At 43.4% G+C, this 70,845-nt stretch overlaps 2 protein-coding genes across 5 annotated transcripts; both read left to right on the forward strand.

Moving 5' to 3' along the window:
• The first annotated feature begins 8,303 nt into the window (after window positions 1-8,303).
• Window positions 8,304-19,514, forward strand: ZNF620 (zinc finger protein 620). Of its 3 annotated transcripts, none has more exons than XM_034992599.1 (5): window positions 8,304-8,435; window positions 8,675-8,745; window positions 15,467-15,593; window positions 16,079-16,192; window positions 18,258-19,514. In XM_034992599.1, exons 2-5 carry the CDS (start codon window positions 8,722-8,724, stop codon window positions 19,253-19,255), a joined length of 1,263 nt encoding a protein of 420 aa, XP_034848490.1. In that variant the 5' UTR covers window positions 8,304-8,435; window positions 8,675-8,721; the 3' UTR covers window positions 19,256-19,514. The 3 variants fall into 3 exon arrangements, with proteins under 3 accessions (XP_034848490.1, XP_034848474.1, XP_034848483.1); XM_034992583.1 differs by lacking the exon at window positions 8,304-8,435 and adding an exon at window positions 8,442-8,572; XM_034992592.1 differs by lacking the exon at window positions 8,304-8,435 and having other exon boundaries at window positions 8,442-8,745; window positions 15,470-15,593.
• Window positions 19,515-25,299: 5,785 nt separating this feature from the next.
• Window positions 25,300-40,725, forward strand: ZNF621 (zinc finger protein 621). 2 transcript variants are annotated; one of them, XM_034992612.1, is made up of 5 exons: window positions 25,300-26,377; window positions 26,665-26,750; window positions 36,296-36,422; window positions 37,003-37,107; window positions 38,937-40,725. In XM_034992612.1, exons 2-5 carry the CDS (start codon window positions 26,727-26,729, stop codon window positions 39,995-39,997), a joined length of 1,317 nt encoding a protein of 438 aa, XP_034848503.1. In that variant the 5' UTR covers window positions 25,300-26,377; window positions 26,665-26,726; the 3' UTR covers window positions 39,998-40,725. The 2 variants fall into 2 exon arrangements, with proteins under 2 accessions (XP_034848503.1, XP_034848510.1); XM_034992619.1 differs by having other exon boundaries at window positions 25,300-25,984.
• The last annotated feature ends 30,120 nt before the right edge of the window (window positions 40,726-70,845 follow it).

Raw genomic sequence — 70,845 nt, forward strand, 5'->3', positions numbered from 1 at the left:
ACCGAAGAAATGGTTGCTCTCTTGCTATAGGATGCATTGCTATCTGGGTCGGGCAAATTCCCTTTCTTTTTGTTTTCTCAAAATATTCTTTTTTTTAAATTTTTTTTTTTAAGATTTTATTTATTTGCGAGAGAGAGAATGAGAGACAGAGAGCATGAGAGGGAGGAGGGTCAGAGGGAGAAGCAGACTCCCTGCTGAGCAGGGAGCCTGACGCGGGACTTGATCCCGGGACTCCAGGATCATGACCTGAGCCGAAGGCAGTCACTTAACCAACTGAGCCACCCAGGCGCCCTTCTCAAAATATTCTTAGCTAGTCTTTTCATCTATTCTTTCATATAAATTTAAGAATCCAGATTCTTGGGGATTTTAGAAGAAAAATGATTTCCATTGGGATTGCCTTGACTTATAGATTTTGAGAAATGACAGTTTCATAAAATGAATGTTTCTCATTCAGGAACATGTTCTGTTGTCATTTGTTCAGCTCTTATGTTCTTTAGTGAAGGAGTATGTGTGTGTGTAAACTATAGATCATGTCCAATTTCTAATTGATTTTTGGGGCATAGTATTTCTTTTTCCTTTTTAAAAAGATTTTATTTATGTATTTGACAGAAAGAGAGAGAGAGCATAAGTAGGGGAAGCAGCAGAGAGAGAGGGAGCTGAGCAGGGAGTGCAACACAGGACTCGATCCCAGGACCCTGGGATCATGACCTGAGCCGAAGGCAGCCACTTAATGACTGAGCCACCCAGGTACCCCAGTATTTATTTTTCTATCACGATCTTCATCTGGCCATCTAATTTTTGACAGCTCATGCCTCCTCCCCTTCTGCACCTAGCTCAGGGCTTGAGTAGGAAACTTTTGTTTCAGGAGCCAGTGACCTTTGAGGAGATGGTTGTGTACTTTACCCAGAAGCAACAGGCCAGTGTGATGCCTCTTCAGAAGACCCTACCCTGAATCTCCACAATTTTGGAGATATATGGGACTGTAACTTCTCTAGGTAAGGCCTCTCTTTCCTCTAGGACTCAACCTCTGTACTTTGGAGCTTCCTAGTTCCTTTCTTCTTATAGGCTCAGGTGTCTCTCCTCAGCTCAGTTTTCATAAGCCTGTGAGCTGAGTTCCCCAGTCATCAGCCTCAGAGGTTCCTGGTTGGGAAGAGCCCTAGGTTCTTTTTAGTATTAAAACAGACATTCCCCAATTCCCTAGAAGAGGCTCTGCTCTGGGCAAAAGGGAAATGAAAAGTTTTCTGATGTTCTTCTTAAGCCCTTGGTCCCTACCTCATCCTTGTTTTCTTGAGATCTTGGTCCTCTACTGCTACCCCTATTTTAGTGCATACTCAGATAGGGCCTCCTAAGGTAAGTTTCTTAAGTTTCTGGGCCCCTGGGTGGCTCAGTCAGTTGGGCGTCTGCCTTCAGCTCAGGTCATGATCCCAGGGTCCTGGGATCGAGACCCACATTGGGTTCCCTGCTCAGCGTGGAGCCTGCTTCTCCCTCTCTCTCTCTCTGCCTGCAGCTCTATTTGTGCGCGCTCTCTCTGTCAAATAAGTAAGTAAGTAAGTAAGTAAGTAAGTAAGTAAGTAAGTAAGTAAGTAAATAAATAAATACATAAATAAATAGTTTCTTTCTGAGTAGGACAGTTGGGCTCCTTCTTTAGAGGGCTCCTAAGACCCACCAACCTTGTCCTCCTGGTGTTCCAGGAGGAACTGAAAGCTGGAGCTGAAAGGAGCTCTTTCAGCTGGGAAAGAGCTGGGAACTCTGATTCCCAGTACTCTCCTGTTCTGATTGCTCTGCTGGAGCAAGGGGAGGTCCCATGGGCCCAGATCCCTGGGCACAGGTTTGCAGAAAGGTCCTGAGAGATGTCAGTACAGGTAAGTAAGAGAACCTGTGAGCTTCCTTTCCTACTTCTACTCTCCCTTTGTTTTAATAATTTATCACACAAAGGGGTTTTCTTTCTCAAATGGCTGCTGTAGGGGGTGAAAATGGTCACTCTTAAAGTATTGTAGGACATTTGGCGGAGGCTCAGTGGAGCACCATCCCTGAACCCGAAAGGATATTCCCCAGGGATCCTGACTGCAAAGGTTCTGCACGTTCTGCCACGTATTTGTGTTACCACCCTCCTCCAGCCATGCACCTTTTGTTCATGTAATGGGGTATTTACTTTTCTACTGTTTTCAACACAAAGAGGTATTTTATTTTATTTTATTTTATTTTTTTAAAGATTTTATTTATTTATTTGACAGAGAGAGACACAGCGAGAGAGGGAACACAAGCAGGGGGAGTGGGAGAGGGAGAAGCAGGCTACCCACGGAGCAGGGAGCCCGATGTGGGGCTCGATCCCAGGACCCTGAGATCATGACCTGAGCCAAAGGCAGACGCTTAATGGCTGAGCCACCCAGGCGCCCCCAAAGAGGTATTTTAATTACAATAAGAGGAATTTAGGCTTCCATGAACTAGCCTGGGGGAACATACATAACATTATTATTCATTGTTTCAATGAGAAAAAAAAAATTTTTTTAAGGTTTTATTTATTTAAGTGAGAGAGCAAGCATGCATGAGTTGGGAGAAGGATAGAGGGAGAAGAGCAAGAATCCCAAGCAGACTCACACTGAGTGTGGAGCCCCATGTGGGGCTCTATCCCATAACCCTGAGATCATGACCTGAGCCAAAATCAAGAGTCAGACGCTTGAGTGACTGAGCCCCCCAGGCGTCCTGAAAATGTAATGTTTCTAAACAGTGACCTAAAAATAAACTTTTTAAGGAATTCATGGTTGTAACTGGGGTGGAAACTAGCTTTCCTCATTTGAAAGAAGTCCATTAAGCGAGATTTTTAAAAATCCAGAAGAGTATATTGTGGCCTTTCCTATTCTTCTCAGCCTATTCCAATTTCTCAAACTATACAGAGTTTTTATATAGCATTTCCCCTTCTAATTCAGCCCTACTGTTACACTGAAGCAATGCCTTCTCAGGAAGGGCTCTACCCAAGGAAGGACTTAAGACTATTTTGGTGAGAAAACTTCCCTGCATCTACTGTGAATTCTCTTTATAGGTTGTCTGTTTAGCCTGTTAATGACCTTCACAGGGGGATTCAGGGAACTTTTCTTTATTTCTCTTATAATAGGTAGACAATAGGTAGGACTCAGGAGAAAATAAATCAGAATTCAAGCTTAGTGTATCCAGATGCACTTTGAGTCAATCCCAGATCCTCTCTAAGAAAAACAAACTATAAGAAAAAAGACAATGATTTTGATTTCTGGAAATTATATTTATTAACTGTGTTTTCCAGTGGTAATTAGGAAGAAAACCTCTGAAAAACCATTGTATTATAGCAGTTTAGAGCAGGAGAGAAAAATATGGGATCTCTGTGGTCCTATTTGATGGATGGGAATTTGTTCTCGTAGCCCATCATATGGGGACAGGAACACTGGGAAGGCTGAGACTGTATGCCTTAAATTGTTTGTAATAGTCCTTGGTGGGCAGATAGTTTATTTATAAAGAACTTGATTATAATAGTAGATTTCAGAGACCTATTCTGCAGTGGGTTAGTGGTTTGTTTTTTGTTTTTTGTTTTCCAATAACAAGATAAAACAATTTTAAAAGCCCATCTAGAATAATGCCTTATATACAATACAGGAAAGATAACATTTTGATGGAGAGAAAAACCTTTGTAAACTGTACAGATAAGAAAAAAAAATGTAAATGCTTTTCCAACACTTAACAGAAAAGTTTTTCTCAGATACTCAACAACTAATGGAATTAGTTTTGGAAATAGGATTTAGGCTTGTAGTCAGGACAGGAACATTGGGCAAGTGGTAGCAAAATGAAAGAAGATAAGCCAACTGAGTGGGAGGGAGAGTTTCCTTAGAAGAAAGTTTGAGTCCATAAAAGCCAAACCGGGCAGATATAAAAGGGAGCAGGACATTCCTATATATACCTGGCCCTGAAGATATGACTAAACATCTTCATTATTGGAGGGTGTGCTCCAGCAAAAGAAGGAAGAATGAGGAGGACATCGTGTCCTGAAAAGCATGGGTCCATTGTGGGGAAATTGTGGACTCAGCATGACAGTTGTCCATGCTCAGCAGCAGGGCTGGAAATTTGTGTCTTCATATTGTTAAGAGTAAACATATAGGTTCTAACAGGACACCTGGAGACCAGCACTAAGGAAGTCATGGCCAGCTATCAGAAGTCAGAATCCTGTCCTGGCAGTACTTCACAATAAGCCGGATCAAACCAGACAAGTCCAAGGTGGTGGATGCAACAACAGGAAACTCCTGACCAAATTGGGAAGAAAAAGTAGGAAACTCCATTTCACACCCCAGGTAATGAATATTCTGCCCTCTAGTTAACAACTGTCAATAAAAGAAAAACCCAACCCCTGGGCATGCATCTCTCTCTCTCTCTTGAGCTCACCAGCTCTCATATCTCAAGAGTGTACTTTTCACTTTAATAAACTTTCCCACCTGTGTCACTTGTCCACTGTGCTGTGTGTCTGTCTGTCTTTGAATTCATTCTCATGACAAGTCCAAGAACTTTCAGCAACTCCTTTGGGTCTGGCTGGGTCAAGGCCCCAGGGCCTGAGGTCTCCCCAGTTCACCCAGCAACAATACCAAGGAGGGTTTGTAAAAAAAACCTAGGGTATCATAAAGTCAAGCAGTGGAAAATAGAAAGGCAACTAGGATTTTTTTTTTTTTAAAGATTTTATTTATTTGACAGAGAGAGACACAGCGAGAGAGGGAACACAAGCAGGGGGAGTGGGAGAGGGAGAAGCAGGCTTCCCGCAGAGCAGGGAGCCCAATGTGGGGCTCGATCCCAGGACCCTGGGATCATGACCTGAGCTGAAGGCAGATGCTTAACGACTGAGCCACCCAGGTGCCCCATCAACTAGGAGTTTTTAAAAGGTTGTGCAATAAAAGAAATATAATCTTTGTATACCATTTAGCTCTATAGTGAGCACTATTTACATGGTAAGGGAAAAGGTCTTCCTGAGTTGCTGGAGTAACTGGAGATAGAGATATTGTTGGGTGACATCTGGGCACTGCAATCATTATTGCCACCTGATAGATTCTGGCTATATTGTAGGGATGACTAAAGGGTCCAGAATTTATAAACATTCCTTTACACAACAATGCATACATTTGTGTGTGTGTGTGTGTGTGTGTGTAAATTCTTCTGATTAGCTTGAGTATAAAAGCATGGCTCACAAAAGATGAGTTGCTATGATACAGAAGGACCCACTCCAGTATTCTAATGTGGGGCTTGATCTCAGGATGCCGAGATCATGACCTGAGCTGAAATCAAGAGTCAGACATTTAACGAACTGAGACACCCAGGCACCCCTGCTTCAGCTTTCTGTGGTTACCTCGTTTCCAATAAAATTTTGTTAAACTTTGCTAATTAAATCTTACTTAACCATATGTAAATGTTGCATGAAGTTTTCTCAAGGCATTTGTTGTTTGCTAGTTTATAGCAGTGATAATTTGGCATCGTTTCTGTTAGTTTCATATTTCTTTTTATTTTTTTGGCATAAATGTTCAGATAAATGGACATTAGATATTACATGTATGCTTTGTAAAGTCTTAAGTGTATTGTATATAACACCTTCCTAAGACAATGCTGAATGAAGATGGTCACACAGCCATATTGTAGTTAATTAAAGAAATGACATTTTTGTGCTATGTCAGATGTTGAAATAATTGTTTATCTTTTTAAAAATTATTTATTTATTTAGACACAGAGAGAGAGGGAGACAGAGAAAAAGAGACAGAACGCAAGTGGGGAGAGGGAGAGGGACAAGCAGATTCCATGCTGTGAGTGTGGAGCCTGATGTGGGGCTCAATCCCACGACCCTGCGGTCATGACCTGAGCCAAAATCAAGAGTTGGACACCCAACTGCTGAGCCACCCAGGTGCTCCAATTGTGTTTATCTTAATAAAATTTGTGTTCTGGCATAATTTATAATTTTAGAGCTTGGAAATATGTAAAATCTTTCCCATGGAGATTAATAGTATAATAGTTTAATTGACTTATAATAAATGGCCTTAAGGTTTTTTGTTTTTAAACACATTGCCCTCATAATATGGGGAAGGTGCTCTTGTTTAAAAGTCTTAAAAGAAACAGCCTTGATGCAGGCTGGCTGGGTCCAAGGACCCAGAAGAGGTCCTGCAGGCCCAGCCAAGAGGGTCCTTGGCTTCGCATAGGATAGAAATCAAACACAATCTGAGGGAAGTAAGAGCAGATGACTATAGATACAGACAGAGCATCTGGGAGACTTGGAAAGGAAAGGGAAGGAAAATGAGTGTCGTCTTTGCTTGAGACCTGGGGTTTTTATTGAGGACAATTCCCTGGTGCACCTGTCTTCTCAGTAATCCAGAAACAAAGTGTTAGGTGTCCTCCATAAACCACTTATGCCCTGGAGCCAGGGATCTTGATGAGTCATTGGTTTTGGTCTTGGAAAACTTTCATGAAGACCCTGCTTGGTCCTTAGATATTATCTGTTGTGTTGGAAGACTCCAGTGAAATCAATAAATCCTTGACCTTTACAAGGAGGACATACACTATCTGTTCTATAACACCTGGGTAAGGCAGGGATGTAGGTCCTAGCAAGAATAGAAGCAGGAAAAGGAATGAAAAGGCAGTTTTTCATGGATCCTTTAGTTTCCCTGTCTCAGCCTGATCCCAAATCCTTTTCCTGATTCCATGTAGCCTAGAGACTCTCCTTCCCCTACCCAGGGAGAAATCTGGAAGTGCATTTTCTTGAACTGGGGAACCATAGATGTTTTTCATGCAAAGCTGAGGTGGCATGAGTGAGCCACCCAGTTTCTAGAAAACTGGGATTATCAAAGGATGCATACTGAATCTCTAGGCTCCTCTCCCTGCTCAGCGTCTAGAATGCTCAAATCATTCTTCCTAATCTTGGAGAAGAGGGAGTGTAGCTCAAGAGCCCCTGGCTCCTGGGGTCCCAAACAGACTAGGTTCTGCGACTGACAAAACCCAAAGGCAGAGAAACGAGTGGTGGTGAAACAAGAAAGGAATTTATTTCAGTGAGCGGACTAATGTCTCAAAGACTGTCTCCAAAATGCCAAAAATACTTCCAGGTTTATGTAAGGAAAATGTGGGACAAAGTTGGTGGGTACGTGCCATCAAAGTCTTGGAATCAATCACTGGTAGGGTCTTGCTGTGGCAGGGCAGTTCTTGTTGCTTGAAGGGGTAGTTTTGGTTCCCATCAGGGGATACTTGGCCCTATGGATCTTCTTCCTGAGCCAAGAGCCAAGCTGGAAAGAAGAACCCAACTAAGAAGTTTGGGGTCAGAATGGAGGCAGCCAAAGTCCTCTTTGAGGAGGACAGTTCTTATATAGAACAGTAGTGCTTGGCTAGTAGAAGCCATGCCTCTGAAGCTATTCTCAGGAGTATTAGAACCCTCAAGGTAAAACAGAGCCTTCCCACATTGGCGACCTCCAAGAAGAGCCTCTTGGGATAGGGTGGAGACATTTGCTTGGCTTGCAAACAAGCAATAAAGGCAAATCATGGTCGCTATCCCATTGGCAGGTCTAGCTGCATAGTGGGGTGCTCTGACAAGTCTTTGAGGATAGAGTGGTTCTGAAGACTGGCAGAGGAGAAGCTAAATGAAACATTCAACTTAATACGGAGGACCCAGTATTCACAGGGAAGGCTGCTGGGCCCTTAGCTGAAATCTGGTTCCAGGCTGGGCCTGGAACACATACCCAGATATAGGGTGGGAAAGGGTCTAAGGCTAAATGTTAATAGCCCTTTCCCTAAACTGTGCCATATCTTGGAAGTCCCAGCAGCGCTTGTATCTTCGAAAGCAAAAAACACAATTAGAAAACAAAACAACCCGCAAGCTCTTAATGTGTGCCAGGCACTACTGTAAATACTTTGTTAATCCATTGACTCATTTGATTACTAAGCCTCAACAGTCCTTTGAGGGTGGTATCACTCTTCTACCCATTTAACAGACACGGAAACAGGCAAAGAAACTTGCTTCTGCTCACACAGCTAAGAAGTGGTCCAGCCAGGTTCCCAGACCTACGCAGTCCATGCTCTCCACCAATACACAGTTGGCTGTTCAGGTGATGGGCCCCACACGCCCTCACTGCCGCGCAGCCACAGAACCTAGGCAGCTTTGGCAGTGGTCCCTTCAGGACCTGGAAAAGCAGCCAGGAGGGGCAAACGGGATTGCAACCCTTCTGTGGCCTGAGCCGGCCGGACCACATCCCCCGGAGGGGCTACCGAGAGAGGGCGCTGCAGGACCCGAGCCTAGAGCCCGCAACTCTGGCTCGCAGTCTCGGAGAGTAGGGACAGTGGCTGCAGCAGTGGGGCTCGGGAACCACGGAGACGAGCACGTTTTCAGGTTCCTAGAGAGGAAGGGAAACGGCCCTACGTGCTTCCGGCGGAGCGGGTCCTAAGCTTTCCCGGGAGCGCAGGTTCGCCGTCTTCCCACGCGTTCCCTGCGTCTGCGGCGCGCGGCGTTAGCGGTCGCTGGGGCTCCGGGTCCGGCTAACGGGGTCACATCCCCACGGCCTTCTCCAGTACCCGCTTCTCCAATCCCCGTGCCTCTGGGGTGAGGGGGTACCGGGACGGAGGGGGGCCCGGGCGGACAGACGGCATTTGCCGGGTGCCCGGCCGCAGCAGCCCCACCCGTGCCTCTTTATTTTCTCTTCAGTCTCACCTCGAACCCTGACGGCGCTGTGTGAAGTGGGGACCCCAGCCATGCTCCAGATCACGTGGTGCCAGGTGAGCGAGCATCCTCTCTGCTCCGTTGCCCCCCCCCCCCCTTAGATGTCAAGAGAGAGCAGATGTCGGTCTACATCCAGAGCCTGAGTTGTCCTGGTGTTACGGGACTCGGGTCCTTGGACTCAGCATCGGTAGAAACGAGACTGCACCCAAAATTTAAAGTCACAAGAAAGGCTTTATCGGCGTTTAAGCTCGAGCACAGGGGAGCACCACAAAGAATCCTCAGGTTGACTCTCCGAGGAGAGGTCAAGGAGAATTTTTAAAGATACTTAGGTGGGAAGAGAGTGCCGTCTAAGGAAGTAGAGGCAGGGATTTATTCGCACCTACACACTTAAGGTCATGTTTCTTCATGCATCGCTTGCGTAATGAACTTGTTAAATCTCCAGCCCTGGGCATGATTTTTAGTATTATAATGAGGGAAAAAGTCGTGAAAGTTCAGCGCTTGGGTCGATTTGGAGGAGACTGGTTTGGACCGGTGGGGGCTTCCTCCTTAGCTGGTGCTTTGCTCTGCAAGTTAAGTGATAATAACCAGTAGGGGGTGCCTGTGTGGCCCGGTCGTTAGGCGTCTGCCTTCGGCTCGGGTCATGATCCCGGCGTCCTGGGATCGGGCCCCGCATCGGGCTCCGTGCTCAGCAGAGAGCCTGCTGCTGCTTCTCGCACTCCCCCTGCTTGTGTTCCCTCTCTCGCTGTCTCTCTCTCTGTCAAATAAATAAAATAAAATAAAATAAAATAAAATAAAGAAAAGCCAGTGGGCCAGCAGGCAGCGGGGAGTTTCACAGGTGCACATGGGGCTTGTTCCCGAGGTTCCTGTTTCACAAGATTGTGGCTTTCATTGTGTGGCTGTCACTATCAGGTGTGGGAGGAGGAGCTGAGAGGGATGGAGAGATGAGAATGCCCAACCTAAGATATAATCAGGATAGAAAGGCAGGTGTGGGGGATTGATTGGGATAGAGTTGAAATCAAGGCTGAAAAGTAGAAATCTGCATCACTGCATACAGCGAAGACCCTTTTCACCTCTGTCCACAAGATTGGAGCAGTCTTTCCTTGGGTAAAGTAATTCTGGTATTTTTTTTTTTTTTTTGGTAGATTCTGTTGGATTTTTTACCTAGACATGCCATCTACGAATAAAGACATTTTACTTCTTTCTTTCTGTCTGGATACCTTTTATTTCTTTTTCTTGCCTAACTGCACTGGCTAGAACCTCCATTTAATGTTGAGTACGGGTGGTGAGGGCAGATACCCTTGTCTTATTTGTGATCCTAAGGTGAAAGCATTCAATATTTCACCATTAAGTATGATCTCCATCATAGGTTTTGTTTTGTTTTGTAAATGCCCTTTATCAGATTGAGGATGTTCAGTGCCTAGCTTGCTGAGAATTTTTATCAAGAATGGATGTTGGATTTTGAAATGATGTTTGCTTTTTCTATGTTGGTTTAGAAGATTATATGATTTTTCTATTTTAGTTTCTTACTGTGGTGAATTACATTAATTTTTCAAATGTTCAACCAACCTTGCACTCCTTGGATAAAAACCACTTGGTCATGATGTATTATTCTTTTACTATATTTTCGATTCTCTTTTGTTAAAATTTTGTTTAGAATTTTTGCATCTATGTTTGTAAGAGGTATCGATCTGCAGTTTTCTTTTCTTGTCATCTCTTTGTCCCATTGAATGAGTTGGGAAGTATTCTGTCCTCTTCAATATTTTGGAAGAATTTGTGTAGAACTGATTACATTTCTTCCTTGAATGTTTGGTAGAATTCACCAGTGAAACCACTTAGGTATGGAGTTTTCTTTCTGATAAGTTTTAAAATACAGTTTCAGTTCCTTTGGTAGGTATAGGGCTATTCTATTTCTCCTTGAATGAGTGTTGGTAATTTGTCTCTTTGAAGAAATTTGTCTATTTTGTGTGCCTGGGTGGCTCAGATGGTTAAGCATCTGCCTACAGCTCAGGTCATGATCTTGAGGTCCTGGGATCGAGCCCCACATTGGGCACCCTGCTGAGCGGGGAGCCTGCTTCTCCCTCTCCCTCTGCCTGCCACTCCCCCTGCTTGTGCTCTCTCTCTAATAAAAAATAAAAACTTAAAAAAGAAATTTGTCTATTTTATCTCAGTTGTAGACATTAATGGCATAAAGTTGTTCAGAATATTTCCTTATTATCCTTTTATTATCTGCAGTGATGTCACCTTTTTTAGAACTAATTTTGCTAATTTATTTCTTCTCTTTTTTCTGATTAATCTGACCAGAGATTTATAAGTTGCATTGATCTTCACAAAGAACCAGTTTTTGGTTTTGGTGATTTTCTCTATTATTTCTTGTCTATTTTATGTCACTGGTTTCCATTTCGATCTTTATTTTGTTTGTTCTACTTAGTTTTTGTTAAATTTGCTGTTCTTTTTCTAGATTCTAAAGGTGAATCTGAGGTCACTGATTCAAGACCTTTTTTCCTTTTAAATTTTATTACACAGGCATTTAATACTATAAATGTCTTCCTAAGTACTGCTTTAGCAGCATCACTAATTTTGGTACCTTGTGTTTTCATTTTCCTTCAGTTCAAAACACTTTCTGCATTCTTTTCTGTTTTATTCTTTGATCTATGTGTTAATTAAGAGTGTGTTATTTAGTTTATAAATATTTGGGAATTTTCCATGCGTTTCTCTGTTACTTCTAATTTAATTCTGTTGTGGTTAGTGAACATTCTTTGTATGACTTGATTTCTTCTTCTTTTATGGTCCAGAATATGGTCTACTTTACAAAGTGTTCCTTGGACACCTGAGAAGAATGTGTTTTTTGCTGTTGTGGGGTGTTCTGTAAATGTCCATTAAGTCAAGTTGGGTAATAGTATTATTCATGTTTGCTATATCCTCGTTGAGAGGGGTTATTGAAATTTCCAGCTCTAATTATGGATTTGTCTGTTTCTCTTGCAGTTTTATTAGTTTTTGCTTCATGTATTTTGAAGCTCTGTTACTACCTGCATAAACATGTAGAATTGTTACATCTTCATGATGACCTAATCCCTTTATGGTTATAAATGACTTTATCTCTTAATATTCTTTGCTCTGGGGGCGCTTAGGTGGCTCAGTTGGTTAAGCCTGACTTCAGCTCAGGTCATGATCTCAGGGTCCTGGGATCAGCCCCATGTTGGGCTCTGAGCTCAGCAGGGAGTCTGCTTGAGGATTCTCTCCTACTCTCCCTCTCCCTGTGCCCCTCCCCGCACTCTCTCTGAAATAAATAATCTTTAAAAAAAAATTCTTTGCTCTGAAATCTACATTGCCTTAAATTAATATATCCACTCCAGCTTTTTCTTGGACTAGTATATATTTTTTTTTACGTCTTTTTGCTTTTAACTTATTCTTGTCTTTACATGTAATATGCATTTCTTGAAGGCAGCGTATAGTAGGCCCTTGCTTTTTAGAAAATCTAATCTGATAATGTTTACCTGTTGGGATGTTTAGATTTATGTATTTTGGCATAATTATTGATATGGTTAGATTTGAGTCTGTCATCTTTCTAATTGTTTTCTAATTGTCCTTTCTTTGTTCCCTTTTCTCCTGATTTTCCACCTTCTTTAGGACTAATGGTGTGTTTTATTCCATGTTTTCCTCTTCGTTGGCTATATATAAACTATAACTCTTCATGTTACTGTTTTAGAGATTGCTGTAGGGTTTGTAGTGTGCATCTTTAATTTATCAGTCCACCTTCAATTACTTGTCCATTAGGCTTTTCAAGGTTCTCTCATAGCTCCCTGATGGCTCTGTTCTTTTTGCCTTCAGTCTTTTTCTCTGTTTCCTTTTGGTTGGTTTTTATTGCTAAGCCTTCAAGTTCACAAGTTGTTTTTTTCTTTTTCTGCAATGTCAGATTTGCTGTCAATCCCATGAATTATATTTTTCATCTCAGACATTCAGTTTTCATATCTAGAAGTTTGATTTGGGCCTTAAAAAAATTTATCTTTGGGGTGCCTGGGTGGTTCAGGCAGTTAAGTGTAGGACTCTTGGTTTCTGCTCAGGTCGTGATCTCAGGATAGTGAGATCCAGATGCATCAAGATCGAGCCAGATGTAGGGCTCCACACTCAGCTGGGAGTCTGCTTGAGTTCTCTCGCTCCCCCTCAGCCCCTCCCCCCCAGCTCACGTGCGTACACGCTTTCTCTCTCTCTCAAATAAGTAAATCTTTAATATATATCTTCCTTGTCTCTATTTAACTTTTGAACATTTGGAGTGCATTTATAATAACTGCTTTAATGTCCATCTCTGCTAATGCTAACATCTATCAGTTCTGGGTTGGTTTTGATTGACTGGTCTCATTATAGGTCACGTATTCCTGCTTCTTTGAATGCCTAGTAATCTGTGGTTGAATGCCAGATATTGTAAATTTTACCTTGTTGGATTCTAGATTTTTTATAGTCCTCAAAATATTTTTCTTCTTTTTTTTTTTTTAAAAGATTTTATTTATTTGATAAAGACACAGCGAAAGAGGGAACACAAACAGAAGGAGTGGGAGTGGGAGAAGCAGGCTTCCCGCAGAGTAGGGAGCCCGATGCAGGGCTCAGTCCCAGGACTCTGGGATCATGACCTGAGCTGAAGGCAGACGCCTAACGACTGAGCCACTCAGGCGCCCCTCTCAAAATATTCTTCTTAAAAAAATTTTTTTTAAGATTTTATTTTTAAGTAATTTCTATACCTAACATGGGGCTCGAACTTAAAAACCTCAAGATCAAGGGGTGCCTGAGTGGCTCAGTCGGTCAAAGCGCCCGACTTCGGCTTAGGTCATGATCCCAGGGTCCTGGGATCAAGCCCCACGTCGGGCTCCCTGCTCAGCGAGGAGTCTGCTTTTCCCTCTCCCTCTGCCTGCCTCTCTGCCTACTTGTGCTCTCTCCCTCTCTCTGTCAAATAAATAAATAAAATCTTAAAAAAAAAAGAAACACCTCAAGATCAAGAGTTGCATGCTCCACTAACTGAGCCAGCCAGATGCCCCTCCCCCAAATATTCTTGTATCTTTTCTGGAATAAGTTTCAGTTTACTTGGAAACAATTTGATCCTTTCTGGCCCTGATATTTATCATTTGCTAGTAGAACCTGGAGTGGTACTCAGCCTAGGAATAATTATTCTCCACTACTGAGGCAAGAGTTTCCTGAGAGCTCTGTCCAGCAGCCTATGAAGTATGAAATTTTCCAGTGTGGATAGTGGAAATAGGCACTGTTTCTGGCCCTGTGTGAACGCCAGGCATTGTGCCCTTCAGTCCTTTCAAATGATCCTTTCTAGTGATCCTTTCTCTGGCTTTGGGTAGTTTCCACACACCTGTGCCCTGGTCATTCTGTTGAATACTCTAGGGCACCCTCTGCAGGGAATTAGGTTTTTTCTCTGTGCAGCTCTCTTCTCTATGGTATTCTGTTCCAAACTCTGCTGTCTTGGTCTCCTCAGAAGCTACCAGGGAATCTGCCGGGCTCTGCCTCATTTCCCCCTCCCTGTGTTACAGCCTGGAAACTCTTTCAAGGTAGTAAACTTGGCAAGTCATAGGGGTCACCTCTTTGTTTCCCGTCCCTCTGGGATTGTTGTCCTTCATTGCTGTCACCCATTATTTGATAACTTGTGTTGTGTAATTTGTCTTGTTTTGGTTCAGGCAGAATAAACCCAATCCCTTTGACTCCATCTGAACGAGAAGCAGAAATTTTCACTCAGCATTTTTTTTTTAAATTTTTTAAATTAATTAATTTATTTGAGAGAGAGAGAATCCCAAGCAGACTGCCTATACCGAGTGTAGAGCCCGATGCAGGGCTGATCTCATGACACCGAGATCATCATCTGAGCAGAAATCAAGAGTCTGAGGCTTAACCGACTGAGCCACCCAGGTGCCCCTTCACTCAGCATTTTTAAAAACATTTCCCCGTTTACTTTCACCATGTGGTCTGTTGCCATCTTGACTCCCCAGTCTTTGTGTGTGTGTTGTTTTTCCTGCTCTGAAAGCCTTTAGGATTTTTTTTTTTTTTAATGCTTTCATTTTTCTGAGACTTCTCAGTGATATACCTTAGTGTAGCTATTTTTCATTTACTGCCCTAAGTACTTGTGGGTCCTCTCTTCTCCCTGGTGCTTTTAAACAGATAGAATATTTTACCAAGTTTTAAATAGCAGAGCACACTTAAAAAATCCGGAGCTCATCCTTGGTTTTGTATGATGATCAGCCTCCTTTTTGTTTGCTTCCCCCTCTGCCAGCAGTTAACATTCAGCTTTCTCTGCTCTTCTCATTAAGTACCTACATTCATCCTTTCTGCCTTCTAAAATTCTCTTAACACCCTGGTCTGCTCTGACTCTTCTCCTCTTGGGCCATTATGTTACTGTCACTTTAGTGGGATTAGGGAGGGAGTGGAGATCAGTACAAAAGTGCGGTGGGCTGTGTTTATACAGATGTTCCCTGTGCGTGTGCACACAAAACCCATGGAAAGGAGCCAGAGGGACTAACGGGCACATAGAGCAGGGCCCGGCAGAGTCAACACAGGGGTCAGCAGGGGAAGGAAGGGCTGTTTGTGGGGATGACCACAAAGGGGTGCAGTGGGTCTTGGACTCTTCCTGTTGATGAGGGTGATGCTGGCTGAGGGCTGGCCCCCGCGGGGAGTTGGGGGCACTGGAGAACTGTCCTTGGCAATACCACCACACCCAGTAGGTCTCTGCCCCAATACTTCGGCTCCTCTGCCTTCACACAGGGCTTGAGCAGGAACCTGTTGTTTCAGGAGCCAGTGACCTTTGAGGACGTGGCTGTGTACTTCACTCAGAATGAATGGGTTATCCTGGACCCTTCACAGAGGGCTCTGTACCGGGAGGTGATGCTGGAGAATTATGCAAATGTGGCTTCCCTGGGTAAGGACTCTCTTCTCCCTGCTGTTGTCTGCATCTGCTGTTTGTGCATCCTGGCTACTTTCTTCCTTAGATATTGTGGCCTCTCTGATAATCCTCATGGGCGGTTGCTCCAAAGGCTGAGCTCCTCAGAGGCTGCTGGGTGGGGAGAGTTTTGGGTTCCCAGGTTTTGAAATCTGTCCCTCTTGCCCTGGGAGGGACTCTGCCCCATGCATGGAGGGAAAGGAAGAGCTCTTGGGAGCTCAGCAGAGCCCTTTGCCTCTGTCTTCCAAGTTCTCTGAAGAAGATCTGGGACTCCCTCATGCGAGTGGGGGGTTATTCCAGGACTCTGCCCCTGTTTGTGGGAATTTTCTGTCCTCCAAGATAGCACAGGCTGACTTGTCTTTATTTCCCTCCCTGGCTCAGTGAAGAAACGTACAGACAGCCAAAAGGGGACCTTGCTCCCTGATTCCCTTTACTTTTTGTTCCTGTTTCTTTTTCCTGGGCAGCTTTTCTATTCACCAGGCCTGTTCTGGTCTCCCAGCTAGAGCGAGGGGAACTACCATGGGGCCTGGAACCCTGGGAGCCTGCAGGCAGAGAAGCCCTCAGAGGCATCTGTCCAGGTGAGCATGAGAACCTACCAGCTGTCTTTTTTGCTTAGCCTGCTTTCCTATTTTCACATTTGAATGTATGTAAAGTGTTTCTTCTCTGTGAGACTGTTTTCTTTCCTCTGGAATCATTACATGTGATTCTGCGTTCATGGTGGTAGCCCCTTTCAAATGAGGAGGGGCCAGTCTCTTCCAGGAAAGGCATGGCTGCAAGATTTCTCTGGATGTTCATCTTTGCCTCTCCACCTCACCATCTGCTAAGGGACATCATGTGACTGAGCGAGCAGCTCTTGAACCATGACAGCTCTTTTGAGCCCTGTCTTGTGGAAAGTTTATTTTTCCACCAGTTTGTTGTTGTAGAGATGAGGATGTCAACCACCTTAGAAGGAAAATAGGCTTCTGGGGCCTATCTGGCCATCCACATATTCACAGAGTACATTATTTCTATGGGAATTTTTTTTTTTTAAAGATTTTATTTATTTATTTGACAGAGACATAGTGAGAGAGGGAACACAAGCAGGGGGAGTGGGAGAGGGAGAAGCAGGCTTCCCGCCGAGCAGGGAGCCCGATGTGGGGCTCGATCCCAGGACTCTGGGATCATGACCTGAGCCGAAGGCAGGCGCTTGATGACTGAGCCACCCAGGCGCCCCTGGGAATTTTTTTTTTTTTAAAGTAAACTCTACACCCAATGTGGGGCTCGAACTTATAACCCTGAGATCAGGAGTTGCCTACTCTACTGACTGAGCCAGCCAGGCTCCTCTCTGGGAAACTGAGTTAGAGTTCCCAAACACCAACTTAAATAAAAATAAAAAATAAAATAAAATTTTATTATTTAAAAAAATAAAAAAATTCATTTTCATAATGGAAATTTTCACACATAGGCAGACACCAGCACAACACATCCCATGATTCCCTTGCCTCAACACCCACCTGAAGCCTGTCATTTTTCCCCTATAGACACTTAAAAAAACTTTGATTTTAACAGCTGAACTTTTGAAACAAAACTTACTATAAAAGAAAGGTGAATGGCTTCCTCATTTTGAAAGGTATTGATCTGAGAATTAAAAATAACAACAGTGTATTTTTTTTTTTTTTGCCTTTTTTAAAACTGTTTCACCCCTATTCTGCCTGTAAAAATTTCATGTGCTCTTCAGACTCTTCACAGAGAATGTCCATAAATAATGCACAACTCCCCCCACTCCAAGCCTTGTGTGAAAGTTCTGCCTTTCCCAGGACTTCAGCCTATCTGGGTAAAGAGCATTTTTTAAACAGTTTGCTTGTAAACACATGAGGTTGCCCTGGCCCAGTGCTGAAGATTATCTTAGCCTGCAAAAGGCCTTAAAAGGAGAGGGAAAATAGCTTTTGGTTTTCTCTATTTCACATTCCTGCTGTCATATTAAACTATATACAGTGTGCAGCAGTTTAGGAAAAGCACAAACATCATTACCAGGTCCTCCCTGAGGCTTATGTCCGTTCTTGGAAGGGTTCTTCACACGTGCAGTGAGCGCTCTTTATTTTAGAAGCAAGCCTCCATGTCTTCCCCTTTCCTTGCAGCTGCCGCATGTTAGCCCACCATAGTCCCCTTAGCCACCACACTGGAGGCTGCTGCTTTACTAGCGTCAGCTTGACGACAGAGACCATTCTCTTTTCAAAGATTATGACTTGGATAATGTTGTAAATAATAAGCAGCTTTTAAGGAATCAATTGTGGGACCCTTTGTAGTTTGAGCTGCTTGACCTGCCCCTTCCTCAATCTGGTGGTCTTCCTCTGACCTCTGAGATTCATCACTTTTCCATACCTTCTTACCTCACCCATTCACTTGGGAGAAAGCGGTTGGTCTTCCCACCCTAGTAAGTAACAGTCTTGGCTGTTTTCCCGTCTTTACACTCTTTATGGGAATGCCTCCCGGCCTTGCTTGCCTCCCACCCATAGTGTCTTCATTTCACTTGTGGGGCTCTGCTGTGTGGTGGTCTTCGGTGGCCATTTTGTGTACCTATAGAAAAATAGCCACTTGATCCTTTTCCCCTTCAGCACTATCAGAAGCTGACATCTTTTTTTTTTTTTTCCCCCATGATCTCAGGGGGTGAGACCAGAGCTGAGAAGGAAGAATCAACTCCAAAGGAACACATTTCTAAAGAAACGGAGTCCCACAGACTGACATTAGGAGGGCTGCCAGGGAATGTTCCCCAGCACCTGGACTTTGGGAGCAGCCCAGAGCAGCAGCATGGTCACTGGGTAGCTAAGAAGGCCAAGTCAAAGAGGAGAGATTTCACAGATGGGCCAACCAGCCATCGCGAGGCCTGCACCGTTGGGAGTGGGGAGCAGTGTGAGAAATCTGGGGAAAACGTTAGTGTCAGCAGGCAACTCAGTACAGATCAGACAGTTCCTAGTGGTCAGCTATCATACGAATGTAGAAAATGTGGCAGATACTTTAGTCGAGTGGCGGATTTTCAGGGATGTCACACTGGTGAAAGGTCTTTCAAATGCAAAGAATGTGGAAAAGCCTTCAGATACAACTCATTACTTATTCGGCATCAGGTAATTCACACTGGAAAGAAACCATTTAAATGTAAAGAATGTGGGAAAGGTTTAAGTTCAGACACGGCCTTGATTCAGCATCAGAGAATCCACACTGGAGAGAAGCCCTATGAATGTAAGGAGTGCGGCAAGGCCTTCATTAGCAGTTCTGTTTTCCTCCAGCATCAGAGGTTCCACACTGGGGAGAAACTCTATGAATGTAACGAATGTTGGAAGACTTTCAGTTGTAGCTCAAGCTTTATCGTCCATCAGCGAGTGCACACTGGGGAGAAGCACTACGAATGTAAAGAGTGCGGGAAACGGTTAAGCTCCCCCACAGCCTTGACTCAGCATCAGCGCATTCACACCGGGGAGAAACCTTTTGAATGTAAGGAGTGTGGGAAGGCCTTCAGTCAGAAAATCACCCTGGTCCAGCACGAGCGAGTTCACACTGGTGAGAAACCGTACGAGTGTGAGGTGTGTGGGAAAACCTTCAGCTGGTGTGGGCGATTCACTCTGCATCGGAAACTACACACACAGAAGATACCTGTGCAAGAGTAGGGTTGTCTGCAGCTGGGTGTGCTGTGCCTCCTTGTTTCTCCCCACTCCTGTTCGCCAGCACGCTCTTTACAGTTAGAAAAGAAGAAACAAACCCCCAAACTCAGATGTACAAGGAAATGTAACTGGCTGATACTCTGTGGAGTTTGTGGTGTCCCTGAGTGCCCCGCAAGACGGATGAGAGATGTGTGGGAGGGCCTACATCAGGGGACACCGCTGTGAATTATCAAAACTCCAGGCTTTAAGAGGAGATCTTAAAAAGGTTCTAGAAAAAACAAAAGATCAGGTATAAGAATGCAATAGATTTCAGAACAGCAGTCTTGAAAGTTAGAGGACAGTGGTGTATTCCTGCAAAATTCTAAGGGAACATAAGTTCCACCCAGTGTTTAGTACCCTCAAGTGTGAGCTTAGTATAAACTTTTAGATTTTGAACCTTTGTCTCCCATGCATCCATTCTCAGGTGTGCAACACTAAACAAGGGGTCAACCAGAAAAGAAACCCTATCACAATCTATATTAGGAGTCTCCTAGACTCAGAAACAGAGGGCACTTGTCCATGTGGAGCCATCTGTATTTTGGAGGATATTCGTAATAGGCTGCAAGTTTTCAGAGACCTACCTCAGGTGCAGTGCCCACCCACACTACTTACTCTGTAGTTACTTATCATTGCTCAGTTGTAATCTGTGCCTTTGCGAAAGTTGGGGTATATATGTATCCTTTGAGTGAAATGCAAGGCCCTATTTATTCATCCATCTCATTGCTCTTCCAAGTCACCCTCATAGCAGGAAGCATTTCCTTGCAACTTCATTTAGTTCTATCTTATCATGGAAGAAGTGTCCCGTTATTTTCTGTTACCAGTGGCGATGAGGGGAGATATAAAGTGTTCTGTTTTAGCATACCCCTTTTGCAAGCTGCTTGACTTTGCCCACTGCAGGAAGCAGAGTAGTGGATAATAATACAGAGCCAGGCTGACTTTCGTATGAGCCCAGGTGTGTTACCTTGGTTAAGTACAGACACTACTAATTTCTTTATCTGTAAAATCTGGATGACAGTCTACCTCATAGGTTTGTGTTGAGGATTAATTGCATTAATACACATAGGAATGCTTAGAACAATGGAACCTAATAAAAGTGTTACTTATTATAATACCATTGCTAAGTCTTGACTTATGTATACACCATTGAAATAGTCACCACAGTCAAGATAATAAACAGAGCCATAACCCCCCCAAATAGCTTATGCCCCTTGGTAATCCCTCTCTCATAGCTTTGCACAGCAACTGCTGATCTGCTGTCACTTTGGATGAGTTGCTTTTATATAAATAACCCATCGTATGTATTCTTTCTGGTCTGGTGTCTTTCAGCATAAATTATTTTGAGATTTACCTATGTTACATATTCATTATATCAGTGGGTTTTTTTTTGTTTTTTTTTTTGGCTGAGTAGTATTCCACTATGGAAATACCAAAATTTGTCTATTCATCTCTTGATGGCCATTTGGGCTATTTCCAGTTTTTGGTTATTACAAATAAAGCTGCTATGAACATTTGTATTTAAGTCTTTGTAATGACGTATGCTTTTATTTCTCTTGGGTAATTAAGAGAGTGGAATGCCTGGGTCATAAGGTAGGTATATATTTACATTTTTAAAAAAGGTTTTATTTAAGAGAGAGGGAGAGACAGCATGTGCCTGCACAGGAGCGGGGTTGGGGGGAGCGGAGAGGGACAAGCAGACTCCCTGCGGATCGGGGACCTCGGATGCCCTGACGCAGGGCTCAATCCCAGGACCCTGAGATCATTATCTGAGCTGAAGTCAGATAGATGCTCAACTGACTGAGTCACCCAGGTGCCCGCCCCAGTATATATTTACATTTTTAAGAATCTTAAACCCCTACAAAGAAGTTGTACCATTTTATATCCGTACCAGCATTGTATGAGAGTTATACTTCCAAGACATCTTTGGGTATGCTTAATATTGTTTTAAATTTTAGCTCTTCTAAAGTATAATGCTGTCTCATTGTGATTTTACTTTGCATTTCCCTAATGACTAATGATGTTGAACATACTTTCATGTGCTTATTTGCCTTCCATATGTCTTAGGTTAAGTGTCCATATCTTTTGCCTATGTTTTTATTGGGTTGTTTTCTTTTTATTGATATTTGGGAGGTCTTTTGGGGGGTGGGGGGGTTCTTTATATATTGTGGATACAAGTCCTTTTCCAGATACGTGATTTCTAAACATTTTCTCCCAGCATGTGGCTTGCCTTTTCGTTCTCTTAATTTTTTTTTTTTTTAAGATTTTATTTGAGAGAGAGTGAGCACAGGTGGGGTCGGGGGAGAGGGACAGAGGGAGAGGGATAAACAGACTCCCTGCTGAATGGGAAGCCTGGTGTGGGGCTCAGTTCCAGGATCCTGGGATCATGACCTGAGCCAAAGGCAGATGCTTAACAACTGAGCCACCCAGGTGCCCCAATTACTGTACTTTTTCTAAGTGTTGAAGTCACACAGTGTTAGTTTTCCTATTTTGTGTTTTGCCAAAGTTGTGGCCATTCTAGTTCCTTTGCATTTCACAGGAATTTTAGAATCAGTTTGCAAATTTTTACAAAACATACCCTCAAATTTTGATTGAGATTGTATGGACTCCAGATCAATTTTGGGGAGAATTCACATCTTTCTTAACTGTATAGTCTTTTAACTCAAAAACATGGTAAATCTCTCATTTGGATCTTTATTTCAGCAGTGTTTTGTAATTTTTACTGTATAAGTCTTCCACACCTTTTCTCAGATTTGTCTAAATATATCATGTTTTGATGCCATTGTAATAGCAAATTTCTAAATGTTCATTGATGGTATATAGAAATGCAATTGATTTTTGTATTTTGACCTTGTATCCTGCAATCTTGCACAACTCACTTATTTTAATAACATTTTTCTAACATTGAGAATCATGTTCATAACCATTTTACTTCTTTCCAATTCTGGATTTTTTTTCTTGCCTTATTGCACTGGCTAGTGGCTGGGGATAGTGTGTTAGGGAGAGCCAGTCCTTGTGGCATTGGCCAGGTGAGGGACATCCAGCTCCAGACCTTCAATTTTGCTGATACATGAGCAGGCTCACTGACAGCTGTAAAAGCAGCTCAAGTGTCCCATCTCCTGGTTCACCTTGCTTTCTAGCTGCCTGTAGGTCCGCACTGCCTGTACTCTGTCCTTCTGGTGAGGCTGCTCTGGGAAAGAATGGGACTCTTGTTCCATGCTCCCAGTTTTCTCCTCTGACTGCCCATGATTCCAATTCTCATTTTCACAACTTGGGGATTTTTATTTGGGTCTACCCAAAACTCTCATATTCTCCCTGCACTGTAATACCAGATAGAGGAATTCCGTGTCCAATATTGTACCCCTTCAAGTTAGACCTGATTGTGATAATTGGCTAATACTTTTTTTTTTTTTTTAAGATTTTATTTGAGAGAGAGTGAGCGAGCACAAGCAGGGGAAGCAGCAGAGGGAGAGGGAGAAGCAGGCTCTCCGCTGAGCAGGGAGTCCAAAATGAGGCTCCAGCCCAGGACCCTGGGATCATGACCTAAACCAAAGGCAGATGCTTAACTGACTGAGCCACCCAGGCGCCCCTGGCTAATACTTTTTAAGGGTTTGTGATGTATATGTGTGTGTGTGCACCCATATATGTGTGCCCATCTTTCTAGATTCATGGTAGATGTTCATTTTGATAGGTTTAGAGAAGGGGCAATATGAAAATAAAAGTCCTCATCATGCTATTGTTCCTGGAAATCTAATTCATTTATTTAAAACAATTGTACAGAAGCTTTACAATAAAAATACTGGAAATTTTATAAAATACATAGTTTCTGTGATAGGCAAAATCTCAGCGCTAGGCAGCCTCCATATGGTCCGCAGTGATTCTAATCCTTGCATTCATGCCCTTGTGTATCTCATCTAATACTGTATTATGACTGGCCTGTGTTGGTAGTATATTGAGGTGATGATGGTGCATGACTTCCGAGGCTGGGTCATAACACTAGTTGGCCTTGGCCTTTTTTAATTTTTATTTTTAATAAGTTTTTAATTTTTTAAGTAAACTGTACACCCAGTGTGGGGCTTGAACTGATGACCCTGAGATCAAGAGTCACATGCTCCACCAACTGAGGCAGCCAGGTGCCCCTGGCCTTGGCCTTTTGGATTGTTTACCTTAGGTAGAATCCTGTAGCCATGTGAGGACACTCAGCTGTGTGCAGAAACTGGTGTGGGAAGGCACTGAAGTTTCACACCAATAACCAGTACCAACTTGCCAGTCGTGTACTTGAGTTATCTTGGCTGCGGATGCTGTAGGCTCAGTCAAGGCTTTCGGATGAGTGCAGCCCCAGGTGACACCTGCCTGGAACTTCATGAGAGATCCCAAGCTGCTATCTTCCAGCCAAACCACTCCTGAATTCCTGGTCTACAGAAACTTTAAGCAATAATAAATGTATATTGTTTTCAGCCACAAAGTTTTGGGATGATTATGCAGCAGGAGATACCTATTGTACTCTCCATGACAGGACTTTAAGCTGTAGTTTGTTAGTAATAGTCTAATTCCTGTGGAAGTGTAACAGCACTCCAGCCGGTCTTAAGGGTTAACACTCTTTACTTGCTGACCTAAGGCCTCAGTCTGTAACAGAACTATTTTACTTTGAGATTTGCAGACCATTGGCCTTGAGAAGAACCAGAACCTTCCCAGGTCCCAAAGGCCAGCAAGTCTGTTTGAAGCCGTCTCAGCTTTCTGATCAGTCCAGCAATTTTTTTTTTTAGCAAAATATTCTTTTTTAGGTTACACTAATGATTTTACTAACCTCCCTTTGTGTATCTGTAGACCTTGCCCTGCTTTCCAGAAAGAAGGGAGTACTCGGGCACATCAGGACACAAGAACAGGACCCCCACGCACAACCCCAGCACTGAAAATGTTTCTAGCTGGCCTCAGATCTGCAAGTGATCAAGAAATGCTACAGGCCACTGCCCAGTCTTTGCCGATTAACTATCCTAAACTCCTTTAAGCCCCCCGGGCCAGGCAGAAACCTCGGAGTGGGCTTTTGGACAAGAGTCCAACTTCTCCCTCGGTTGCTGGCCTCCTGATTAAGCTCAGATTCCTTTCCAAACAAAACTCGTCTCTTGAGTGATCTTTCAGGTAACAGGCAGCCAAATGGTTTTGGTAACAAAAGGAGTAGAGGGTGCCTGGGTGGCTCAGTTGGTTAAGCGACTGCGTTCGGCTCAGGTCATGATCCTGGAGTCCCGGGATCGAGTCCCACGTTGGGCTCCCTGCTCAGCAGGGGGTCTGCTTCTCCCTCTGGCCCTCCCCCCTCTCATGCTCTCTGTCTCTCATTCTCTCTCTCTCAAATAAATAAATAAAATCTTAAAAAAAAAAAAAAGGAGTAGAAACTTGTGATAGAGCCATATCCAGATAGCAAGGATCGTTCTATCATAGCAGTGGGAGGCCAATTCCCCTCCATAGCATTGAAGTGCTTGGTGAGTAGGAGGCGTGTATCTGAACACGTGTTCAATACAAGTTAAAGTCCGTTCACGTTGGCAGCCACACTAGCAGGCCGTGGTCACTGGAACATGGCGACCCAGTGATTTCCAAAGTCTTGGTCGCTATATTGAGGGCACTGATTGGCTGACTTTCCGAGTGTTTGTCACTGATTGGCTAATTTTCAGGGGTGTTTGCCACTAATTGGTTCATGTTCAGAAGCTTGGGCTGCCATTGATTTGCTAACTTTCAGAAGCAAATTGGGACCACCTAAGTGAGACTGTCACTCTATTGGCTGATTTGCAGAACATGTGTACTGACCCAAAGTTGTGCAAATTAACGGCAATTACTTGAAAATGAAAAACAGATAACTTTAATCTGTTAATTCTGTTTTAACTTCACACAGCCAAACCTGCAGGAGAGACTGTTAAGATTATCCAGAGCTTTATTTATGGAAGGTATGATTTTTTTTTTTTTTTTTTTTTTTTAGCCAGTGTTGACAGTGAAATTATTTAAGTGCCAGTCACCAGGTGGAAAAATAACTCTAAACTACAGATTTTTTTGGTAAATTTATTGGGAAAAGCTAAACAGAGGACATGTCAATACAGAACAAAATCATCTAACATAGGACATGTCCTGTATATACAGGATGCCTGGCAAATTTAGTCACCATTATGTTGGTAGCTAAATGAGTCTGTCCTAAAAGGACCCACACGTGCAGGTCCTAGGAAGGGCGAGGGCTTTACACGGGTGGATGTTCCCAAGGGCGGCCCAGCTTGGGGGACCCAAGCAGTGTCCTTGGCTTGGGTCTCTAAGAGGTGAAACACCGGGAGCCATTCTCCCCAGAGCAGCGCAGGCCGGGTGACGCTCGGAATAAAGGCGGCCGACCGCTGACGGGCTTTCCGTTAACCCGGGCCCACCTGGGTCTAGACGGGGCACCAGAGCCGCAGCGTGCCTGACCCCTAGAGGCTGCCGCGGCGGCAGCGGGGGAGGCACCGGCCAATGAGCAGGCCGGCAGCGGCCCGCCCGCAACCCCGCCTCTTCCGCGCGGCCGGCCGGGCCACGTGGGCCGGGCCGTGGGAACCACAGAGACGGGCTGCCTCCGCGCGGCCTAGAGGGGCGTTGGGCGCCGGCGCTGGCGCTCGCTTCCGCATCGGCTTGCCTCTACCAGCTTTGTGGTGTTCGGAGAGGGAGAGCGTGGGGTCCAGCGAGTCTACGTGCAAGGTCCGCCCGGCGTCGGCTTCCTCGTTTTCCCTGGCGGCTCGTCAGCGCCCCCGACCCCTGAACTCGGGCCCAGTGTCGGCTCACCCCCCGTCCCTGACTCGGAGCTCGGGCGCCTGGGCCTCGCAGAAGCCGCCCGAGGTGGCTGCGCGGCCTCCTAGAGCCGTGGCCCAGCCCCCTGCCCACCGAGGCGTGACCCTCTTTTCTGTCCTAAAGAGCTTGGCCCAACAGCCTCCCGCGCCCACTACTGACGTTTCTGCTTAGGGTCTCTGATTCCCCGGTCGGGTCTCCGGTCAGCATCACCCACTGGAACACTGAGTAACTGTTAATCCGCATCTTGCCATCTCTGTCCCTCCTTTCCATTGGCTCCGTTTTTGGGTCAACGTCATGGTTCCTGTAAGTGCGCTTTTAGGTTTGTTCAGACCCAACACTAGGGATAGGATTTGCCTTAGATCCCTCCGTCCACTGCGTGTGAATGGGCTCAGGAACACTCTTGGACTGAGCAGGAAGATGAGAATTGTCCCGAGGACCAGTTCATGAGGTTGTTGGGGGCCATCAGCCACAGGGGGTGGGGGGGCTGAGAGAGCCTCCTGCCAGTGCTGGAAATGAGACTGGGAAGGCTACAGGCGGCTGTGGGTGTTGTAGGACAGGGTGCAAAGCACTCATCGCTCTTCTTCTCTTAGCTCCTAAGGTTCTTGCTTTTCCAAATCAAGAAGACAGTGCACGAAGCCAGGGGACCTCAGCCATGCTCCAAACATCTTGGCCTCAGGTGAGCTGAGCTTCCTTTCAGTCTTTGAAAATTAAGTTAGCTATCAGGTAATTAGGAAAGGACCAAAAAGGCCTGACTTGGCCACGCTCTAATTTCCCCCTTAACTTATCTCCATAGCTATGGTTGTAAATAGTGGTGGAGGAGATAAGAGTTGTGTGTATGAGAGTGATGAGTGTGGATGTGTAGGTTTAAGTGGGAAAAGAGGCACCCAAGCTAAGAAATTGTCTCTCAATGTGGAAAATCCAGATCGTGTTCTGCAAATAAAAGTTGCCTACTGAGATCAGAGAAATTCTGTATTGAAGAAATTGTTCCACAAATTGTAGAGGTATCCCAGGGGGACCAGCATTGTTCTTTCCTTATGCACTTTGTAAGTACATAGTACTGGGTAATGCAGACAAGTTTCCTTTTCTTATGGAAGGTACCTGCTAGCAAAGTGTCTGTAAACAAACTAGTAAGTTAATTACATGTTGCTAAAGTGCAGTGCTTCTCAAAAGTGTGGTCCCCACATGGGCAGCATCTATATCCCTGGGAGGTCATTAGAATTGCAAATTCTTGGGCCCCGCCCTAGACCCAGAATCAGACTGGGGAGGACTGTGAGTGGGGCCAGGAATCAGTTGTAACAAGCTCTTCAGGTGACTTTTTTAAAAAGATATTATTTATCTGAGAGAGAGAGAGAGAGCATGAACAGGGGGAGGGGCAGAAGGAGAAGCAGACCCCCTCCCACTGAGCAGGGAGCCTGCTGTGGGGCTCAATCCCAGGAGCCTGGGACCATGACCTTAACCAGAAGGCAGATGCCTAACTGACTGAGCCACTAGGCGCCCCTCTTCAGGTGATTCTTATGCCCATACCTTTTCAAATCTGAGAAGCCTTGAAGAAGCTCCCTCTCAAGGTAGTGGTCAGGGAAGCCCTCATGGAGGTAGTGACATGGGGGTTGAGATCCCAAGAATGAGCTAGAAACAGTTTTGGGAAGCACTGAAGAGAGAGCTAACGAAGAGCTTTCCAGAGAGAAGGATGGCAAATGCAAAGGCTCTATAGTCTGGGAGAAACCTGGTGTACTCTAGAAACGGAGAGGTCAAAGAAAATAGTTGACTGTGAGGTGGGAGAAGTAGGCACATATCTTGTAGGACACTATAAAGACTGATTTCTATTCTGAGTTCAGTGGGAAGGTGCTGAAGGATTATTAAGCAGGGTAGGTGACATGGTTGGTTATATGTATTAAAAAGATTTTCCAGCAGACTTTGGGTGGCTCAGTTGGTAGAGCATGTGACTCTTGATCTCAGCATCGTGAGCTCAAGCCCCATGGCCCCAAGTTGGATGTAGAGATTACTTAAAAAAAAAAAAAAAAAAAAAAAGATTTTTCCAGCCCCAGTGGTGAGTTGGTTGTAGAAGGGTGTGAGTCAGTTAGAAGCATATTGTAGTCCAGATAAGAGATATTGTCCTTTTTAAAAAAATAGGCTTTATTTTCAGAGAAGTTTTGGGTTCATAATAAAATGGAATAGAAAGCACAGAGAGTTTCCATACACAACCTGCCTCCATACATGCATAGCCTATTATCTTTTTATTTTTTTAATTTTTGTTTATTTATTAAGTAAACTCTACCCCCAACATGGGGCTCAAACTCATGAACCTGAGATCACATGCTCTAAGGACTGAGCCAGCCAGGCACCCCTAAAATTTTTTTTTGAGTGTAGTTGACACACAATGTTACATTAGTTGGAGTGTAACATAGTGATTTGGTAAGTTTATACATTATGCTACTCTCACCACAAGCATGGTTACCATCTTTCACCCTGTAACACTTACAATGTCATTCACTATATTCCTTATGCAGTACCTTTTATTTCCATGATTTATTCATTCCATAACTAGAAGCCTGTGTCTCCCTCTCCCCTTCACCCATTCTGCCTATCCTCCCCCACTCCCTGTAACCATCAGTTCTCTGTATTTACCAATCTGATTCTGCTTTTTGTTTATTCATTTTTCTTTTTTAGATTCCACATATGAGTGAAATTATATGCTGTTGTCTTTCTTAGTCTGACTTATTTCATTAGCATTAATACCTTCTAGGTACATCCATGTTGTTGCAAATGACAATCTCTGGGCGCCTGGGTGGCTCAGTCGGTTAAGCGTCTGCCTCCGGCTCAGGTCATGATCTCAGGATCCTGGGATCGAGCCCCTGCTCAGCGAGGAGTCTGCTTCTCCCTCTCCCTCTGCTGCTCCCCCCTGCCTGTGCTCTCTTGCTCTCTCTGTCAAATAAAGAAATAAAAATCTAAAAAAAAAAAAAAAAAAAAAAACCCCACAAGAAACAAGTGTTGGGGAGGATCAGGAGAAAGAGGAATGCTCTTGCACTGTTGGTGGGAATGCGAACTGGTGCCCCTCCCCCCGCTCGTGCTCGCTCGCTCACTCTCTTTCACTCTCTCTCAAATAAATAAATAAAATCTTAAAAAAACAAACAACCAAACAAAAACCAAGTGACACAATCTCATCCTTTTTATGGCTGCAGAATATTTCAGTGTGTGTGTGTGTGTGTGTATCACATCTTCCTTATCCATTTGTCTAATGATGGACACTTAGGTTGAATCAATATCGTGGCTATTTAAATAATGCTGCATTACACATAGGGACACATGTATCTTTTTGCATTAGTGTAATTCCACTGCTGGGTAGTGGATCACATGGTATTCTGTTTTTAACTTTTTGAGGAACCTCCGTACTGTTTTCCACAGCAGCTGCACCGGTGTCCTTCCCACCAGTAGCGTGCATGTGTTCCCCTTTCTCCGCATCCTCACCCAAACTTGTTACTGTCTTTTTTTTTTTTTTTTTTCAGTTTTATTTGTTCATTCATGAGAGTCAGAGAGACAGAGAGAGAGAGAGAGAGAGGCAGAGGCAGAGGGAGCCTGATGCGGGACTCGATCCCAGGACCCTGGGATCATGACCTGAGCCGAAGGCAGATGCTTAACCATCTGAGCCACCCAGGCGCCCTGTTACTGTCTTTTTGATTTTAGCCATTCTGGCCGGTGTGAGGTGATACCTCATTGTGGTTTTGATTTGCATTTCCCTGATGATGAGTGATGTTGGGCATCTTTTCTCATGTGTCTGTTGGCCATCTATAGGTCTTTGGAGAAATATCTATTCAAGTCCTCTGCCCATTTTTTAATCAGATTTTTTTTTTTGTTTTTTTGGTGTAGAGTTGTATAAGTTCCTTATATATCTTATATATTTTTGGATATTAACTCTTTATTGGATATATTATTTGTAAATATCTTCTCCCATTCAATAGGTTGTCTTTTTGTTTTGTTGATGGTTTCCTTTGCTGTGCAAAAGCTTTTTACTTTGGTATAGTCCCAGTAGTTTATTTTTGCTTTTGTTTCCCTTGCCTTAGAGGACACATCTAGAAAAATGTTGCTATGGCTGATGTCAGAGAAATTACTGCTGTGTTCTCTCTAAGGATTTTTATGGTTTCAGGTCTCACTTTTAGGTCTTTAATCCATTTTGGGTTTATTTTTGTATATAGTATAGGAAAGTGGTTCAGTTTCAGTCTTTTGCACGAAGCTGTCCAGTTTTCTCAGCACCATTTATTGAAGAGACTGTCTTTTCCCCATTGTGTATTCTTGCCTCCTTTGCCACAGATTAATTGACCATATAAGTGTGGATTTATTTCTGGATTCTCTTTTTTATTCCATTGATCTGTGTGTCTATTTTGTGCCAGTACCATACTGTTTTGATTACTACAACTTAGTAGTGTATCTTGAAATCTGGAATTGTGATACCTCCAGCTTTGTTTTTCTGCTCAAGATTGCTCTGGCTATTATTCTTAGCCTTCCCCATAATCAGCATCCCCCACCAGAGTGGTACTTTTGTTACAACTGATGAACCTACACTGACACGTCATAATCACCCCAAGTCCGTAGTTTACATTAGGGTTCATTCTTGGTGTTGAACATTCTGTGGGTTACAAATACATAATGAGATGTATCCATCATTATAGAATCATACAGAATATTATTATAGTATCATACAGGGTATTTTCATGCTCCTAAAAATCCTCTGTGCTGTACCTATTCATCCCTAGCTCCTTGGCAACATTTTTTTTTTTTTTTGCTGTCTTCAAAGTTTTGTTACATAGTTGGAATTGTACAGTATGTAGCTTTTTCAGATTGGTTTCTTTCACTTGGTTATATGCATTTAAGTTTCCTCTATGACTTTTCATAGCTTTATAGCATAATTCTTTTTAGCACTGAATAACATTCCATAGTCTGGATGTACCACAGTTTATCCATTCAGCTCTATTGAAGGACATCTTGCTTGCTTCCAAGTTTTGGCAATTATGAATAAAGCTGTTATAAACATCTGTGTGCTGGTTTTTATATGGATATAAGTTTTCAACTCATTTGGGAAGATCCCAAGGAACATGATTGCTGGATCATATGGTAAGAGTATGTTTAGTTTTGTAAGAAACTACCAAACTGCCTTCCAGAGTGGCTGCACCATTTTGCATTCCTGTCCGCAATAAATGAGATTTCCTGTTGCTCCACATCCTCACTAGCATTTGGTGTTTTCGGTGTTCTAGGTTTGGCCATTCTAGTGGTATCTCAGTGTTTTAATGTATGTTTTCCTGTTGACATATGATGTAGAGCGTCTTTTCATATACCTGTGTACCATCTCTATATCTTCTTTGCGAGGTATCTCTTCTCATCTTTTGCACGTTTTAATGGGGTTGTTTGTTACCTTTGAGATTTAAGAGTTCTTTGTGTATTTTGGTGAAGTCCTTTATCAAATAGGTCTTTTCAACTATTTTTTTCCCTGTGGTGGCTTGTTTTATCATTTTTTTAAAAAAGATTTTGTCAGAGAGAGAGTGAGAGAGAGCATGTGAGTGCACACAAGCAGGGGAAGTGGCAAGCAAAGGGAGAAGCAGACTCTCCACTGAGCAGGAGCCTGATGCGGGACTTGATCCCAGGACCCTAGGATCGTGACCTGAGCCGAAGGCAGATGCTTAACTGACTAAGCCACCCAGGTGTCCCTTCTCATTTTCTTATATCCTATTTTTTTTTCTTTTAGTTTTTAAAAGGAAGATGTATTTGACAAGTTTCACTTAGTTCAATACACCTAAAAGGAAATCACAATACAATGAAAGATTTAAATCAAGGCCTCAGAATTAAATACAAACACCCAAGACCAGAATCCTAAAGTATCTCAAATTTTCTCCATTAATTTAATTTAATTTTATTCTTTTTTTAAAAGATTTTTATTTATTTGAGAGTGGGAGCGAGAGAGATCACAGAGGGAGAGGGAGAAGCAGACTCACCACTGAGCAGGGAGCCTGACGCGGGGCTCAATCCCAGGACCCTGGGATCATGACCTGAGCCGAAGGCAGACACTTAACCGACTTGAGCCACCTAGGCACCCCTGAAGTATTGGCCTTTCAATGTAGGGGTTAATTCCTGCTCATCTTTTCTTTCAAAACTTCTTTTCTTCAAAACATTTTGGGTAGTCCTCCACACTTACTTTTCGGGTGACACTGTTGTTGTTGCTGTTATTACTTATTTGATTATTTATTTTTAAGATTCTATTTATTTGTCAGAGAGAGAGAGCACAAGCAGGGGGAGCAGCAAGCAGAGGGGGAGAAGCAGGCTCCCTGATGAGCAGGGAGCCCAATGCGGAACTTGATCCCAGGACCCTGGGATCATGACCTGAGCTGAAGGCAGATGCTTAACTGACTGAGCTACCCAGGGGTCCCTATTATTATTATTTTTAAAAGCAGGCTCCACGTCCAATGTGGGGCTTGGACTCATAATCCTGAGATCAAGAGTCCCGTGTTCTATGGACTGAGCCAGCCAGGTTCCCCTCAGATGACTTTAAATGATCTTTTTTCTGCACAGATGTCATTGACTCTTTTGGTGGGAGCGTGGGTTTTATTGAATTCCGAGGCACAATTGGATATAATTGTTTACAAATTTGATTCTTCCCACTCAGAAACACTGTTTCTCCTTTATTTCTGTGTGTTCATCTTGGTCTTGCACATTTTTGTTAGGGCTAGTCTTAGCTATTTGTATATGAATGACATCTATTTTCTCCCATTTTATCTTCTTTTTTTTTTTTTTACAAGATTTTATTTTTATGTAATCTCTATACTCACCAGGGGGCCAGAACGTACCACCCTGAGATCAAGAGTCACGTGCTCTACCAACTGAGCCAACCAAGCACTGCCCCCCCCCCCGCCTTTTTATCTTCTAATTGTTATGGTATTTAGGAAAGCTAGTGATTCCGTTTACTTACCCTATCTGTAGCCAACTTAATGAGTTATTTTGTCAGTTCTAACTATTTTCCATTTATTCCCTTAGCTCTTGGGTATTTTTAGGCTGATAGTTACTTCATCTGCAAGCAAAGATGTTGAGGCGCATTTCCTGCATTTATGCTCCTTTTTTAGTTTTTTACAGAAGGGGGAATCTCTGCTCATGGTAAAGTACCAGCCATCAGTTTGAGGGGATATGCTCTGGCATTTTACTCAGGGTGGTATTTGCTGGTATTTTTTTTTTTTAAAGATTTTATTTATTTGACAGAGAGAGACACAGTGAGAGAGGGAACACAAGCAGGGGGGGTGGGGGAGGGAGAAGCAGGCTTCCCACGGAGCAGGGAGCCTGATGTGGGACTCGATCCCAGGACCCTGAGATCATGACCTGAGCCGAAGGCAGACGCTTAACGACTGAGCCACCCAGGCACCCCTTGCTGGTGTTTTCTGACCCTCTTCATAAGTTAAAAAAAAAAAATTATTTATGGTCAAATCATTTCTAAATTCATTTAGCAAATTTATATTAAGCAGCTAGTATCTGATGGGCACTGGACTGTGTGTTAGTGAACCGGTTATGAACAAAACAGAGTCCTTGCCTCTATGTTCTTTTGGAGGGAGATCGATAATGAACAATCTGATTTGTTGGATGATGAGAAAGGCTGTGGAGAAAAATAAGGTGAGGTACATGGGGACCATCCATGGGAGGAAAAAAAGGTATATCCACAACCCAACTACCTTAAAGCAGTAAGTTTTCCTTTTTCCAGACTCTGGAACCCTGGGGATATTTGGTGGCAGGTGGGAGGGACAGTGGGGGAGGAAGAGATTGGTGGCGGAAAGCTGGGAGGAGGAGGTTGTGAGAGCAGCCCTGGAGAAGTGAGGAAGTGAGGTCTGACTTGCTCTACGTGGAGGTGAACTTTGGTTCACCTGTGATCCTGTGGTTGGTGTCCTTAGAGGCCTTACCACCTTGTGGTTCTGTCTAGTGTTGGGATTTTTTTTGGCTCAGATTATTTTGGGGGCCCTTTGGACCTTGTCATTGCCCAGTTTAAAGACCACTTCTTGCTTTGAGGAGTGTCCACATTTGTTCTTTTTCTTTCAGTGTCTCCTTTTGAACTGGATTCCCTAATTGTTTTAAAAGGACACCCTCTGGGCGCCTGGGTGGCTCAGTCAGTTAAGTGTCCAGTTTCGACTCAGGTCATGATCTTGGTTTCGGCTCAGGTCATAATCTCAGGGTCATGAGATCGAGCCCTTCATCAGGCGCCACAGTGAGCCTGCTTAGGATTCTCTCTCTCCCTCTGTCCTCCCCCCAGCTCCAACCCCCACTCACGCTCTCGCTCTCTGTCCCTAAAAAAATAAAATAAAAGGGCACCCTCATAAGGACCTGAGTGTAGAGTGGCCATGAACAGTATGCCAGCATTTATCCTTGGGATACTTTTCTTCCAGGCTTTCTCCAAGAGCAGTTACGGTAGTCTTCCTTTCTCCCCGGCCCCGGTGCTGCCCCCAGTGCAAGGCCACTACCCAGAGAGACAGGGGCACACAGAGTTAGGGGCTTAGCTGAGCCCCTCTTTGTAGGTGTTTTCACTTTTGGTGATTGGAAGAAAAAGGCTGACTGCATAGGGTACTGAATATCACCTAGGATGTGGACTCAGGGGGAGGGGGGGCAACCAGGTAAGAAGGCACAGGAGTCATGAAACCTCCAATGTGAGAATCTAGTTTCTGTGGTCTGTGCTACCCCATTGTAGAAGCAGAGAAGGTAGCCAGTGGACACCATTAGGGATTGCTCTTGGGCCTCATGGAAGGTTCAGAGGCTCTGGTTCCCGGGGTGGTATGTGAGGTTTTGAAAAGGCTGACCCCTCAGTCCACACTCGGGGAGGGACTCCCTGTGGCTTGGAGGGAGCATGGTGAAGACAGATTGACAGGTGCTGTTGGGAGTTAGGAGTTTGAGAAACTGTTCTTCAGAGGTAGGACAGCACCAGGTAATGATGAGGATCAGGGGCGAGCCATGTTTTAGGGGAAGCTCGTGAGTCCGGTATGGGAGGCAACCTGGCGTGTGGGAAGAGCCCAGGTCTGCTGTTTGATGGATCTGGGCTGAAATCCCAGCTCAACCAGTTTCTGTCTGTGTGGTCTTGGGCAAAGTAATTAATCTTTCTGAACCTTAGTTTCATCATGTGAAAATGGGAGTAATAATTCCTACTTCATATATATGTTTTAAGATTAAAGGACATACAGGGGCGCCTGGGTGGCTCAGTCAGTTAAGCGTCTGACTCCTGATTTTAGCTCAGGTCATGATCTCAGGGTCTTGTGCTTAGCAGGGAGTCAGCTTGAGATTCTCTCCCTCTCCCTCTGCCCCTGCTGCTTGTGTGTGCTTGTGTGCTTTCTTTGTCAAATGAATGAATGAATGAATGAATGAATGAATGAATGAATGAATGAATCTTTAAAAAAAAGATTAAATGAAATACATGTCCTAAAGGTACCCACCTAAAAACTTGGTGCCTAGGTCTTAATTAACAAGTATGAGTTCCCTTCATCCTTGGGAATGTGGATGGCTCCAGAGGGAGGCAGAGAGGGGCCCATCTTGGCAGGTGGGATGGAACTCAAGACTAGGGGATGGATCTGTGTCCAGAGACAGGAAATCCCAGGTTTTCTTTGAAGATGGGTGGTTCAGAGAAAAGGCCAGAACAGGCAGGCTGCAGGTTTCCTTCAAGAGAGCTTTCTGATAAGAAGGTATAAAAAGAAATTTGCAGAGTGCTGGAAATATCTTTAAGGAGTAGCTCGTCTGCACTAGTGGAAATGTTGGGGAAGACCAAGGAGACGCAGGGTGCAGGGAACAAACGGGGGTGCATGTGTACTCTGAGTGGGTGGAGACAGGGTGAGTGGCGGCAGCTTGCAGTGGCTGCTGTATAGAAAACAGGGTGACAGGATTGCGGTCTACAAGAGGGCAGGAGGTGCCGGAGAGACAGAGTCAGGAACATGGGGTTGATGCAGTGACCACGCAGAGCGCCCCAGCTGCCAGGCTGTGAGATGGGGATGACAGTTTGGGGCCTCAGAGCCATGCAGATGGAAGAGTGTTGGGGTTCTCCATTTGGAAGTGGGAACATTGGCTGAGGGCTTGCCCCTTTGGGTGCTGGGTGCTCTTCTCACTAGAGCAAACCTTCCAGGAGGCTCAGAGTTGCAGACCCTGGCAGGTCCGCCTCTTCCCTGCAGCTCAGGCCTCTCTTCTGCCCTCACACAGGGCTTGAGCAGGAACTTGTTGTTTCAGGAGCCAGTGACCTTTGAGGACGTGGCCGTGTACTTCACCCAGAATCAATGGGCCAGCCTGCACCCCACGCAGAGGGCCCTGTACCGGGAGGTGATGCTGGAAAATTATGCGAGTGTGGCTTCCCTGGGTAAGGACTCTCTCCGTGGTCCTTTATCATAGTTTGACATCTTCCTCAGATGTTTTGGGGCTTCTAAAAGTCCTTGGATTTGATGACTTCAGAGATTAGTTCTGCAGTCCCCAGCCTCTGGAGATGCTGGGTGAGGAAATAAATCCCTGGTTCCCTCTGATTTTGAAATCAGAGTTCCCTATGTCCCGGAAGGGCATGGTTCTGGGCCCTGGCGGGGAGGATGCTTCCCTGTGCCCTAGGTGAGCCCTTTGTTCCTCCATGCTGCCAGTGTTCTGGAGATGTTGTCCTCCCGCCATGGGAATCAGTACCTATGTTCTTCCTGAGGGCATCTCTTCCTTTAGGTCAGGGCGAGATTGCAGTTTCTTCCTGAGGAGAATGGCTGTCTCCTTGGCCTTGCCTTGGAGCATAGTTTGGAGCTCTTCCTCAGCACCCCTTGATAGCTCAGTTGGTCTCCTGGGCATTTCATCCCATCCCTCCCTCCCTCCCCCTGTTAGCCTTTTGTGAGGTGGGCCGAGCGAGATCTCAGGAAAGCTCTGGAAGTCTTCCCTCAACTTGTTTTTCCTTTTTCTTGCTGGAGTAGTGTTTCCATTCCCCAAACCTGATCTGGTCTCCCAGCTGGAGAGAGGGGAAGCGCCATGGGGCCCAGATCCCTGGGAAGCAGAGGTTTTGAGAGGCATCTGTCCAGGTGAGTAAGAGAACCTAGTGGTTTCTGATTTTGCCTTCCCAGTTTCTTAGAAATGTTTCTCCTGCAGCAGGGAAGCCGTGGCTCCCTGTCGTTTATAAGGCAGTACTCAGTGCACTCTCTGACCTCTGCCCAGTTCCAGCCCTGAGCCTGGGAAGACCAGTCCCCAGGAGTGTGTGGCTACTCACCTCCCACAGAAAAGCTGTGACCCAGTGCTCTTTTTTTTTTAAAGATTTTATTTATTCATTTATTTGAGAGAGTGAGAGAGAGAGAGCACATGAGAGGGGTTAGGGTCAGAGGGAGAAGCAGACTCCCTGCCGAGCAGGGAGCCCGATGCGGGACTCGATCCCGGGACTCCAGGATCATGACCTGAGCCAAAGGCAGTCGCTTAACCGACTGAGCCACCCAGGCGCCCTGTGACCCAGTGCTCTTAAACCACTTCTTTTCTCACTTACCAGTGGAAATACTTAATTTTAAGCCTGTTTTATGCAAAGAAGTGGGTTTCAGCCATACTTTGAGGAAAGTATGATTCTATGGGTCAGACTGACATATTTGTGCCACAACTATGAATTTTGTTTCTAGGCCTTCAGCAATGAAATAAATGCCTTTATTTGCCTTTTTAGTGTTTAAGTCACCTAAAAGTTCTATATGCCAAAATCTTTAGGTCTGCATATATTTGTCTTATATACAGCTGTAGAGGGAGAGGCAGGGACTATTTCTCCACCACTGCACCCAACACACACACACACACGAAGACCCCAGCACACACACACACACACACGTGCATACATGAACACATGTGCGCACACAGCCAACACACACAGCCTAAAATTTCCCTGAGACTGCTCACCATTCCTGGGAGCTCTTGATTACTTGGGTTTTCTTTCTTTTGGAAGAAATTTTCCATATATGCTGTGATTTTGTAAATTGCAGTTCTTTTAGCAGAGCTATGCCTGTGGCCTACAAATCTCCAGTTCAATTTGAGTTCCAGCTGACTTTCTGGAAGAATCTTTTATCCCAGAAGATTATGTGGAATAGTTATTTATTTATTTGCTTTAAGATTTATTTATTTTAGGGAGAGAGAATGAGGAGAGGGAGAGAGAATCCTCAAGTGGACTCCATGCTGAGCACAGAGCCCGATGCGGGGCTTGATCCCACAACCCGGAGATCAGACCTGAGTGGAAATCAAGTCAGACACTTAACCGACTGTGCCACCCAGGTGCTCCAATGTGTAATATTTAAAAATAGAATCATCAGGCCATTATTTAGAATTTAGGATGGTTTCCTGGCTTGCAGGTGGGGACGTTGAAATGCAGTGTTCTTGAGTTTGGATTGCAGCCTGCTAGAGCCCTGCTAGTGCAAGAGCTCTGCCCATCTCTTCTCCCCAGGAGCACAGATTTCCTTCCCTTTTTGGGGTCTTTCTCTCTCTCTTTCTCTCTCAAAAATTTTCCATTTCTTGCTGATCCTCTTATCTCCTCTGTTTTCTCCTTTTCCCCCCTCCTGCCTTCTTTCCTTTCCATTCTGGAAGGTCTCATCGTGCTCCTTTCATCTGCCTTAGTCCACTTCCCAGCCTTCCTCATAGGAGGCACTTCCTCCTATTTCCAGTGTCATCTTCCCTCCAGTTAGTAGATTATCATTTTTCTTTTTCTCTCTTATGGATGACATATGAGATGTCATATGTATGGATGGAGTATGATCCATCTGTATGGATGCCTGTAGCCACTTCATGAGTATATTTTTCAAAATCACATTCTACAAGAGAAAGCGGGAGCCCTGGATCCTGTTCCCCTCCCAGCTCAGTAACTTGGAACACTTTTGGTTTCTTCGGGCAGGTGGTGAGTCCTGGATCAAGGAGGAGGAGCCAGCTGTAAAGCAGGAAGCCTCTGAGGAGGCAGAATTGCCCACAACGCCAGGAGGAGGACTTCTCAGAAACGTTTCCCAGCACTTTGACTTTAAAAGCAAGGCAACATGGCAGACTTTCAGTCTGAATCCGAATCTGATACTTCGGGGTGGGATGAAGTTCTACGAATGTAAAGAATGTGGGAAAATCTTCAGATACAACTCAAAGCTGCTTCGGCACCAGATGAGTCATACTGGGGAAAAGCCCTTCAAGTGTAAGGAATGCGGCAAAGCTTTTAAGTCCAGCTATGACTGTATCGTCCACGAGAAGAATCACATTGGAGAAGGGCCCTATGAATGTAAGGAGTGCGGCAAAGGTTTGAGTTCCAACACGGCCTTGACTCAGCATCAGAGGATCCACACTGGGGAGAAACCGTACGAATGTAAGGAATGTGGGAAGGCCTTCAGAAGAAGTGCAGCCTATCTGCAGCATCAGAGATTGCACACCGGAGAGAAGCTGTATAAATGCAAGGAATGCTGGAAGGCTTTTGGGTGTCGGTCACTTTTTATTGTCCATCAGAGGGTTCATACGGGGGAGAAGCCCTACCAGTGCGAGGAGTGCGGCAAGGCCTTCACTCAGAAGATAGCCTCCATCCAGCATCAGAGAGTGCACACCGGCGAGAAGCCCTATGAGTGCAAGGTGTGCGGCAAAGCCTTCAAGTGGTATGGCAGTTTTGTTCAGCACCAGAAGTTGCACCCTGTGGAGAAGAAGCCCGCCAAGGTTCTTGGGCCATCCCTGATGAGTCCCCCGTGCCCCCCTCCAGCCTTCTCTGCCATTCCTGTCCAGGGCCCGTGCTCTGCTCCCCCGGTGGCCGCACCTTCACTGACCTTTCCACATGTTGTGCTCATTCCTACCTCTGGGCCTTTGTTCGTGCTACTGCCCGCACCTGGAATGCCTTCTTCACCTGTCCAAATAGTGCGTGTCTTCCAGGGCCTTCCTCCCACTGTGAAGCCGTCCCCAGTTATGCTGGTCCCCTCCCCTCATGCCTCATGAGCTTTCTTTCAGCACTCTATGAGCTTTTAGGCCCTGCAGATCTTTAGCTTCACTTGGATTTCATTTGTATGTGTTTTTTTTTTTTTTTTTTACTTTACATGCATGACTACTGTTTCAGCATAAACTCCATTATAACTTATACTGAAAGACTGTTTATGTATTTTCTTCCAGGGAGAAAGTGAAACTACCTGACCTTTGCACTGGTCTCTTTCAGGCTTGAACAGTAATGGCTGTATCTGCACTGTGGGGGTGCGGGTATTAGAAGGGCTGGCAGGACACTTGGTTGCCTGAGAGTATCTGGGAGAAAGGCTCCCCTGCGCGGGGCCGTTGTGGTTAGAGCCAAGCGGCTTGGGGGAGGCAGAAGAAGCGCGCAGGAACCGAGGCGAGGGTTGGGGGAGAGGGGAGCGCTGGAATCCACTTCCAGCAGCAGACTCAGAGATTAATGCAGCTTGTTCAGTGGGCTAAGGTGGTCCATCAACGCAGTCGAAGTCATGTTGCCCTTGGCATGGATCATTGAGGATCTCCTGTGTCTATGCAAAAGATCATGTGAGATAACCAGTGAAAAACTAATGTATGCAGTGATCACAATCATTTATGTGATTGATAGCAATCATGTTTTTAAACACAAAAGTGTGTGTTTTTTTTTCCTTTAGTTTTGCTCTTGACATCTAGATGTTTCTTTTTAACTTTGGTTTCCTAAGTAAATACACACCAAAGTATTCATCTTTGTTCCATGTGTTGTGTACATTTTTCTTCTTGGGCATTCTGGTTTTCTGTTTGCAAGCATTGGCTTCTACATTTTATGTTCTCCAGATAGCATGAATTGTAAATATGAATTTGGTGAATTATGAAAGAAATAGCATCTGTGTAAAGCCAATGTGGGGGAAATCTGAATAAGTCTCCAAAATTATTTTTTTAGGAATAGAGAGAGCTGTGTGGTGGGTCAGTGGCTAAACTTCTGTGATAGGTCAGTGAAGTGGAATTTTGGATTGCTCTTAGTTTTGACCTTGGCGGGGATCTTTTACAGCTATGCAAAGGACTATGTGAAGCAATTTCTGGAAAAAGAATCTGAGTCCTGCATTATCGGCATTAATATAAAGTAACTCCTTAAACATTGATGAGAGGGGCCGTACATTTTATTCTTCTAAGTTGCTTTTGCTACCCAGATGTTTCTGCACAGCAGTTCACAGAAAAACCTTTAAATCAGTGGTTCTTATACTCCCGTGTGTCTGAATAACCTGGTCTGAAAAGAGTAATTTTCTGGCTTAACTCCCAGAACTTCTGATTTTGGATATCTGTGGTGATGGCTAGACATACACTGAGAGAGAAACTCTGAGCACAAAGTGGCTGTGGGCTGTTGGAGGTGTGTGTTGATACAGGGTTTGGGAGGGACTGTCTTCCTGCACAGTGGATCTTCACAACAGAGACCGCTAAAAGCAGTGTGGGTGGCATTGGTTTAGAAGAGATAAAAGCAATTAAAACATGGCTGGTAGGGAACAGAAGAAAGGGGCAAAGAGGTCTGGGGTGGCTATGAGGTGTTCTAGAGGTCTCCACCGCCAGATGCTTGTGGGGCCTGACATTGGCTACCTTTTGCTATTTTCTTGTTGGCTGAAATAATGAAGAAATATTTTCATATTAGAAAGTTAATTCTCCAAGGAGCTCTTGGGCTAAAGCGAGCACAAATTGCCTGCTATGGATGATCGGGAACTGAACAGTAAGAACAGGATGCGGCAGGGGGATGTGGCAAAAGGCGGTACTCAGCAGTATTGACGGGCTTGGATGCATCCTTCACAAGACGAGTTTGAAGCTTTGCAGTTCAGAGAGCTGGGGATGGTATCTGGTGGTGGGAAACAAATTAACCACAAACTAAAAAAAACAAAAAAGTCCAAAACACAGTTGGCAAAAATAAGATATGCAACAGAGTTTTTGGTGAAAATGGTGGTTAAACATGTTAGCATTCGTGCCCTCCTGAAACCCCACTAAAACAGCAAAAGATTAAAAATTAAAAGGCACCCGCTGACAAGGACAATGAAAATATGATGTGAAGAGCTTGGAAGCTGGAAGGCAGGTGAAGAGTTACAACTTTGAACAGCCACCAGGGGAAGCTAAGCAGCCATCCTATGTGGCAGATTCCCCACAGAGGCTTAGGTGTTGAAGATTTAGGTTTCTGTGGAAGTAGAGGATGCTGGTGGAGCTAAACATAGGAGAATTTACAAAGTCTTTATGAAGCATTTAGATTCTCAGGTCACCTCCCCTATTCCTCTGTTCAGTGGAGCAGTAAAACAGGAGTTTTGGAGGTCAGGGGTACCATGCTGAATGTCAGGTCCTCCGTCACCCTCTAGCCTTCTGCCCCTGCTTCTATTCCCAGAATGCTGCTGACTAGAATTGTGTACCTTCTCAGCTAGAAATCAGAACTTTCTTTGGGAGATCGGATGAATCAAGAGAAAAGACTGTCTTTTTTGGCTCTCCGGCGATGTTCCAACTGTGCATGTAGAACTTCTTAGTCAGCCTTTTATTTGTTAAATTAAAAAAAATTTTTTTAAAGATTTTATTTTGTGAGAGCACGCAAACGGTGGGGGGAGGAGCAGAGGAAGAGGGAGAGAGAGAATCCAAAGCAGACTTCCTGCTGAGTGCAGAGCCCAACAGGAGACTGGATACTAGGATCTGAGCCAAAATCAAGAGTTGGATGCTCAACTGACTGATCCACCCAGGTGCCCCTCCCTTAGTCAGGTTGTTAATGCTCCATTCTTAGATATAAACCAATAGCCAAGGATATGAAAGAGGCTGGAGCAAGGAAAAAGAAAGCCTACTTGAGACTGGCGGGAAGAGTTTATTCTGAGGTTAGAGAAGAGGTTCACATCTATGAAATGATAGACTGCTCCAAACAAAGGAAAATTCAGAGAACAGGAAAAACCTCTTGAAAACTAAAAGTTGGTATCAGAAATGAGACTTGGAGTGAGCACTGAAAAATAAAGGCAAGGGAATCCCCTAGAAAGCATGGCAAAAAGAGGTGAAAGTAGCCAAAAGAGGTGCAGTGTAGGTGACCTAATAGGAGTTAGAGAGAGGGGAACAGAGAAGCAAATCCTAAAAAATGCTGCCAGGCGATTTCCCAGAATGGAAGCCTAGGGTTCCGTGCCGTCATCAGCACGTGTTAAGTACTTGGAGTAAAGTTACCCCACCGCAGGCCTCCATGCCCTTCCTGGCAGGAATAAAGAGGGACTCCAGACCCATACCCCAACCTACCATGCTCCAACCTCAGCCTGCCCAGCCTTCTAGTCTGGAGCCTTGGGACAGTCTCCACCTGCATCGGATGTTAACCTCAGTCACCAGGAGGAGCCCTGACCTCCCAGGATAACCCCCGTCTCCTGCAAATTTAATCCTCCACATCTCTGCATTCCCCCTTTGTCTTCATCTGCTCCCTCTTCAGCTCCTGCATACCTTTCTTCCTTCTGGTCTCTGAAACGGCCAGTCCACTGGTAGCAAAGTCGCCTGTGTGCTGAACCTCTCAACATTGCCTTTACCTTTGTGCTCTAATCAGAACCTGCCGGTCCCTTGAGGATATTGCTGCCCCAGTGCCCTCTGACAGGGTGGTCCCCTCTCTCACACAGGGCTGATACCAGATAGCGTGGGTCCTCTTAGTTTCTCTTTGCCAGTTCCAGACCATTCTGCCTCTCCTCCCCTTTCCTAAAAACCACCTTTGAATCTCAGGTCATCAGGCTGTACTGCCAGGCTTCTGGGTCACACCCATTTATTTCTAGAAGCTTTTAGTTCCTGGCCTGCCTGCACTCTCTTCAACATTATTCTTGTCAGAGTTCTTGGTGATTTCAATAGCTGATCCCTCCAGTACCTCGCCCTCTCATTGCCTTCCTGGCCCTCCATTTTACCCCAGGCTCTCCTCTGATCAGATCTTAGAACTTGTTGCTACCAAGCACCTCACCTCCTCTGTGGCCTCAGCACTTTAAATATCCGGCCCTCTTAGCTCTTTTCATTCTCTTTAGAATCCTGATGCCAACTGTCCTTCACTTCCTTTGTGCCTGTCCTCTCTCCTTCGCCCAGCATGAATTCCATGCTCAACTATTCTAACAGTCCCTTCACAGTCTCCCTTAACTCCCTTGTCGTCATGTTCACTTGCCCCACCTCAGACTAAACGCAGTTCTTTGCCTTCTCTGTGCCTGCACCTTCCCTACCGAAGGCGATCAGGAAAACACACTACCGTGCTTAGTTGTTTCACCTGAAGTTCGTGACCAGTAACTGCAAATGGGCCCCTGATGCTTCCCGACAGTCATACATTTCTGGGGTCCACGGCACTCCCCACTCCCTTAGACCACTGTTCTGTAGCTTCTCTCTTCTCATTTCTATGGTGTCTCCTTTTCAGTCCTCGGGCTCACGATCATTTCTGTCCTCTGCCAGGAGAACATGTAGGCTCCAGAGAGCCTGGGTGACACATGTAGAAGTCAGGTGGAGCCAAGTTGGGCTCGGGATTGCTGCGGCCACCTTGTCTTGCCCATCTGCCTTCCAGCTTGCTGTATCTGGTTTTCCACTGCCATATTCTCAATCACGTACACCAAGACATTTCTACCTCCAAGGTTCGCCCACTCAGCAACCCACTTCTGGTTCCTAATTCTGTGTTGGCCAGTGTTCAGTTGCTACTGCAGATCCACCTTCACTAGTTTAAGTGCAAAGAGATTTGGTACGTATTCCTAGTTAATTTGCAGAATTTCCAAGAGGGAACCAATGTAGAATGTCACGTAGGCAGAAGCCAAGAAAAATAACCAACATTGACAGTACCAGATTGTTCTAGTGGAAACCCAGCAGCGGCTGGTGTCTGCTACTAGATTGTCCTCTACCCCCATTGAATAGAGGGACCAGACCACCAGGAGGTTTCTACATATTCTGGAGAAAAAGCAAGTACCCATACAACTATTTTGGTAGGATACCATAGGGCACTGTGATCTTCCATCTTCTGCAAGGGTGTGCCTGCCACTGAAGTTGGTTATATGTGTACATCTGCATAGCAAGGGCTTCTGGGAAATACTTTTTGGATTTTACCTGGGGGAAGTGAGATTTATAAGGTGGGGAAGTCTTAAAATGGGAAAAGGATTTTCAAAATATTTTGGGCAGCCATAAAATATCGGATATCCATTAGAGGCACAGAAGATGATCGAAATGACTGAGGGATGCACTCTACTCGTGAGTGGGGAAGATCAGTACCATTAAGATTTCAACTTTTGCCAAATGAATTTATAGATTAAAAGCAATTCCAACCAAAATTGCGAAGGGGATTGTGTATGGGACCTGAAAAACTGATGCTAAATTTTATATGGGAGAGCAAAGAACAAAGGATAGCCAAGACAATTTTGAAGAGCAAGGTGGGAGATTTTGTTCTTCCAGATATTAAATATAATGATCATTGAAAAGAACAAAACAAAGAAAAAATCCCCCAAAAATCTAAGTTATAAAATAGATACACTGTAATATGATTTGCATAAACTAAAAACAAATCTAAGCCAAAAATATACTATTTAGTAATATATACATTTTATACAAAATACACATACAAAATATAAAGTTATAGAGAAATGAAATCTGTAAGCATCAGTGGCATAAGCTGGGAAAATATAAAAGATCCGCCTTCATTTCTCTCACTATTTTTCTCATTTTGTCCCAAATGTCTGGAACCCAATCCCAAATGCTGCTCACCAGTTGTCCAACACCCTTCACTGTTGCCACCTTTTTCTTGTCTGAAAATGAGTCAGATATTTTGTTTCTAAAATATCTTGAGTTAGGGACGCCTGGGTGGCTCAGTTGGTTAAGCATCTGCCTGCGGCTCAGGTCATGATCCCAGGGTCCTGGGATTGAGTCCCTCATTGGGCTCCTTGCTCGGCAGGGAGCCTGCTTCTGCCTCTGCCTCGGCCCTCCCCTTGCTTGTGTGCATGCTCTCTCTCTAAAATAAATAAATAAAATCTTTAAAAAAATATCTTGAGTTAATAATTCTCAAAGTATGAAATGTGGTCTTTTAATCTCTCTGTACGTAGAGCAGTACTAGTATCTTACTTCATGGCTGTCCACAAGTTATGTAACTAAAAATCATATAATGTTAGGGGTCCCTGGGTGGCTCAGTCTGTTGAGTGTCTGACTCTTGCTTTTGGCTCAGGTCATGATCTCAAGGGTCATGAGATCTCGCATCTGTCAGGGACAGAGAAGGAACCCATGCCCCTGGGAACCCACGGATATTGCTGGAGAACATGATTCTAGCGAAATACCTGAAACTCAGCCCCACTAGGAGCATCACCCTGAGGCCAGAGCTGAAGACTGAGCCGCACCCTAATGCTATCCTTCCACTAGGGCTCCATGCTCAGTAGGGAGTCTGTTTGAGATTCTTTTCCTCTGCCCCTCCCCCCCACTCACGCTCTAGTGCTCTCTCTCAAATAAATAAATCTTTAAAAATCAGGGGCACCTGGGTGGCTCAGTCATTAAGTGGCTGCCTTCGGCTTGGGTCGTGATCCCAGGGTCCTGGGATGGAGCCCCGAGTTGGGCTCCCTGCTGGGCGGGAAGCCTGCTTCTCCCTCTCCCACTCCCCCTGCTTGTGTTCCCTCTCTCGCTGTGTCTCTCTCTGTCAAATAAATAAATAAATAAAATCTAAAAAAAAAAAAACCGTATAATTTTAAAAGCCAGATGATTGAATGTGTTGCTTAAAGAAAACATTTTTTTAAAGATTTTATTTATTTATTTTAGAGAGAGACAGTGAGTGCGAGCGTGCACGCAGCGGGGAAGGGCAGAGGGAGAGGGAGAGAAAGAATCTCAAGCAGACTCCCCAGTGAGCATGGAGCCTGACTTGGGGCTCAATCTCACGACCTTGAAATCATGACCTGAGCCGAAATCAAAATTCAGATGCCTAATTGAGCCACCCAGGCACCCCTAAAGAAAACATTTTGTTAGTTTTATTACCTGAAGCCCAATTATAAGACTGGCTCATGTCTTTCTCTTAAATGAATCAGTAATCAATGTTATAACTTTATTTCTGCTGATCTACTTGCTAATTACAGTGAATTTATGGTGTTACGTGAAATTTTAATTGGCCCAAAAGTTTCAGTCTACTCCTTTTTGTTACCTCTACAAGGACACCTTGGATTTCAATAATGATAAAAATAGTTTCCTGGTTTACCACTTAATATTTAAACACAGTATGTTGCATATGAGGTTTCCTATCTCAGGTCTGTATAAAAAGAAGCTCCAGAGATGGTAAAGGACCTTTCTCAAAGTCACAGTGGCTGGGGACAGAAGTGAAATATTTTGATGCCCACTTTCAGCTCTTGACATTAACTTTTGAAGGAAACATCACAAGTATAGTGATTTTCAGTCTATCAAGTGATCGTTACAGGGCAGAGGTCTTTTTCTTGCCCTTGTTTTGCAGGCTGTCTTGGCAGTTCAGTTCTAATTTGTTTGTTGTCAGTGACTACTAGCAGATGGCATAATTAATTGCAGGAGCAATGTCCATTAGACTGTCAAAGTGTAAATGATGAATCTTAGCCGTAGACGCAGCAGAAATCTGAAGCCATGTTGTGCCTGTTTCTGAGAAGAGAGATCTTTCTTTACAGGTGCTGTGTTCTGGGAATAGGTCAGTTTTCCTGTACTTCTCAGGTCTCTCATTTTCCATAAACAGGATGGCTAGTTGTTTCATAAACACTGAGGGTCTCCATCATTTGTATAAATTGTCCACTTTTAACTTCTTGATCATATAAAGCAGTTTTTTTTTATTTTACACTTTTTTTTAAGTAAGCTCTGCGCCCAACATGGAGCTTGAACTCACGACCCTGAGATCAAGAGTCACGTGCTGTACTAATTGACTGAGCCAGCCAGGTGCCCTGCATGTAAAGCATCTCTTAAAACTAAAAACATTGTTTTTCTAATTATAGGAGAAATACATACTTAGACCAAAATCTTTACCTAGAAAACAACTTGTCCTGAATTTCAACACTTTTAATACTTTGGTATACACACAGACATGCACCCAATCACACAATCATGCACACACACATGCATACACAAATTTTAAAATGCATATTCTATCACAGACTCCTTTTTTCAGTTAGCAGAATATCATGCGCATGTCCTAGTCAACAATTAATATTATGTATATTAGCTGCATAATATTACATTGCCTGGATTTACATTCTTTTTTTTTTTTTTAAGATTTTATTTATTTATTCATGAGAGACAGAGAGAGAGAGAGAGAGAGGCAGAGGGAGAAGCAGGCTCCCAAGGAGCAGGAAGCACGATGTGGGACTCGATCCCAGGACCCTGAGATCATGACCTGAGCCAAAGGCAGATGCTTAACCATCTGAGCCACCCAGGCACCCTGGATTTACATTCTTTACATAACCCGTTATTACTGAACATGTAGGATATTTCCATTTTGAATCTCTTAAATACTTTGATGAACATCTAGTACATACGTGATTGTTACAGTCATTATTTTTTAGGTTTATTTCTGCATACTTTTTGAAGAAAAATGGAATATTTTCAATAAAGTAGGGGTCCCTTTTGTTCTCTTTCCTTTATTTTTTTATTTTTTAATTTATTTTTATTTTTTAAAGATTTTATTTGACAGAGAGAGACACAGTGAGAGAGGGAACACAAGCAGGGGGAGTGGGAGAGGGAGAAGCAGGCTTCCCGCTGAGCAGGGAGCTGATGTGGGGCTCGATCCCAGGACCCTGGGATCATGACCTGAGCCGGAGGCAGACACCCAATGACTGAGACACCCAGGCGCCCCTGTTCTTCTCTTTCCTATTTGCCTCTTCCATTATTTCTCCAGAGTTAATCCATGAATAATGGCAATCCTTCGCACATTTAAAAAAGTTGATGTAGGTGCTAGTGTCCCAGGAACACTAGAGACAGTTATGCTGCGTACAACCACATACGTGCTTCTCTGTTAGTCTCTGTGGGTTATTAGTCTCTTATTCGGCAACTTGCCTTTTTTCTCTTAACATTATGCTTGAGTGATATTACTAGAGGACTGTGGTTCAGCAAAATGAGGGAGTGAACCAAAAGAAATATTTAGGAGTGCCTGGGTGGCTCAGTCAGTTAAATGTCTGACTTGTGGTTTCAGCTCAGGTCATGATCTCAGGGTCGTGGGGTTGAGCCCCATGTCAGATTCCCTGCTCAGCAACAGAGTCTACTTCAGATTCTGTTTCTCCGTCTCCCTCCCCCTCTGCCTCTCCCCTCACTTGTGTGTGCTTTCTATCTCTTACAGATAAATTAAATAAATAAATAAATAAATAAATAAATAAATAAATAAATAAATAAATAAAATCTAAAAAAAATATTTAGAGTCCAGGGGATGGAGGATCCAACATTCATAGAATAGTGAAGGGCTGGGAAGACAGTCATACATTTGTCTTAGGCACCAACCAGTTCAACTTGGAGTAGGATGATGAAAAATTGTGGGAGTTAGGCCTCTAGGAAAAAAGGAAAAAAAATTATCCTCATTCCAGGCCGATCGTTATACAGTGTTAGAATGCCAAAGATAAAGAAAAGATCCTAAGGGCTTTTGGGGGTGAGAGGTGATGGGGGACATCAAGGAACTGGAATCAGGATGACATCAGATTCTCATTAGCAATATGGGATGATCCAAGATAGTGGAGTAATTCCTTTAAAATTGAGGAAAATTCTTTTCAACCTAGGATTTCATTCCTAGCCAAACTATCCATCAAAAGTAAATTAATATGGGGCATCTAGCTGGCTCAGTTGGTAGAGCATGCAACTCTTGATCTTGGAGTCGTGAGTTTAAGCCATTTGTTGGGTGTAGAGCTTACTTAAAAAAAATAAGTTAATGCAAGTAGAATGTCAGGTGCTAACTGATAAATGTACTGGTAGTGCTGAAGTTGGAAAACCATTTTACAACCATTATAATAAAGATAGGTTCAGTTAAGAATCTTCAATGGTAAGATGTAATGAGGATTAGAATATTTGTATAGTCTTAAGATGTTTAACCATGGAAAGATTGTAAGTTGCAAGAGAAAGCACAGTAAGAGTCTAGAAATTGTACAACACCTTGACTGGATAATCAATATTACCACCACCAGGGGCACCTGGGTGGTTCAGTCAGTTAAGTGTCTGCTTTTGGCTCAGGTCATGATCTCGGGGTCTTGGGATTGAGCCCCGCATTGGGCTCTCTGCTCAGCAGGGAATCTGCTTCTCCCTCTCCCTCTGCCTCTCCCCCACCTCATGCTCTCTCTTTTGCTTTCTCTCAAATAAATAAATAAAATCTTAAAAAAAAAAACACCACCAATGAGGGGCCAATGGAAATTACATCATCTGTAGGTGATAACCTGAGAAAGGCACATCACTTATGAGTATTCTAGCATGGGTTGAATATCCTGAATCTCACAAGAAAACATGAGATAAAGCCAAAACAGAGTACATTCTATTCAAAAAGTAGTTTTACTCTTACAAAAGAGACACAAGTAAGTGGCCTTTAGGCATTGTCATATCTGGATGTGGTATTCAGAGCTCCTGCAGCCCCCATCTTCTGAGCCAGTGGGAAGCCAGACAAGGTGACAGGGCTGAGCCCAGAGAGTCCCAGAGAAGTGGAGTCCTGATCACACTACACTTTATATTTTCTTTTGGAAGTATCTTTAAAGATAAAATTAGCATAACATAATATAAAGTTAAAAAAGAGAAAACTACTCATTGCCATCTGAATTCTTCATCTAGACATTACTGTGAACAGACTGTACATTATTTGGGTCTCTCTGTATGTTTGTATGATTTTTAAATATATGCATGTGTGTATATACACATACACACATACAATTTTTTATAACTCCCAGTGGAATCATACTATAGATCAGCACTTCTCAAACTCAAATGTGCTTAAGAATTATCTGGAGGACTTTTTAAGTCATCTGGTGCTCATCACAAGTACACTCCTTCATCCCCATCACCTATTGCACCCATCCCCCCACCCACCTCCCCTCTGGTAACCATCAGTGTGTTCTCTATAGTTCTCTATAGTCTGTTTCTTGGTTTGCCTCTCTCTCTCTCTCTCTTTCTTTTTTTCCCCCTTTGCTCATTTGTTTTGTTTCTTAAACTCCACCTATGAGTGAAATCATATGGTATTTATTTGTCTTTCTCTGACTGACTTATTTTACATAGCATTATGCTCTAGCTCCATCTATGTCATTGAAAATGGCTGGATTTCATTGTTTTTTTATGGCTGAATAATATTCCATTGTGTGTGTGTGTGTGTGTGTGTGTGTATACACATATCTTTATCCGTTCACTAATCAGTGGGCAACATTTGGGCTCTTTCCATAGTATGGCTATTGTTGATAATGCTGCTATAAACATCAGGGTGCATGTATGTATCCCTTTGAATTAGTATTTTTGTATTCTTTGGGTAAATACCTAGTAGTGGTATTACTGGATTTTAGGGTAGCTCTATTTTTAACTTTTTGAGGAACTTCCATACTGTTTTCCACAGTGACTGCACCAGTTTGCATTCCCACCAACAGTGCATGAGGTTCCTTTTTCTCCACATCCTTGCTAACGCCAGCTGTGTGTGTGTTTTAAGATTTTATTTATTTATTTGAGAGAGAGAGAGAGAGAAAGAGAGAGAGAGAGAGAGTATGAGCAGGGGGGAGGTGGGAAGGGCAGGGGGAGAAGCAGACTCCCTGCTGAGCAGGGAGCCTGACTCGGGGCTTAATCGCAGGACCCTGAGATCATGACCTGAGCTGAAGGCAGATGCTCAACTGACTGAGCCCCCAGGCACCCATCGCCTGCTGTTTCTTGTGTTGTTGATTTTAGCCATATTGACAGAAGTGAAGTGATATCTCGTTGTAGCTTTGATTTGCATTTCCCTGATAATGAGTGATGTCGAGCATCTTTTCATGCATCTGATGGCCATCTGGATGTCTTCTTTGGAGAGATGTCTGTTCAGGTCTTCTGCCTATTTTTTAATTGGATTGTTTGATTTTTGGGTCTGGAGGACTTCTTAAACACAGATTACTAGGTGCTGTCCTCAGAGATTGCCACATTGCAAGGATTATAGCTCAGTCCTCCCAAGTACTAATGGACAAGTGATCTGGAGTTCTGCCACCTCAGACCCTCTGAATATGCATGACTCATGTCCCTATCCCTCCCACTTCTCTTCCTCTTCATAGGGGAACAGCTGTCTTCATTCTAGAACCCCCCTCTTCATCCAGAAAAACACAAAGCCTGCATTGCATTCTCTCCCCAGTCTAGTTAATTCTCTCAATAAACTTATACTTTTAAAAGCAAATCCCTGGGGCGCTTGGGTGGCTCAGCTGGTTAAGCGTCTGCCTTCTGCTCAGGTCATGATCTCAGGGTCCTGGGATTGAGTCCCGCATCGGGTTCCCTGCTCAGCGGGGAGTCTGCTTCTCCCTCTGCTTCTGCCCCTCCTCTCCTTGTACTCTTTCTTTCTCAAATAAATAAATAAAATCTTTAAAAAAAATAATAACAAATCCCTGCTTCTAAACAAAGGTATTGTTTTATGCGGCAGTAGACTCCAATTTGTTGTGTTTTTTTTTTTTTTTTTTTAAAGAAATAAGCGCTTATTAACTGCCCCCACAGGGAGAGGAAAATTCAGATTTTAGTATCCAAGATCTCTACCTACTCTCCTAGGAGAGGAAAAAATGTTGACTCCTTGATGATCGACAGCAGCAAAACCGAGAAAACAAATCATAAGCCACTTTCTTAATCAGCCTGCCACATCCATGATGCGCCAGATGCTGCAGTAAGCTCTGGTCAGTCATCGGGGCAGCCTTTGAACAATGTTTTCTGCCTTGTCCTTGACTGATTTACCACGTTCTTTACAATGTATTTCCCCCCTAAATGACTGCACGCTCGGTCTGTTTGATTTTCTACCTACTCCCAAATGGAGGTCCATTATAGACATAGTGAGAAACAGGTGGGCACAGACCTCCAGGGAATATCAACCAGACTGGAACTAAAATTTTAACTGTTCCTTAGAGACAGACCTGTTTTAAGGTGCAGTGGTGCTTCCCTAACACTAGTGATTGGTAGATTTATTAAATTCATTCATTCATTCTCTTAAAAATATTTACTGGGTGCTTACTACATACCAAGCCCTGCACAGGACTGGAGACATGATGTGGACAAGTCCTCACCCTCTTGAATGTTACAATCCTTTGTGAGAGACAGATCGTGGGACAAATAATTGAATGAATTATTATAATTTTGGCAAGCATTTGAATCAAAGTTATGGGGTATTGTGAGAGAAGCCAGGGAAGGGGAGGGCCTGAGATAGGAAGGCACATGAAATTCAAACTCATTTGAGGGGTGCCTGGCTGGCCCAGTTGGAAGAGCATGTGACTCGATCTTGGGGGTGGTGAGTTCAAGCCCCAAGTTGGGTTCAGAGATTACTTAAATAAATAAATCCTAAAAAAAGTTCAAATTCCCTTGAAATACTGAAGGAAATCTAGTGTGGCTGGGGTAATAAGGGAGGGATGGAGGAAACACAAAGTAGAGAGTCATTTTACTAGTGCAACTTGCTTATTAAGTACAGATTTTTTGAAGGTCTATCCTAAAGCAGATGAGTGTGGTGCCTGGACTATTTTTACCCACACATTTTATTTTGAAAATTGTTAAAGCTCTAGAAAAGTTGAGAGAATGGTACAATGAATACCTGTATGCCTTCCATATATTCAACAATTGTTAACATTTTTTTCACATTTATATTGTCTATCTTCATACGTATGTATGTATGTGTTTCCCTAAATCATTTGAAAGTAAGTTGTAGACATCATGTTTCACCCCTGACTTCTTCAGCTGTATCACCTGAGAATTTAAGGATATTCTACCTACCTAATATCATTCTCACAGCCAACAAAATGTACCAACAATTTGGTAGTATCATCTACTTTATAGTCCATTGAAAAGTTTCCCCCAAATATGTGTGTTTTTTAATGATTTAATTTTTAAAAAAAATTTAAGTAATCTCTACAGCCAACGTGGGGCTTGAACTCACAACCCCGAGATCAAGAGTCACACACTCTAGCGACTGAGACAGCCAGGTGTCCCACCCCCAAATGTGTTTTTAAAGCTATTCTTTTCCCCCCAATCCAGGAGCAAATTAGGTTTTTGCATGGACTTGGTGGCTATATCTCTTCTGGAATAGTCTTCTAAAAAAAAAAAAAGTGATATTGACTTTATTTTTTTACTTTTATTTTAAATTCCAGTATATTTAACATACAGTGTTACATTATTTCTGGGTGTACAATATAGTGATTCAACAAATACTGATTTTTATTTTTTTAAAAGATTTTATTTATTTATTTGACACAGAGATAGGGAGAGATCACAAGTAGGCAGAGCGACAGGCAGAGGGAGAAGAGCCTGATGCGGGACTTGATCCCAGGACCCTGAGATCATGACCTGAGCCGAAGGCAGACTCTTAACTGACTGAGCCACCCAGGCACTCCCAAATATTGATTTTTAAACCTGCTTTATTGAGGTCTATTTCACATATACATAATTCACACATTTCAACGATTTTTCGAAACTTTACTGAGGGGTGAAAACATGACCTTTAATTAGTTTAACAATATTTTCCTCCTCCCAATAAGATCCCTCATGCCCAACCAACCACTCATCTACTTTCTGTCTCTATAAATTTGCTTTTTATGAACATTTCCTGTATATCTAGCTTCTTTCACTAAGCATAATGTTTATCCATGATGCAGCATGTGTCAGTAGTTCATTCATTTTTATTGCTGAATTAATATTCCGTTGTATGGATATACTGAATTTTGTCTATTCACTAGTTGATGGACATTTGGGTTCTTTCCAGTTTTTGGCTATTATGAATAAAACTGCTATGAACATTCATGTGTAAGTCTTCGTATGGATGTATGTTTTCATTTCTCTTGGAGAATCCTTAGGAGTAGAATTGCTAGCTCTGATGCTAGTTTTAGATTTATATTTTTGAGAAGCTGCCAAGCTCTTTTCCAAAGCGGCTGCACCAACTAACATTTCTACCATTAATGTCTGGGGGCTCCTGTTTTGCCACACCCTTGACAAAGTCTGTCATTTGTCTTTTTCACTCTAGCCATTCTAGCAGGTGTGAAATGGTATCTCATGTGAGTTTAATTTGTATTTCTCTAGTGACTGAGGTTAAACATCTTTTCATGTGCTCATTAGTCGTTTGTGTATCTACTTTGGTGAAATGTCTGTTCATATCTTTTACCCATTTTTTGACTGGGTCATTTGTCTTATAGAGGTGTAAGAATTCTTTGTGTATTTTGGATACAAGTCTTTTTTTGGATACATGTTTTGCAAATCTTTTCTCCCTGTTTGTTGCTTGTTCTTTCATTTTCTTAATGGTGTCCTTTGAAGTGCAAAAGTTTTGAATTTTGGTGAGATTTAATTTATCATTTTTTCCTATATGATTATGATTTCGGTGTCATATCTATGAAATCTTTTCCTAACCTAATTTTTTCCTAACCTTGAAAATTTACTCCTATGTTTTCTTCTACAAGTTTTACTGCTTTAGCTCTTACATTTAAGTCATTGGTCCATTTTTAGTTAATTTGAGTGAAATCAGTGTAGGTTTTGGGTAGATGCTCTTTATCAGGTTGAGGAAATTCCCTTCCCTTCCTTGTTTGTTAAGAGTTTTTATCAAGAATAGGTGGTTGATTTTGTCAAATGTTTTTTCTGTGTCTATTGGGATGCTGTATTTTTTGTCCTTTGTTTTGTTAAGATGGTGTTAATTATAACATGTAATATAAAAACATATAATATGGTGTTATTAATATTGATTTTTGGATGCCAAATGGACACTGCATTCATGGGATAAATGGTATATAATCTCATACATGTTGTTAGGTTCAGCTTGCTAATACTTTGTTGAGAATTTTTACATCTATATTCATGAGGGATACTGGTTTACAGTTTTCTTTTCTTGTGATGTTTTTGTCTGATTTTGGTATAGAATGATCCTAGCCTCAATAGAATGAATTAGGCAGTGTTCTTTTATCTTTTATTTTCTGAATTTGTAGAATATCAGTATAAATTTCACCAGTGAAAACCATCTGGGATTTTTTTTTATTTGTGTGGAAAGATTTTGAGTGGCTAATTCATTGTCTTTATGTGTTTAGATCTATTCAGATGTTCTATTTTTTACTTGAATCAGTTTTTGTATTTCTTAGGAATTTGGACAAATTTCTCCCAAGTTATCAAATTTATAAACATTAAGTCATTTGTAGTATTCCCTTTAATTTCTGAGGGGTCAATGGTAATGTCCCCTTTTTCATTACTAATTTTTGTGATCTGTATCATCTCAGTTTCTTAGTGCAGGTAAGGATTTGTTGATTTCATTGATCTTTTAAAAAAATCAATGCTGGTTTCATTAATTTTCTCTATTTTTGGTTTTCTATTTAATTATTTTCTGCTCTAATATTTATTACTTTCTTCCTTATGCTTACCTTCCATTTTTGTTTGCTCTTTTTCTAGATTTTTAATTAATTAATTAAAAGGATTTATTTATTTATTTGAGAGAGAGAGTGCATGTGCTCGAGTAGAGGAGAGGGGCAGCAGGAGAAGATGAGGGAGAAGCAGACTCCTTGCTGAGTGCAGAGCCCTACACAGAGCTCCATCCCAGGACACTGAGATCAGAACCCGAGCCAAAATCAAGAGTTGGACACCCAACTGACTGAGCCACACAGGTGTCCCTTTTTCCAGATTTTTTTTTTAAAGATTTTATTTATTTATTTGACAGAGAGAGACACAGTGAGAGAGGGAACACAAGCGGGGGAGTGGGAGAGGGAAAAGCAGGCTTCCTGCGGAGTAGGGAGCCCGATGTGGGACTCAATCCCAGGACCCTGGGATCATGACCTGAGCTGAAGGCAGATGCTTAACGACTGAGCCACCCAGGTGCCCCTTTTTCCAGATTTTTAAAATGAAAGATTAGATCATTGATTTGAAATCTTCTCTAATACAGACATTTTCTTTTTTTCTTTTCTAATGTAGGCATTTAAAACTCTTTCTAAGCGCCACTTTAGCTGCATCCCATACATTTTAATATATCGTGTTTTTATTTTCATTCAGATCAAAATACTTCCTAATTTCACTTGTAATTTCTTCTTTAACCCATGGGTTAGAAAATGTGTTCATTAATTGCAAAATATTTTTGCATTTCCAAAATTCCCTTTTGTTGTTGATTTCTAATTGAACTCCATTATGGTTGGAGAACAAACTCTGCATGATTTAAATTATCTTAAATTCATTAAGACTTGTTTTATGGCCTAGCATATTGTCTGTCATGGAGATTGTTCCATATGTGCTTTAAAAGAATGTGTATTATGCTCTTGTTGAGTGGGCTGTTGGATAGATGTCTTTAGGTCAAGTTGGTTCATAGTGTTGTTCAGTTCTTTGTCCTTGTTGACTTTTTGCCTGGTTTTCTATCAATTACTGAGAGTGGAGTATTGAAGTTTCCAATGATTATGGTTGAATTTAAATTTTTTTAAACTTAATTTAATTTTTTCCAGTTTTGAGAAATAATTGACATATATCACTGTATAAGTTTAAGGTGTAGAGTATGATGATTTTATTTACATATATTGTGAAATAATGTTGTTTTGTGCTAATAAAAGGGTAGTAGGTACCCCCCCACACACTTTTTTCTTCCTTCTCTATTTCCTGTATCCTGGAAGTTTGTCTAGAGGTTTGATTAGGTTCTGGTAACATCTCTGGCAAGAACACTTCATGGTGGGGTGCTTGGCTGGCTCAGTTGGCAGAGCATGTGACTCTTGAGCCCCGTGCATGGTGTAGAGTTTACTTAAAAAACAAAACAAACAAAATAAAACAATTTCATGGTGATGCTTTATCTTTCATACTGCATTTCAGGAGGCACTTAACACTAAGATAATGTTAAGTTTGATCACTTGGTTAAGGTGGTGACTGCTAGATCTTTTTTATTATAAAGGTGAATTTTTCCCTTTGAAGTTACTATGCAATTTATGGCATGATACTTTAGCATCATGCTAATTTCTTATTCCCCAACAACCTTTTGTCTCATGGTTTTAGTGTCCATTAATGATTTTTGCCTGAACTGATCATTGGGGATTGTAAGAGAGTGCTTTTCCAATTCTATCATTTCTTCTGCATTTATTAGCTGACATTTTTTTGTAAATATCTTTTTATCTCCTTCTACTTTGATGATCACTGTGGACTCGTATCTTTAAAAAAATATTATTCAGTGTGTTACAATCAATTTCAGTCATTATTCTTATTATTCTTAAATTGTCCCACATTTGGCCACTGGGAGCCCTTTCAGTCTGGCTCCTATGTCCTCTGGCCATGTCCCTATTAGTCTTTGAGCACTTTTATGCTTTCTGGTCCAACACAATGTCCATGCTTATTGAGTACCTTTGAGCCCCAGCTCAGAAATCAACTGTTTTTCCAAGTAGCCCGGGTATGGAGGATGGTATTTAGAAACCAAGAGCTGGGAACTAGATGTGTTGTGTTATCTTGAACATGGATTGTGTAATCCATGGATTGTGCAAAGTTGGAATTTGATATGTTTAGTCCAGTTCATGGATGTGGGGCTGTTGGGCTTTTTAGCTGGATTTCCAACTCTCTCTTCATGTGGAAACCCAAACTGAATAAGTAGATTTCTGTGATCTTGGTGCTGAAAGATGGTGATCAAGAGGCATCGACTGTTGGTTCTCATTTGAACTTGTAGCCATCATGATGTTTTATTATAGTTGTTACTGTTGTTTTTAGTATAAGAAAAGAGTAAATCTATGATTATCTGACATATCTAATTCATACAGCTCTCTTATTCCAAATAACGGAGAGTGCCTGATGTGTTGAAGGCTTTCAATAAGTGCTTTTTGAGGAAATAAATTACAAAAGCGTCATTGTACAAATAGTTATTGCTTTCATCATAATTCAAGCTGTAGCTTGATGTCACCAGAAGGCTAAGCAGTAAATATATAGGGATTCAGAGCTATAAATTATAAAACAGGCCTCACAACATATTAAAATACAGATAATTGATATCTACAGAGCCTAGTTTGTTTAAAATTGAATGAACTATTCCCATAATTATAGGATTACTTTCAGAACACGGAGCAAAAATTATCTTAAAACATAAAATGGTAGATAAATGTCATTAGCAAAGGGAAAGTGAACAGTGTGAGAAGCAGCAAGTTTATTCTTGCTTTTTTAAAAAAAGATTTATTTATTTATTTGAGAGAGAGAGAGAGAGAGGGAGGGAACTTGTGATTGTGAGTGGGGGGAAGGGCAGAGGGAGCAAGAGAATTGTCTTAAGCAGGCTCCATGCCCAGTGTGGAGCCCGACGGAGGCCTAGATCTCACGACCCTGAGACCATGACCTGAGTCAAAACTGAGTCTGATGCTTAACCGACTGAGCCACCCATGTGCCCCAAGTTTATTCTTTCTTTATTGGTGGGAACGGGGGCAATATTAGGCATTGTTTACCACTTTATTTTACCTGCACCCAGATTTTCAGCAAGTTATATTTCTAAGAAAAAGTGGTATTGTCATGTGAGTGAGCACAACATTAACTATAGAAATAAAGGAAAAGAAAGCAAAGATGATTTGAGTCATTTTAGTTTATCCAGCTGGACATACAGACAGACCAAAAAATAGTTCAGTTTGTTGCTGTCAGGATCAACTGAGAGGTCTTCTGAATTTTCTGGTATGCCAGCATCCACAGAGGGGATTGACTCCTGCTCAGGTCTCCACCCTCATTTTTACACCGCTTGAAATGAGATCCACACAGATTCAGCAATTAACAGTTTCCATATTTGATTATTCTCTCTCTATAGATAGACATACATACATACATACATATATACACCCATGTTTTTTTTTTTTTTGTCTTGAACCATTTGAGAGTAAGTTGCAGACATCACATCCCTTCACCCCTAAATACTTCCATGGGTATATCCAAGAGGAAGAACATTTTCTTATGTAATCCCAACATAGTTGTCAAATTCAGGAAATTGAACTTTGAGCCAATACTATTTTCTAATTTATTGTCTACATCCCAATTTCACCAATTGTTTCATTAGAGTTGCTTACACATATTTTTATTTCTAACCCAGGATCACACATTGCATTTCATTTTCATGCCCCTCTGGGGTTTTAATTTTTTTTTAATTTTTATTTTTTAAAAAAGATTTTATTTATTTATTTGAGAGAGAGAGCACAAGTTGGGGGGAGGGGGCACAGGGAGAAGCAGACTCCCTGCAGAGCAGGGAGCTGGATGCGGGACTTGATCCCAGGACCCTGGGATCCTGACCTGAGCCGAAGGCAGATGCTTAACTGACTGAGCCACCAGGTGCCCCCTCTCTAGGGTTTTTAAAATTTTTAATTTAATTTAAAAAAGCCAGCCTTTCTTTGTCTTTCATGACTTTAACATTTGACATAGCTTGGGTTTCTTTGAAGTTTTCTCGTTATTAGATTCTGATTATCCGTTTTGGCCAGAATATCCCAGAAGTGATATTGTGTCCTTCTCAGTGCACCTTATCATGAGGCATACACTGTGGGCTGATTTCATTATTGATACAAACATCAGTCATTTGTTAAGGTGATGTCCATTGGATCTTTCCACTGTTAAAGTACCATTTTTTCCTTTTGTAATTAATAAGTACTTTTGCGGGAGATATTTTGGGTTTATGGAAATATCCTGCTCCTTATCAAATTTTCACCTATTCTTGCCTGACTCATCACCCTTTTTTTTTTTTTAAGATTTTATTTATTTGACAGAGAGAGACACAGCGAGAGAGGGAACACAAGCAGGGGGAGTGGGAGAGGGAGAAGCAGGTTTCCCACAGAGCGGGGAGCCCAATGCGGGGCTCAATCCCAGGACCCTGGGATCATGACCTGGGGCCGAAGGCAGACGCTTAACGACTGAGCCACCCAGGCGCCCCATCACCCTGATTTTTAAATATAGGTGATATATGCCTGTCTGTATAGTCTGTGGAGCATAAGACAGAACTTTAATCAAGTTTTATAATTCTATTAAATTATCCTTGGCAGGTGAAATGGCTGCAGAAGGCCATTTCTGAAGCAAACTTCAGACTATTTATTCAGTAGATTGACAAGCCAATCAGGTGAAAGCTGCCAGATATTTTTAAACAGACTATAAACAACACCAGGGGAAGAAAGAATCAATTCCAGCTGAGACTGGAACCTCTAAGTCCTCAAGTGATGATTTTCCTGCTGCTCTGAACCAGGTGTACCTTGACGAGGAATACCCTCTAGATGATCCGCCATTATTCTTAGGACTGGGAAGACCCTTTATTCCTCCACTGATTTACTGAATGGTTATTTAAAAATGTACTTAGTTTCCAAGGCTGAGGTTCTTTCTTAGGGAGAAGCTTTAGTTCTTCATGAAGAATCTTTAGACTTTGTAAGGGAGGTGTGCTGGCCGTGCCCACACCGGTGTCCCTCCAATGCCTGACACTGAAGGGCAGAGAGGTCCCTGGCTTCACCCGGAGAGCTGGGTTAAGGCTTTCTCTGCCTCACTGCATACAGTGCATTTACTCCCCTCAGATGAGAACACTTGTTTTGTATTCATTGGCTCCTTGACATACATCGTATGAAAAAATGGTGATTCAGAAAGAAGATCCCAAATTGGGTGATTTGTCAGTGACAAAGTCCTGCTGGGCTTTTCTAAGTATCTGTGGCTCTAGGTTGGAATTATTCTCATAGCTAAATAATGGGACAGTTATTTTCATTCATTTCTTCACTGGCAAGGAGAATTAATGCCTATGGGCTTGCATGAAGATTATGTACAAGGAGAGTCTCCATAGCATTAGTCATAAAGAAAACTGATGACCAGAATAAATGTTCCTCAAGCTAAAAAAATAACTACCATGATGGCAAGAGACGAAACCTAGTTTTTATTGAGATATAATTATTATGTAATGAAATGTACATATCTGAAGCATTTGCTGAGTTTTGACAATTGTATACACCCATGTACCATCACTAAACCAAGGCATAGAACATTTCAGTCATTCCAGAAAGTTCCCTCCTGTTCCCTTCCAGTGAATACACAGAGGCAGCCACTATTCTGATTTTTATCACAACTTTTCCCTTCCAGGTATCCATTATTCTAACCTGTATCTCAAAAGGTTGGTTTTCTCTTTGATCTTTATACAAATGGCATCATACAGCATGTATTCTTTTGGGGTCTGGTGTCTTCACTAGAGTCATCCATCTAGTTGTAATTGGTTTCTTAAATTGCTGTGTACTATTCCCCAATATTATTTTGAAGCAAATTCCAGACATCCTATCATTCCATTTATAAATATTTCAGTTGATAACTCTAAAAGACAAGTAGTTTCAAAAGACCCTACCTTATCACATCTAAAAGAAATTAGCACAAATGGTCTGACAGACTTCTGATTCTCTGTCTGGCAGGGATGTTGGGCATTTTGGTCCAGGCTGGATCTGAAACGCAGGGAGTTGGGAGCTTGCCCATGGCAGAGGGGTGTGGAGTGGGATGAAAGCATTTATGAACCCTTCGTGGGGTGCTGGGGAAGGGAAAGTCACAGAGAAAGAGGGAGGAGGAGGATGACATAATCCTGTGGTCAGGATGGGTCAGGAACACTGAGGGCTGGGAGTTTGCTAAATGTATATGGAATAAATGTGTGACGTCAGTGACCTTGGATGGCAACATACCCTGTTCTCTACTCCTTTTGCCTTTTTTTTTTTTTTTGGATTTCCAGCTGCCAAACCATATACCTTAAGAAGCATTTATTCTCCATAAGTGTGTTTATTATGGTTAAAGATTCAACTAGCTTGCCTTAGTACATACAATGTCTCTCAACCCCAAATACCTTTCTTTCCCCATTTGTTTAAAACAGTCTTATTCACATACCCACCCCCTCTTTTTGTTGGGATTTAATTTGACTGGAAGAGATTGGTCTCTTCTCCCAGGTTATTGTGACTGTGCCTGCATACTGTCTTTGCTTGTTCATTAAGACCAGTTCTTTCCCATTTTAATTTCCTATTCCAAAAATGGTGTGTATCAGCCCAATCCAACATGCAAATCAGTAACAGCACATTTCATGTTCTGGGTATATTTCCCTGTGCTTGCCTCTGTTTCTGCTGCCCTCCTGCTGTTTTCCTGCCTGTGTGTTCTTTTATTCTGTTGATAGCTTTCATTTTGGCCTACCTTCACATCTGGCTCTGCACGCTGGGCTGTGGTTCTGCACTGCGGTTGGGCTGTTCAGCGATTGGACTCTTTCCAGCCCCCACCAAATGCTGTCGCTTTCTGTAGCAGGAGGATGAGCTTAGGATGTCTTTTACCGTGCCTTGAATGATATATTTTGCTTTGAGTGCAAAAGCCCATACCAACTGAAATGCTGTCTGTGCTCTGTATTTAATGATAATGATGATGTTAGAAAAAGCCACATACTTTTAGGGCCATCTTTGAGCAGAGCCCTCTCCTTGGCCATTATTTTGCAATAATATTCCAAGAGGTCTATCGATTATATTGCAAAATATCTTTGTGAATATTCTGTTCTGTTCTAACATTTTTTTTCCATTTGCTATCACATTTTGAATAATTTTTCCCCTCCATAGAAGTGAAAATTTAAAAATTAGAATTGTTGTAGCTGATGACCAGGATACGTGTTCTTCAAGCTAGAAAACCCCCCCCAAAACCCACAAAAAACAAAAACCCCAAACCAAAAAACTCTTGACAGTAAGAGACTAAAGATTTTATTGAAATATAATTAGCACACATTAAAATGCATATATTTTAGGCATTTGATGAGTTTTGACAGTTGTGTACACCCATGTACTACCAACAAAACAAGGTATTGAACATTTCCATCTGCTGGATTGTTCCTGCCTGCCCCTTCCAGTCAATTCCTGGCACCCAGACGCAGCCACTAGCCTAATTTCTATCAGCATAGATTAGTTTTGCCTGTTCTTGACCATTGTGTAGATGCTGTACGTGTGCTTTTGTGTCTGGCTTTCTTTTTCTTTTTTAGACTTAGCATATCTCTGAGATCCATTCATGTTGTATCTATAGCCCATTCCCTTTAATAGCTGAATAGTAGCTCTTGTATATTTACACAGTTTGTTTCTCCTGTTGATGGCTTATTGCATGGTGGGGACTATTTCGAATAAAGCCGCTATGAACACTTGTGAATGAGTCTTTGCGTGAGTGTGGCAGAAGACTCTAAGATGGGTCCCGACATTCCCCTCCTGGGGTTCACACTCTTGTACAGTGTCCTCCCTTTGGGTGTGGGCGGGACCTGTGACTTGCCTCTAACCCATAGAATATGGCGAAGGGGATGGGATGTCCGTTCTGTGATTATGTTATGAATGATCGTATCTTCCATTTTGCTCGCAGACTCTATTGACTTTCTTGCTGGCTTTGATGAAGTAAGCGCTCTATGAGGAGGCCCACATGGTAAGGAACTGAGGGCAGACTCTGGCCAATAACCAGCAGGAAATTGAGGCTCCCAGTTGGGGGCCTGCAAGGAACTGGATCCTGCCAACAACCCATGAGCTCAGAAGGGGGTCTTTCCCCAGTCAGGGCTCAGATGAGACCCCAGCGCCTGGCGGGCCCCATTATGGCAGTCTTGTGAGACATGCTGAAGCCGAGGACCCAGCTAAGCTGTGGCCAGACTCCTCACCCACAGAAGCTGTGAGATAATAAACATGTGCTGTTTGAGCTGCTAAGTTGGTGGTAATATTACACAATAATAGACAACTAACAGGGTAGGCATATGCTCTTATTTCTCTTGGATAAATATCTGTAAATGGAATGCCTAGATCATATGGTGGGTGTACATTGAACTTTTTTAAAGATTTTATTCATTTATTTGACAGAGAGAGGGAGCACGAGCAGAGGGGAGAGGCAGAGGGGAGAGGCAGAGGGGAGAGTTAGAGGGGAGAGGCAGAGCAGCCCATTGCAGGGCTTGATCCCAGGACTCTGAGATCGTGACCTGAGCTGAAGGCAGATGCTTAACAACTGAGCCACTCAGGCGCCCCCTAAGTGGTTGTATATTTGACACTCTCATGAGCTGGTGTGAGTTCTGCCTGCTCCACAGCCTTGGTCAGCAACATTTTGTCACCAATCTTTCTGATTTTCCATTCTAATGGTCATGCAATTACTTCTCATTGTGGTTTTTAATTTGTATTTACTTGATGACTAGTGAAAAATAAACCTGTTTTAATCAGTTGAGCACCCTGTTCAAATTTTGTCTCTCTTCCAAGAAACACATCTTGTTTGTTGAGATATACAGATGAAAAGACAGGGTTCCTATCTTCAGGAAACTTACAATATAATGAAAACATCAACATGGAATTACATGTGGAAAGTGTAATGGGGACTAGAGGATGTAAGGTATGCGGTATGGGGAGAAAAATGAGTAATTCGGTGTACTCATTGCTGGGGGAGGTAACGTGCCAATATGCTCTAAGGTGGGTGCTTGTAAATTTTATTTTAAGATCAGGAATCAGGCTTACAGACTGGTATCAGTTGAGATGGGCTAGGTGCTGCTGTAGTAAAAAGCAGACCACCATATTTCGATGGCTTAAAATAATAAAGGTTTATTTCTTGCTTATATGCACATCCGTGGTGTGCTGTCCTGGGACTCTGTTCTGCATCCTTGTTGTTTTCATTACAGAACTCTGGGTGACAAAGTGTCCACCACCTGGGATGTTGCTGATCACTGTGTCAGAGGGAAAAGAAAGCTTGGCAAACTTGAACAAGTTCACTTACGTGTAATGTATTTGCTTCTCTCTTTTTTTTTGACCGAAGGAATGACCCAGAGGGTGGGGATATATAATCCTATCATCCAGAGGTTACACTACCTGAAAGAGCCGAATCTGGATTTCAGCTGGATCTTATGATTCCAAACCTAACACTTCTCCCCACCCCCATCATGGTGTCCCAAATGATCCTTGAAATAATGTTGTTTCATTTACTTACCCGCTCCATAGTTTTTTTTTCTCTTTCTAGGTCTTAAATATCCCCTTATTCGTATTTCATCAGTATGGGCCAGATACCTCATGTAAAAAGAATTTATTTAGCATGCCTGTTTATTTTATTTATATACAGATGACTGTTTTCAATTTCTTCCTTCCCAGTTCAGAAGGCTCTGTTGGTAATGAATTTTCATTAAAGTAGTACAAGATTGGAAAATAAAATAAGCTTCAACACATTTTCCAAAATAATCAACACAAACCCAATGTGAGAACCAAACAATTATTACCTTCAGAATTAGCTCCAGATTATTAAAATGCAATTAGGCTTGGAAAAGTAACCCAGCAGGGGGCCATGTTTCTTTTTTTTCTCATTTTCACAATAAATTTTCTCAGTGTATAGGGGACGCCCCCACCGTATTCTCTTCCTAATATCAGAACAACACCCAGGACTCAAGGGTAAAATAATTTGTTTCTTCCTCTACTGATTCCAAAGATACTAATCAGATAACGATCAGATACTAAATCAGATATGGTCAGATATGGCCTGTAGATGTGTTGTATGTGGGTTGCAGCTAATTTTAAAAAATTAGCTACCAACACTTAGACATCTTGCATACCAATTTGGATTTGCAGCTTCTCTCGGAAAACTGGAAGAGTTGGTAACTCTAGGCCCCATTCCCCTGTGGCCAGCCCTTGGGGCCCTTCGGGAGGGCCACGTGTCAGATCGCCACTGTCCCCGTAGGGGGCCTCTTCATTCATTTGAGTTGTCTAGCCGAAGGCAAAGAGGACCTGGGGCATTTCTCATCTCTATCTCTTGGGTTCTCTGCGTCTTCCCAGCCCCAGCTGTCAGAAGCCTCTTGATGCCTGAGCGGCTTGTGGGGATGGTGGAATTAGAACTCAGGTATTTGGATGTCTACTTTTGTATTCTTTCCACTATGCCAAGTGGTTGCCGGTTCAGCCCTGGCCAAGCTTTTGGGACATCAGAAAGCTGCCTGCAGGGCTAGGAGCCAGATGCCACAGCAGCAGGTACCAGTGAGTTCAGCTCAGGGCGGTGCCCAAGTTCTCTTGGCTCCTGTCGTGGACTTCAGGCAATGCCTGGCTTCCTCCTGACTTGGTGTCCTGGCTTGGCTTTCTGCTTCTGTGCTTGTTACAAGGATGGTCCACCCCTTGTTTGGTCCCTTGAGGTGCACAGACGAGGCTGGTGTAACTTTCCCTTCCTTGAGAGGGCTCTTCTGCTTGCTGCTCACCTGCAGCTCCCTGATGGCAGCCCCAGCCGACAGCCTGGCCACTCACGCTGGCTCTGTTCACTGCTCAGGCTCTCAAGTAGGTGTGGCGCTGCTTGAAGTTGTTATTGGCTTAAATTTTGTTACTTATTTGCATAGAGTAAGTCTGTAACAGGGTCTTTGGCTCAGGAAGCTGGAAGATGAATTGACCAATGGAACAGAAGAAAGAGTCTAGAAACTGACATATACATGCATATACAGTCACCTGAGTTATGACAAAGGTAACCCTGCAGTGTAGTGGGGACAGGATGGTCCTTTTAAATAAAAGCATTGGGTTAACTACCTATGAATATGGGAAAAAAGTCCATCTTTACCTCTACCTCATGCATACACAACAATCCAGGTGGATTTCAGAAGACCTCTGAAAGAATACAGAGGAGAACATCCTTATGACCTAGAGTAGCATTGGTTTATTTAGTTCATTTGTTTTTAGTCATGCAACACAAAGCAGGATTGAGAGTCTACTGTACACTGGACTCTGTGCTGGGCAGCAGGGATACAAGAGCTGAAAAGACCCAGTCCATGCCCTCAAAGAGCACACAGTTTAACTGGGGTAAGAGACAAGGAACAGCACCAAAGTGTGACGAGAGCCATAGCGGTGTGTGTGTGGGCCCAGATGTGGGGGGGGGACAGTTCAGCCTGGGGTGGAAGGAGAGCGGGCCTTCTGGAATAGGTGATGGTATATGAAGGAGGAGTTGGCCAGGAGGAGTGGGGGAAAGAGCATGCCATGTGGAGAAACCAGCATCTACACAGGCAAGGAAAAGCAGGGCACAAGAATTGCTATCCATTTCTTTATAGTGTGTAGAAGTTCTCTTGGCAAATTCTCATTTGTTGGATTATTGCAGAGAAATATCACTTGTTTGTTTAGCACATTCACCACGACGTGATGCAACATCCGGGATGGGTCTGATCCTAGTTGCCCAGATAGGGACAGGTAGATTTTGAGCCCCTGCGTGACTTATCCACGTCCACCTAGTGCTCCAGTGGGGATGGTGGGATTAGAACTCAGGTATTTGGGGCGCCTGGGTGGCTCAGTTGGTTAAGCGACTGCCTTCGGCTCAGGTCATGATCCTGGAGTCCCGGGATTGAGTCCCGCATCGGGCTCCCTGCTCGGCAGGAAGCCTGCTTCTCCCTCTCTCACTCGCCCCTGCTTGTGTTCCCTCTCTCGCTGTGTCTCTGTCAAATAAATAAATAAAATCTTTAAAAAAAAAAATAGAACTCAGGTATTTGGATGTCTACTTTTGTATTCTTTCCACTATGCCAAGTGGTTGCCGGTTCAGCCCTGGCCAAGCTTTTGGGACATCAGAAAGCCTTGTAGGCTTTGAGAACAAGGGTCTTTCAAAGATGCTCCCAACAGCCAAGGGCCAGGTTTACAATGAGCCAGTTAGCGCCTTCTGTCTGCCTAGCATGGTTAAACCTAAGGGACTGACACACAGCAGGTTATAGGACAGGGTTACAGAGGACCAGGGCCACAGGTATGCTGAGAGCCTAGTGTCCATTTTACTTTACACTAAATGGCTCAGTGTAGGAAGGTGGCTTTGGAAGGAAATGTGCACTTGGACGCCATGCCCAACACCTGCCGGTAGGTGGAGCTCAGACGCAGGCGTCAACAGGCCACTGGAGGCTTTTGCCTTCCCCGCGTCTGCACAAGAGGATAGGTGAAGGTGCTGATATCTGTAACAGAAATCCGGACGAGGCAGGGAGACTTGGATACACACACAGGGCGACCACTTCCCCTTGCAGGCTTGCCAAAATCTGCCTTCGTCCATTTACAAGCCCCGCGGCTGAATGTCCCTGTTGGCCTCACCAGGTCTCTATGCCCTGAAACTAGCAAGGAGACTGGGAGTAGGGGCAGTGGGTTCTCGTCCTTGCCCTGTCTGCATTTACCCACAGGGACCACAAGCAGCTGGACTCCCCCACACGTGTAAGACAAAATCCTGCACCCACAAGACCCCAGACGCGCTTGCATGCAAATCAGCAAGGACCATCTTTCTGGGTTTCCTGATGGCGAACTTCCAAATGGCCAAAGCAGACCTACTCTCCTTTTTTGGTGTTCTGCTTTGCTATCCATTGGGAAATCTGTGTGGATGGCAAGCAAGACCCTTGGCACTTTGAAGCCTCAGTTTTCTCATCTGTGATGTGGGGATAATTACAGCTCGCACCTCCTAGGGCCGTTGTGAGCATCACATGAAAGAACAGAACCAAGATAGCTTTGCAAACCATAAAGTGCTCTCTCTATGCTCATTGTGGCTTGACTGCTGGCGCCCTGTTCTTTAGTTTGCTGTTTTTCCTTTTCCTACTCTGGGGTAGCATTTATCATGTGCCAGGCAAGGTTCAAAGTGCTTCATCATTCAAACATCTCCCCAATGCCCCATAAGGCAGTGCTTCTCTATCCCTACCAGGCTAGTTAGTGATGGAGGGGGGACTTAAAACCCAAGCTGTGGCTTTAAAACTTACCCCTCACCACTGCCCTAGATGGCCCCTCCTGAACAAAGACAAATTGCCGCCATGGAAAACCATGTGCCTTATTTTCCATATTGCATTTATGACCAGATGGAGGCTTAGAAGTACTTTCCTTGTGGTTCTCACCTCCGTTTATACACATCTGCAGCCTCGAGGCTCCTCTTTGGGTCCAGCTGTCCTGATTCACTCCCCATCTACTTCTCCCTTCTGGGATAGACTGGAAGAGGGGAGGACGTTTGAGGGGGAGAACTGGAAGAGCCGGGATGGGGGAGCTCTGCTCTCTGGGTCCTGCTGCGGGGAAGGTGAAAGAGGGTGAGGGGTCCTCCCCTACTTCCAGGCACCATTTGGTTGCTGTTAGGGAGAGTGACACTTCCTGGGCAGGCTGTCATTGTCCTCTTCAGGCCCTGTTGACTGGCATCACACTGGGCATCAGAATTGGAGAATACAATTGGAGAATTTTTCTTCGGGCTGGCAGCCTCCTCACCACCTCAGAGCTGTTACCTCCCACCGTGGGCCAGTGAAGCTGCCTGTAATGGACCCTCCCTCCCTTGTCTTCTCTGAAAGGCCCCAGGGGATCTGGGAGCCTGCCAGGTCACAGGCAGCATCTAGGAGTTGAGGAAGGGTCTGTACCAGATGGGCATTGGACCTGGTGCCTTTTCGGTTTTTGCAATTTCATGGAGCGATGCTTGCTTTAACAAGGTTCACAGTTAGCATTTGAACTTAAATTCATTAAGAGTCAGGGTGTGAAGAGAGGGGGGTAGGGGATGTGTTTTGTAAATGTACCAAGCTAGAGAAGCAGCGGAAGGAGGTCGGCTCAGCTGAAGGGTGCTGGTGGTTAAGACCCCCGGTCCTCCCAAGATGCTGAGATTCATTGACCAGATTGTACTCATTTGTTTCTATTAAAGTGTAAATGACTGATACATGATGCAATTATCCTTAGATTTTACACTGGAACTATAAAAAAGGTTTCTTTCAGCCAGATTCTCCAGAGAGCAGTTCCAGGAGCAAACAAAAGGAGTTGAACCACTATGGGAAGCTCCTTCGTCAGGTCCCAGCTGTGTCCTCAAATAACCTCAGCCAACCCTTGCAGGGGAGGTGCCTCCAGTGGGTGACAGGCTAGGGATGGACCTGGAAC

The sequence above is a fragment of the Mirounga leonina genome, unplaced genomic scaffold, assembly GCF_011800145.1.
Source record: "Mirounga leonina isolate KUSES-001 unplaced genomic scaffold, KU_Mleo_1.0 Mir_115, whole genome shotgun sequence".
Taxonomy (NCBI): domain Eukaryota; kingdom Metazoa; phylum Chordata; class Mammalia; order Carnivora; family Phocidae; genus Mirounga; species Mirounga leonina.

Excerpts from the sequence above, each read along its gene's own strand:
- ZNF621 (XM_034992612.1), top strand. The coding sequence starts at position 26,727 with ATGCTCCAAACATCTTGGCCTCAG. Across the intron at positions 26,751-36,295 it reads TCCAAACATCTTGGCCTCAG|GAGCCAGTGACCTTTGAGGA; the intron begins GTGAGCTGAGCT and ends TTGTTGTTTCAG. Across the intron at positions 36,423-37,002 it reads TGCGAGTGTGGCTTCCCTGG|TGTTTCCATTCCCCAAACCT; the intron begins GTAAGGACTCTC and ends TTGCTGGAGTAG.
- ZNF620 (XM_034992599.1), top strand. The coding sequence starts at position 8,722 with ATGCTCCAGATCACGTGGTGCCAG. Across the intron at positions 15,594-16,078 it reads TGCAAATGTGGCTTCCCTGG|CTTTTCTATTCACCAGGCCT; the intron begins GTAAGGACTCTC and ends TTTCCTGGGCAG. Across the intron at positions 16,193-18,257 it reads CCTCAGAGGCATCTGTCCAG|GGGGTGAGACCAGAGCTGAG; the intron begins GTGAGCATGAGA and ends CCATGATCTCAG.